This window comes from Homo sapiens, chromosome 11 (genome assembly GCF_000001405.40).
Source record: "Homo sapiens chromosome 11, GRCh38.p14 Primary Assembly".
In the NCBI taxonomy this organism is placed as follows: Eukaryota; Metazoa; Chordata; class Mammalia; order Primates; family Hominidae; genus Homo; species Homo sapiens.
The window spans coordinates 52,892,700-52,964,788 of record NC_000011.10 but is presented as its reverse complement, the minus strand read 5'-3'; the positions used below and the strand labels follow the sequence as shown (position 1 = coordinate 52,964,788).

Here is a 72,089-nt window from a genome sequence, read left to right as displayed (position 1 = left end):
TTTATCCCGTTTCCAACGAAATCCTCAGAGAAGTCCAAATATCCACTTGCAGATTCTACAGAAAGTGTGTTTGGAAACTGCTCCATCTAAAGGAATGTTCAGCTCTGTTAGTTCAATGCAATGATCACTAAGAATTGTCTGTGAATGCTCCGTTTGGTTTTTAGATGAAGTTATTTCCTTTACTACAGTAGGCCTCAAAGAAGTCCAAATCTCCAATCGCAGATTCTACAAAAAGATTGTTTACAACCTGCTCTATCTATAGGAATGTTCAACTCTCTGAGTCGAATGCAATCATCACAAAGGAGTTTCTGAGAATGCTCTCCATAAAGTTTTTATGTGAAGATTTCCCTTTTCACCACAGGCCTCAAAGCCCTCCAAATGTCCACTTGCAGATTCCTGAAAAAGAGGGTTTCAGAGCTGCTCTGTCAAGAGGAAAGTTCAATTCTTGAAGTGGAACACAAACATCACAAAGCAGTTTCTGAGAATGCTTCTGTTTAGTTTTTCTGTGAAGATGAACCCGTTTCCAACGAAATCTTCACAGAGGTCCACATATCCACTTGCAGAATCCAAAGAAAGAGAGTTTCAAAACTGCTCCATCAGCAGGATTGTTCACCTCTGTGAGTTGAATGCAGTCATCACAGGAAACATTCTGAGAATGCTTCTGTCTAGGATTGATGTGAAGATATACCCGTTTCGAAGGAAGGCCACAAAGTGGTCCAAATATCCACTTGCAGATTCTACAAAAAGAGTGTTTGAAAGCTGAACTATGAAAGCAAGGTTGAACTCTGTGAGTTGAATGCAAACATCACAAAGAAGTTTCTCAGAATGCTTCCGTGTAGTTCTGGGAAGTTTATCCCGTTTCCAACGAAATCCTCAGAGAAGTCCAAATATCCACTTGCACATTCTACAGAAAGTGTGTTTGGAAACTGCTCCATCTAAAGGAATGTTCAGCTCTGTTAGTTCAATGCAATGATCACTAAGAATTGTCTGTGAATGCTTCCGTTTGGTTTTTAGATGAAGTTATTTCCTTTACTACAGTAGGCCTCAAAGCAGTCCAAATCTCCAATCGCAGATTCTACAAAAAGATTGTTTACAACCTGCTCTATGTATAGGAATGTTCAACTCTGTGAGTCGAATGCAATCATCACAAAGTAGTTTCTGAGAATGCTTCCATCTAGTTTTTATGGGAAGATTTTCCTTTTCCACCACAGGCCTCAAAGCCCTCCAAATGTCCACTTGCAGATTCTAGAAAAAGAGGGTTTCAGAGCTGCTCTGTCAAGAGGAAAGTTCAATTCTTGAAGTGGAACACAAACATCACAAAGCAGTTTCTGAGAATGCTCCTGTTTAGTTTTTCTGTGAAGATGAACCCGTTTCCAACGAAATCTTCACAGAGGTCCACATATCCACTTGCAGAATCCAAAGAAAGAGAGTTTCAAAACTGCTCCAACAGCAGGATTGTTCACCTCTGTGAGTTGAATGCAGTCATCACAGGAAACATTCTGAGAATGCTTCTGTCTAGGTTTGATGTGAAGATATACCCGTTTCGAAGGAAGGCCACAAAGTGGTCCAAATATCCACTTGCAGATTCTACATAAAGAGTGTTTGAAAGCTGAACTATGAAAGCAAGGTTCAACTCTGTGAGTTGAATGCAAACATCACAAAGAAGTTTCTCACAATGCTTCCGTGTAGTTCTGGGAAGTTTATCCCGTTTCCAACGAAATCCTCAGAGAAGTCCAAATATCCACTTGCAGATTCTACAGAAAGTGTGTTTGGAAACTGCTCCATCTAAAGGAATGTTCAGCTCTTTTAGTTCAATCCAATGATCACTAAGAATTGTCTGTGAATGCTTCCGTTTGGTTTTTAGATGAAGTTATTTCCTTTACTACAGTAGGCCTCAAAGCAGTCCAAATCTCCAATCGCAGATTCTACAAAAAGATTGTTTACAACCTGCTCTATCTATAGGAATGTTCAACTCTGTGAGTCGAATGCAATCATCACAAAGTAGTTTCTGAGAATGCTTCCATCTAGTTTTTATGTGAAGATTATACTTTTCAACCACAGGCCTCAAAGCCCTCCAAATGTCCACTTGCAGATTCTAGAAAAAGAGGGTTTCAGAGCTGCTCTGTCAAGAGGAAAGTTCAATTCTTGAAGTGGAACACAAACATCACAAAGCAGTTTCTGAGAATGCTCCTGTTTAGTTTTTCTGTGAAGATGAACCCGTTTCCAACGAAATCTTCACAGAGGTCCACATATCCACTTGCAGAATCCAAAGAAAGAGAGTTTCAAAACTGCTCCATCAACAGGATTGTTCACCTCTGTGAGTTGAATGCAGTCATCACAGGAAACATTCTGAGAATGCTTCTGTCTAGGTTTGATGTGAAGATATACCCGTTTCGAAGGAAGGCCACAAAGTGGTCCAAATATCCACTTTCTGTAGATTCTACAAAAAGAGAGTTTGAAAGCTGAACTATGAAAGCAAGGTTCAACTCTGTGAGTTGAATGCAAACATCACAAAGAAGTTTCTCAGAATGCTTCCGTGTAGTTCTGGGAAGTTTATCCCGTTTCCAACGAAATCCTCAGAGAAGTCCAAATATCCACTTGCAGATTCTACAGAAAGTGTGTTTGGAAACTGCTCCATCTAAAGGAATGTTCAGCTCTGTTAGTTCAATCCAATGATCACTAAGAATTGTCTGTGAATGCTTCCGTTTGGTTTTTAGATGAAGTTATTTCCTTTACTACAGTAGGCCTCAAAGCAGTCCAAATCTCCAATCGCAGATTCTACAAAAAGATTGTTTACAACCTGCTCTATCTATAGGAATGTTCAACTCTGTGAGTCGAATGCAATCATCGCAAAGTAGTTTCTGAGAATGCTTCCATCTAGTTTTTATGTGAAGATTTTCCTTTTCCACCACAGGCCTAAAAGCCCTCCAAATGTCCACTTGCAGATTCTAGAAAAAGAGGGTTTCAGAGCTGCTCTGTCAAGAGGAAAGTTCAATTCCTGAAGTGGAACACAAACATCACAAAGCAGTTTCTGAGAATGCTTCTGTTTAGTTTTTCTGTGAAGATGAACCCATTTCCAACGAAATCTTCACAGAGGTCCACATATCAACTTGCAGAATCCAAAGAAAGAGAGTTTTAAAACTGCTGCATCAACAGGATTGTTCACCTCTGTGAGTTGAATGCAGTCATCACAGGAAACATTCTGAGAATGCTTCTGTCTAGGTTTGATGTGAAGATATACCCGTTTCAAAGGAAGGCCACAAAGTGGTCCAAATATCCACTTGCAGATTCTACAAAAAGAGTGTTTGAAAGCTGAACTATGAAAGCAAGGTTCAACTCTGTGAGTTGAATGCAAACATCACAAAGAAGTTTCTCACAATGCTTCCGTGTAGTTCTGGGAAGTTTATCCCGTTTCCAACGAAATCCTCAGAGAGGTCCAAATATCCACTTGCTGATTATACAGAAAGTGTGTTTGGAAACTGCTCCATCTAAAGGAATGTTCAGCTCTGTTAGTTCAATGCAATGATCACTAAGAATTGTCTGTGAATGCTTCCGTTTGGTTTTTAGATGAAGTTATTTCCTTTACTACAGTAGGCCTCAAAGCAGTCCAAATCTCCAATCGCAGATTCTACAAAAAGATTGTTTACAACCTGCTCTATCTATAGGAATGTTCAACTCTGTGAGTCGAATGCAATCATCACAAAGTAGTTTCTGAGAATGCTTCCATCTAGTTTTTATGTGAAGATTTTCCTTTTCCACCACAGGCTTCAAAGCCCTCCAAATGTCCACTTGCAGATTCTAGAAAAAGAGGGTTTCAGAGCTGTTCTGTCAAGAGGAAAGTTCAGTTCCTGAAGTGGAACACAAACATCACAAAGCAGTTTCTGAGAATGCTCCTGTTTAGTTTTTCTGTGAAGATGAACCCGTTTCCAACGAAATCTTCACAGAGGTCCACATATCCACTTGCAGAATCCAAAGAAAGAGAGTTTCAAAACTGCTCCATCAGCAGGATTGTTCACCTCTGTGAGTTGAATGCAGTCATCACAGGAAACATTCTGAGAATGCTTCTGTCTAGGTTTGATGTGAAGATATACCCGTTTCGAAGGAAGGCCACAAAGTGGTCCAAATATCCACTTGCAGATTCCACAAAATGAGTGTTTGAAAGCTGAACTATGAAAGCAAGGTTCAACTCTGTGAGTTGAATGCAAACACCACAAAGAAGTTTCTCACAATGCTTCCGTGTAGTTCTGGGAAGTTTATCCCGTTTCCAACGAAATCCTCAGAGAAGTCCAAATATCCACTTGCAGATTCTACAGAAAGTGTGTTTGGAAACTGCCCCATCTAAAGGAATGTTCAGCTCTGTTAGTTCAATCCAATGATCACTAAGAATTGTCTGTGAATGCTTCCGTTTGGTTTTTAGATGAAGTTATTTCCTTTACTACAGTAGGCCTCAAAGCAGTCCAAATCTCCAATCGCAGATTCTACAAAAAGATTGTTTACAACCTGCTCTATGTATAGGAATGTTCAACTCTGTGAGTCGAATGCAATCATCACAAAGTAGTTTCTGAGAATGCTTCCATCTAGTTTTTATGTGAAGATTTTCCTTTTCCACCACAGGCCTCAAAGCCCTCCAAATGTCCACTTGCAGATTCTAGAATAAGAGGGTTTTAGAGCTGCTCTGTCAAGAGGAAAGTTCAATTCCTGAAGTGGAACACAAACATCACAAAGCAGTTTCTGAGAATGCTCCTGTTTAGTTTTTCTGTGAAGATGAACCCGTTTCCAACGAAATCTTCACAGAGGTCCACATATCCACTTGCAGAATCCAAAGAAAGAGAGTTTCAACACTGCTCCATCAGCAGGATTGTTCACCTCTGTGAGTTGAATGCAGTCATCACAGGAAACATTCTGAGCAATGCTTCTGTCTAGGTTTGATGTGAAGATATACCCGTTTCGAAGGAAGGCCACAAAGTGGTCCAAATATCCACTTGCAGATTCTACAAAAAGAGTGTTTGAAAGCTGAACTATGAAAGCAAGGTTCAACTCTGTGAGTTGAATGCAAACATCACAAAGAAGTTTCCTCAGAATGCTCCGTGTAGTTCTGGGAAGTTTATCCCGTTTCCAAAGAAATCCTCAGAGAGGTCCAAATATCCACTTGCAGATTCTACAGAAAGTGTGTTTGGAAACTGCTCCATCTAAAGGAATGTTCAGCTCTGTTAGTTCAATCCAATGATCACTAAGAATTGTCTGTGAATGCTTCCGTTTGGTTTTTAGATGAAGTTATTTCCTTTACTACAGTAGGCCTCAAAGCAGTCCAAATCTCCAATCGCAGATTCTACAAAAAGATTGTTTACAACCTGCTCTATCTATAGGAATGTTCAACTCTGTGAGTCGAATGCAATCATCACAAAGTAGTTTCTGAGAATGCTTCCATCTAGTTTTTATGGGAAGATTTTCCTTTTCCACCACAGGCCTCAAAGCCCTCCAAATGTCCACTTGCAGATTCTAGAAAAAGAGGGTTTCAGAGCTGCTCTGTCAAGAGGAAAGTTCAATTCTTGAAGTGGAACACAAACATCACAAAGCAGTTTCTGAGAATGCTTCTGTTTAGTTTTTCTGTGAAGATGAACCCGTTTCCAACGAAATCTTCACAGAGGTCCACATATCAACTTGCAGAATCCAAAGAAAGAGAGTTTCAAAAGTGCTTCATCAACAGGATTGTTCACCTCTGTGAGTTGAATGCAGTCATCACAGGAAACATTCTGAGAATGCTTCTGTCTAGGTTTGATGTGAAGATATACCCGTTTCGAAGGAAGGCCACAAAGTGGTCCAAATATCCACTTGCAGATTCTACATAAAGAGTGTTTGAAAGCTGAACTATGAAAGCAAGGTTCAACTCTGTGAGTTGAATGCAAACGTCACAAAGAAGTTTCTCACAATGCTTTCCGTGTAGTTCTGGGAAGTTTATCCCGTTTCCAACGAAATCCTCAGAGAGGTCCAAATATCCACTTGCAGATTCTACAGAAAGTGTGTTTGGAAACTGCGCCATCTAAAGGAATGTTCAGCTCTGTTAGTTCAATGCAATGATCACTAAGAATTGTCTGTGAATGCTTCCGTTTGGTTTTTAGATGAAGTTATTTCCTTTACTACAGTAGGCCTCAAAGCAGTCCAAATCTCCAATCGCAGATTCTACAAAAAGATTGTTTACAACCTGCTCTATCTATAGGAATGTTCAACTCTGTGAGTCGAAAGCCATCATCACAAAGTAGTTTCTGAGAATGCTTCCATCTAGTTTTTATGTGAAGATTTTCCTTTTCCACCACAGGCCTCAAAGCCCTCCAAATGTCCACATGCAGATTCTAGAAAAAGAGGGTTTCAGAGCTGCTCTGTCAAGAGGAAAGTTCAATTCCTGAAGTGGAACACAAACATCACAAAGCAGTTTCTGAGAATGCTCCTGCTTAGTTTTTCTGTGAAGATGAACCCGTTTCCAACGAAATGTTCACAGAGGTCCACATATCCACTTGCAGAATACAAAGAAAGAGAGTTTCAAAACTGGCCCATCAGCAGGATTGTTCACCTCTGTGAGTTGAATGCAGTCATCACTAGAAAACATTCTGAGAATGCTTCTGTCTAGGGTTGATGTGAAGATATACCCGTTTCGAAGGAAGGCCACAAAGTGGTCCAAATATCCACTTGCAGATTCCACAAAAAGAGTGTTTGAAAGCTGAACTATGAAAGCAAGGTTCAACTCTGTGAGTTGAATGCAAACATCACAAAGAAGTTTCTCAGAATGCTTCCGTGTAGTTCTGGGAAGTTTATCCCGTTTCCAACGAAATCCTCAGAGAAGTCCAAATATCCACTTGCAGATTCTACAGAAAGTGGGTTTGGAAACTGCTCCATCTAAAGGAATGTTCAGCTCTGTTAGTTCAATCCAATGATCACTAAGAATTGTCTGTGAATGCTTCCGTTTGGTTTTTAGATGAAGTTATTTCCTTTACTACAGTAGGCCTCAAAGCAGTCTAAATCTCCAATCGCAGATTCTACAAAAAGATTGTTTACAACCTGCTCTATCTATACGAATGTTCAACTCTGTGAGTCGAATGCAATCATCCCAAAGTAGTTTCTGAGAATGCTTCCATCTAGTTTGTATGTGAAGATTTTCCTTTTCCACCAGAGGCCTCAAAGCCCTCCAAATGTCCACTTGCAGATTCTAGAAAAAGAGGGTTACAGAGCTGCTCTGTCAAGAGGAAAGTTCAATTCCTGAAGTGGAACACAAACATCACAAAGCAGTTTCTGAGAATGCTCCTGTTTAGTTTTTCTGTGAAGATGAACCCGTTTCCAACGAAATCTTCACAGAGGTCCACATATCAACTTGCAGAATCCAAAGAAAGAGAGTTTCAAAACTGCTCCATCAGCAGGATTGTTCACCTCTGTGAGTTGAATGCAGTCATCACAGGAAACATTCTGAGAATGCTTCTGTCTATGTTTGATGTGAAGATATACCCGTTTCGAAGAAAGGCCACAAAGTGGTCCAAATATCCACTTGCAGATTCTACAAAAAGAGTGTTTGAAAGCTGAACTATGAAAGCAAGGTTCAACTCTGTGAGTTGAATGCAAACATCACAAAGAAGTTTCTCAGCATGCTTCCGTGTAGTTCTGGGAAGTTTATCCCGTTTCCAACGAAATCCTCAGAGAAGTCCAAATATCCACTTGCAGATTCTACAGAAAGTGTGTTTGGAAACTGCGCCATCTAAAGGAATGTTCAGCTCTGTTAGTTCAATGCAATGATCACTAAGAATTGTCTGTGAATGCTTCCGTTTGGTTTTTAGATGAAGTTATTTCCTTTACTACAGTAGGCCTCAAAGCAGTCCAAATCTCCAATCAAAGATTCTGCAAAAAGATTGTTTACAACCTGCTCTATCTATAGGAATGTTCAACTCTGTGAGTCGAATGCAATCATCACAAAGTAGTTTCTGAGAATGCTTCCATCTAGTTTTTATGTGAAGATTTTCCTTTTCCACCACAGGCTTCAAAGCCCTCCAAATGTCCACTTGCAGATTCTAGAAAAAGAGGGTTTCAGAGCTGCTCTGTCAAGAGGAAAGTTCAATTCTTGAAGTGGAACACAAACATCACAAAGCAGTTTCTGAGAATACTTCTGTTTAGTTTTTCTGTGAAGATGAACCCGTTTCCAACGAAATCTTCACAGAGGTCCACATATCCACTTGCAGAATCCAAAGAAAGAGAGTTTCAAAAGTGCTCCATGAACAGGATTGTTCACCTCTGTGAGTTGAATGCAGTCATCACAGGAAACATTCTGAGAATGCTTCTGTCTAGGTTTGATGTGAAGATATACCCGTTTCGAAGGAAGGCCACAAAGTGGTCCAAATATCCACTTGCAGATTCTACAAAAAGAGTGCTTGAAAGCTGAACTATGAAAACAAGGTTCAACTCTGTGAGTTGAATGCAAACATCACAAAGAAGTTTCTCACAATGCTTCCGTGTAGTTCTGGGAAGTTTATCCCGTTTCCAACGAAATCCTCAGAGAGGTCCAAATATCCACTTGCAGATTCTACAGAAAGTGTGTTTGGAAACTGCGCCATCTAAAGGAATGTTCAGCTCTGTTAGTTCAATGCAATGATCACTAAGAATTGTCTGTGAATGCTTCCGTTTGGTTTTTAGATGAAGTTATTTCCTTTACTACAGTAGGCCTCAAAGCAGTCCAAATCTCCAATCGCAGATTCTACAAAAAGATTGTTTACAACCTGCTCTATCTATAGGAATGTTCAACTCTGTGAGTCGAATGCAATCATCACAAAGTAGTTTCTGAGAATGCTTCCATCTAGTTTTTATGTGAAGATTTTCCTTTTCCACCACAGGCCTCAAAGCCCTCCAAATGTCCACTTGCAGATTCTAGAAAAAGAGGGTTTCAGAGCTGCTCTGTCAAGAGGAAAGTTCAATTCTTGAAGTGGAACAGAAACATCACAAAGCAGTTTCTGGGAATGCTTCTGTTTAGTTTTTCTGTGAAGATGAACCCGTTTCCAACGAAATCTTCACAGAGGTCCACATATCAACTTGCAGAATCCAAAGAAAGAGAGTTTCAAAAGTGCTCCATCAACAGGATTGTTCACCTCTGTGAGTTGAATGCAGTCATCACAGGAAACATTCTGAGAATGCTTCTGTCAAGGTTTGATGTGAAGATATACCCGTTTCGAAGGAAGGCCACAAAGTGGTCCAAATATCCACTTGCAGATTCTACAAAAAGAGTGTTTGAAAGCTGAACTATGAAAGCAAGGTTCAACTCTGTGAGTTGAATGCAAACATCACAAAGAAGTTTCTCAGAATACTTCCGTGTAGTTCTGGGAAGTTTATCCCGTTTCCAACGAAATCCTCAGAGAAGTCCAAATATCCACTTGCAGATTCTACAGAAAGTGTGTTTGGAAACTGCGCCATCTAAAGGAATGTTCAGCTCTGTTAGTTCAATGCAATGATCACTAAGAATTGTCTGTGAATGCTTCCGTTTGGTTTTTAGATGAAGTTATTTCCTTTACTACAGTAGGCCTCAAAGCAGTCCAAATCTCCAATCGCAGATTCTACAAAAAGATTGTTTACAACCTGCTCTATGTATAGGAATGTTCAACTCTGTGAGTCGAATGCAATCATCACAAAGTAGTTTCTGAGAATGCTTCCATCTAGTTTTTATGTGAAGATTTTCCTTTTGCACCACAGGCCTCAAAGCCCTCCAAATGTCCACTTGCAGATTCTAGAAAAAGAGGGTTTCAGAGCTGCTCTGTCAAGAGGAAAGTTCAATTCTTGATGTGGAACACAAACATCACAAAGCAGTTTCTGAGAATGCTCCTGTTTAGTTTTTCTGTGAAGATGAACCCGTTTCCAACGAAATCTACACAGAGGTCCACATATCCACTTGCAGAATCCAAAGAAAGAGAGTTTCAAAACTGCTCCATCAGCAGGATTGTTCACCTCTGTGAGTTGAATGCAGTCATCACAGGAAACATTCTGAGAATGCTTCTGTCTAGGTTTGATGTGAAGATATACCCGTTTCGAAGGAAGGCCACAAAGTGGTCCAAATATCCACTTGCAGATTCTACAAAAAGAGTGTTTGAAAGCTGAACTATGAAAGCAAGGTTCAACTCTGTGAGTTGAATGCAAACATCACAAAGAAGTTTCTCAGAATGCTTCCGTGTAGTTCTGGGAAGTTTATCCCGTTTCCAACGAAATCCTCAGAGAAGTCCAAATATCCACTTGCAGATTCTACAGAAAGTGGGTTTGGAAACTGCTCCATCTAAAGGAATGTTCAGCTCTGTTAGTTCAATCCAATGATCACTAAGAATTGTCTGTGAATGCTTCCGTTTGGTTTTTAGATGAAGTTATTTCCTTTACTACAGTACGCCTCAAAGCAGTCCAAATCTCCAATCGCAGATTCTACAAAAAGATTGTTTACAACCTGCTCTATCTATAGGAATGTTCAACTCTGTGAGTCGAATGCAATCATCACAAAGTAGTTTCTGAGAATGCTTCCATCTAGTTTTTATGTGAAGATTTTCCTTTTCCACCACAGGCCTCAAAGCCCTCCAAATGTCCACTTGCAGATTCTAGAAAAAGAGGGTTTCAGAGCTGCTCTGTCAAGAGGAAAGTTCAATTCCTGAAGTGGAACACAAACATCACAAAGCAGTTTCTGAGAATGCTTCTGTTTAGTTTTTCTGTGAAGATGAACCCGTTTCCAACGAAATCTTCACAGAGGTCCACATATCAACTTGCAGAATCCAATGAAAGAGAGTTTCAAAAGTGCTCCATCGACAGGATTGTTCACCTCTGTGAGTTGAATGCAGTCATCACAGGAAACATTCTGAGAATGCTTCTGTCTAGGTTTGATGTGAAGATATACCCGTTTCGAAGGCAAGGCCACAAAGTGGTCCAAATATCCACTTGCAGATTCTACAAAAAGAGTGTTTGAAAGCTGAGCTATGAAAGCAAGGTTCAACTCTGTGAGTTGAATGCAAACATCACAAAGAAGTTTCTCACAATGCTTCCGTGTAGTTCTGGGAAGTTTATCCCGTTTCCAACGAAATCCTCAGAGAAGTCCAAATATCCACTTGCAGATTCTACAGAAAGTGTGTTTGGAAACTGCTCCATCTAAAGGAATGTTCAGCTCTGTTAGTTCAATCCAATGATCACTAAGAATTGTCTGTGAATGCTTCCGTTTGGTTTTTAGATGAAGTTATTTCCTTTACTACAGTAGGCCTCAAAGCAGTCCAAATCTCCAATCGCAGATTCTACAAAAAGATTGTTTACAACCTGCTCTATCTATAGGAATGTTCAACTCTGTGAGTCGAATGCAATCATCACAAAGTAGTTTCTGAGAATGCTTCCATCTAGTTTTTATGGGAAGATTTTCCTTTTCCACCACAGGCCTCAAAGCCCTCCAAATGTCCACTTGCAGATTCTAGAAAAAGAGGGTTTCAGAGCTGCTCTGTCAAGAGGAAAGTTCAATTCTTGAAGTGGAACACAAACATCACAAAGCAGTTTCTGAGAATGCTTCTGTTTAGTTTTTCTGTGAAGATGAACCCGTTTCCAACGAAATCTTCACTGAGGTCCACATATCCACTTGCAGAATCCAAAGAAAGAGAGTTTCAAAACTGCTCCATCAGCAGGATTGTTCACCTCTGTGAGTTGAATGCAGTCATCACAGGAAACATTCTGAGAATGCTTCTGTCTAGGTTTGATGTAAAGATATACCCGTTTCGAAGGAAGGCCACAAAGTGGTCCAAATATCCACTTGCAGATTCTACAAAAAGAGTGTTTGAAAGCTGAACTATGAAAGCAAGGTTCAACTCTGTGAGTTGAATGCAAACATCACAAAGAAGTTTCTCAGATGCTTCCGTGTAGTTCTGGGAAGTTTATCCCGTTTCCAACGAAATCCTCAGAGAAGTCCAAATATCCACTTGCAGATTCTACAGAAAGTGGGTTTGGAAACTGCTCCATCTAAAGGAATGTTCAGCTCTGTTAGTTCAATCCAATGATCACTAAGAATTGTCTGTGAATGCTTCCGTTTGGTTTTTAGATGAAGTTATTTCCTTTACTACAGTAGGCCTCAAAGCAGTCCAAATCTCCAATCGCAGATTCTACAAAAAGATTGTTTACAACCTGCTCTATCTATAGGAATGTTCAACTCTGTGAGTCGAATGCAATCATCACAAAGTAGTTTCTGAGAATGCTTCCATCTAGTTTTTATGTGAAGATTCTCCTTTTCCACCACAGGCCTCAAAGCCCTCCAAATGTCCACTTGCAGATTCTAGAATAAGAGGGTTTCAGAGCTGCTCTGTCAAGAGGAAAGTTCAATTCCTGAAGTGGAACACAAACATCACAAAGCAGTTTCTGAGAATGCTTCTGTTTAGTTTTTCTGTGAAGATGAACCCGTTTCCAACGAAATCTTCACAGAGGTCCACATATCCACTTGCAGAATCCAAAGAAAGAGAGTTTCAAAACTGCTCCATCAGCAGGATTGTTCACCTCTGTGAGTTGAATGCAGTCATCACAGGAAACATTCTGAGAATGCTTCTGTCTAGGTTTGATGTGAAGATATACCCGTTCGAAGGAAGGCCACAAAGTGGTCCAAATATCCACTTGCAGATTCTACAAAAAGAGTGTTTGAAAGCTGAACTATGAAAGCAAGGTTCAACTCTGTGAGTTGAATGCAAACATCACAAAGAAGTTTCTCACAATGCTTCCGTGTAGTTCTGGGAAGTTTATCCCGTTTCCAACGAAATCCTCAGAGAGGTCCAAATATCCACTTGCAGATTCTACAGAAAGTGTGTTTGGAAACTGCGCCATCTAAAGGAATGTTCAGCTCTGTTAGTTCAATGCAATGATCACTAAGAATTGTCTGTGAATGCTTCCGTTTGGTTTTTAGATGAAGTTATTTCCTTTACTACAGTAGGCCTCAAAGCAGTCCAAATCTCCAATCGCATATTCTACAAAAAGATTGTTTACATCCGGCTCTATCTATAGGAATGTTCAACCCTGTGAGTCGAATGCAGTCATCACAAAGTAGTTTCTGAGAATGCTTCCATCTAGTTTTTATGTGAAGATTTTCCTTTTCCACCACAGGCCTCAAAGCCCTCCAAATGTCCACTTGCAGATCCTAGAAAAAGAGGGTTTCAGAGCTGCTCTATCAAGAGGAAAGTTCAATTCCTGAAGTGGAACACAAACATCACAAAGCAGTTTCTGAGAATGCTTCTGTTTAGTTTTTCTGTGAAGATGAACCCGTTTCCAACGAAATCTTCACAGAGGTCCACATATCCACTTGCAGAATCCAAAGAAAGAGAGTTTCAAAACTGCTCCATCAGCAGGATTGTTCACCTCTGTGAGTTGAATGCAGTCATCACAGGAAACAATCTGAGAATGCTTCTGTCTAGGTTTGATGTGAAGATATACCCGTTTCGAAGGAAGGCCACAAAGTGGTCCAAATATCCACTTGCAGATTCCACAAAAAGAGTGTTTGAAAGCTGAACTATGAAAGCAAGGTTCAACTCTGTGAGTTGAATGCAAACATCACAAAGAAGTTTCTCACAATGCTTCCGTGTAGTTCTGGGAAGTTTATCCCGTTTCCAACGAAATCCTCAGAGAAGTCCAAATATCCACTTGCAGATTCTACAGAAATTGTGTTTGGAAACTGCGCCATCTAAAGGAATGTTCAGCTCTGTTAGTTCAATCCAATGATCACTAAGAATTGTCTGTGAATGCTTCCCGTTTGGTTTTTAGATGAAGTTATTTCCTTTACTACAGTAGGCCTCAAAGCAGTCGAAATCTCCAATCGCAGATTCTACAAAAAGATTGTTTACAACCTGCTCTATCTATAGGAATGTTCAACTCTGTGAGTCGAATGCAATCATCACAAAGTAGTTTGTGAGAATGCTTCCATCTAGTTTTTATGTGAAGATTTTCCTTTTCCACCGCAGGCCTCAAAGCCCTCCAAATGTCCACTTGCAGATTCTAGAATAAGAGGGTTTCAGAGCTGCTCTGTCAAGAGGAAAGTTCAATTCCTGAAGTGGAACACAAACATCACAAAGCAGTTTCTGAGAATGCTTCTGTTTAGTTTTTCTGTGAAGATGAACCCGTTTCCAACGAAATCTTCACAGAGGTCCACATATCCACTTGCAGAATCCAAAGAAAGAGAGTTTCAAAACTGCTCCATCAGCAGGATTGTTCACCTCTGTGAGTTGAATGCAGTCATCACAGGAAACATTCTGAGAATGCTTCTGTCTAGGTTTGATGTGAAGATATACCCGTTTCGAAGGAAGGCCACAAAGTGGTCCAAATATCCACTTGCAGATTCTACAAAAAGAGTGTTTGAAAGCTGAACTATGAAAGCAAGGTTCAACTCTGTGAGTTGAATGCAAACATGACAAAGAAGTTTCTCAGAATGCTTCCGTGTAGTTCTGGGAATTTTATCCCGTTTCCAACGAAATCCTCAGAGAAGTCCAAATATCCACTTGCAGATTCTACAGAAAGTGTGTTTGGAAACTGCTCCATCTAAAGGAATGTTCAGCTCTGTTAGTTCAATCCAATGATCACTAAGAATTGTCTGTGAATGCTTCCGTTTGGTTTTTAGATGAAGTTATTTCCTTTACTACAGTAGGCCTCAAAGCAGTCCAAATCTCCAATCGCAGATTCTACAAAAAGATTGTTTACAACCTGCTCTATCTATAGGAATGTTCAAACCTGTGAGTCGAATGCAATCATCACAAAGTAGTTTCTGAGAATGCTTCCATCTAGTTTTTATGTGAAGATTTTCCTTTTCCACCACAGGCCTCAAAGCCATCCAAATGTCCACTTGCAGATTCTAGAAAAAGAGGGTTTCAGAGCTGCTCTGTCAAGAGGAAAGTTCAATTCTTGAAGTGGAACACAAACATCACAAAGCAGTTTCTGAGAATGCTTCTGTTTAGTTTTTCTGTGAAGATGAACCCGTTTCCAACGAAATCTTCACAGAGGTCCACATATCAACTTGCAGAATCCAAAGAAAGAGAGTTTCAAAACTGCTCCATCAACAGGATTGTTCACCTCTGTGAGTTGAATGCAGTCATCACAGGAAACATTCTGAGAATGCTTCTGTCTAGGTTTGATGTGAAGATATACCCGTTTCGAAGGAAGGCCACAAAGTGGTCCAAATATCCACTTGCAGATTCTACAAAAAGAGTGTTTGAAAGCTGAACTATGAAAGCAAGGTTCAACTCTGTGAGTTGAATGCAAACATCACAAAGAAGTTTCTCAGCATGCTTCCGTGTAGTTCTGGGAAGTTTATCCCGTTTCCAACGAAATCCTCAGAGAGGTCCATATATCCACTTGCAGATTCTACAGAAAGTGTGTTTGGAAACTGCGCCATCTAAAGCAATGTTCAGCTCTGTTAGTTCAATGCAATGATCACTAAGAATTGTCTGTGAATGCTTCCGTTTGGTTTTTAGATGAAGTTATTTCCTTTACTACAGTAGGCCTCAAAGCAGTCCAAATCTCCAATCGCAGATTCTACAAAAAGATTGTTTACAACCTGCTCTATCTATAGGAATGTTCAACTCTGTGAGTCGAATGCAATCATCACAAAGTAGTTTCTGAGAATGCTTCCATCTAGTTTTTATGTGAAGATTTTCCTTTTCAACCACAGGCCTCAAAGCCCTCCAAATGTCCACTTGCAGATTCTAGAAAAAGAGGGTTTCAGAGCTGCTCTGTCAAGAGGAAAGTTCAATTCTTGAAGTGGAACACAAACATCACAAAGCAGTTTCTGAGAATGCTTCTGTTTAGTTTTTCTGTGAAGATGAACCCGTTTCCAACGAAATCTTCACAGAGGTCCACATATCCACTTGCAGAATCCAAAGAAAGAGAGTTTCAAAACTGCTCCATCAGCAGGATTGTTCACCTCTGTGAGTTGAATGCAGTCATCACAGGAAACATTCTGAGAATGCTTCTGTCTAGGTTTGATGTGAAGATATACCCTTTTCGAAGGAAGGCCACAAAGTGGTCCAAATATCCACTTGCAGATTCTACAAAAAGAGTGTTTGAAAGCTGAACTATGAAAGCAAGGTTCAACTCTGTGAGTTGAATGCAAACATCACAAAGAAGTTTCTCACAATGCTTCCGTGTAGTTCTGGGAAGTTTATCCCGTTTCCAACGAAATCCTCAGAGAAGTCCAAATATCCACTTGCAGATTCTACAGAAAGTGTGTTTGGAAACTGCTCCATCTAAAGGAATGTTCAGCTCTGTTAGTTCAATCCAATGATCACTAAGAATTGTCTGTGAATGCTTCCGTTTGGTTTTTAGATGAAGTTATTTCCTTTACTACAGTAGGCCTCAAAGCAGTCCAAATCTCCAATCGCAGATTCTACAAAAAGATTGTTTACAACCTGCTCTATCTATAGGAATGTTCAACTCTGTGAGTCGAATGCAATCATCACAAAGTAGTTTCTGAGAATGCTTCCATCTAGTTTTTATGTGAAGATTTTCCTTTTCCACCACAGGCCTCAAAGCCCTCCAAATGTCCACTTGCAGATTCTAGAATAAGAGGGTTTCAGAGCTGCTCTGTCAAGAGGAAAGTTCAATTCTTGAAGTGGAACACAAACATAACAAAGCAGTTTCTGAGAATGCTCCTGTTTAGTTTTTCTGTGAAGATGAACCCGTTTCCAACGAAATCTTCACAGAGGTCCACATATCCACTTGCAGAATCCAAAGAAAGAGAGTTTCAAAACTGCTCCATCAGAAGGATTGTTCACCTCTATGAGTTGAATGCAGTCATCACAGGAAACATTCTGAGAATGCTTCTGTCTAGGTTTGATGTGAAGATATACCCGTTTCGAAGGAAGGCCACAAAGTGGTCCAAATATCCACTTGCAGATTCTACAAAAAGAGTGTTTGAAAGCTGAACTATGAAAGCAAGGTTCAACTCTGTGAGTTGAATGCAAACATCACAAAGAAGTTTCTCAGCATGCTTCCGTGTAGTTCTGGGAAGTTTATCCCGTTTCCAACGAAATCCTCAGAGAAGTCCAAATATCCACTTGCAGATTCTACAGAAAGTGGGTTTGGAAACTGCTCCATCTAAAGGAATGTTCAGCTCTGTTAGTTCAATCCAATGATCACTAAGAATTGTCTGTGAATGCTTCCGTTTGGTTTTTAGATGAAGTTATTTCCTTTACTACAGTAGGCCTCAAAGCAGTCCAAATCTCCAATCGCAGATTCTACAAAAAGATTGTGTACAACCTGCTCTATCTATAGGAATGTTCAACTCTGTGAGTCGAATGCAATCATCAAAAAGTAGTTTCTGAGAATGCTTCCATCTAGTTTTTATGTGAAGATTTTCCTTTTCCACCACAGGCCTCAAAGCCCTCCAAATGTCCACTTGCAGATTCTAGAAAAAGAGGGTTTCAGAGCTGCTCTGTCAAGAGGAAAGTTCAATTCCTGAAGTGGAACACAAACATCACAAAGCAATTTCTGAGAATGCTTCTGTTTAGTTTTTCTGTGAAGATGAACCCGTTTCCAACGAAATCTTCACAGAGGTCCACATATCCACTTGCAGAATCCAAAGAAAGAGAGTTTCAAAACTGCTCCATCAGCAGGATTGTTCACCTCTGTGAGTTGAATGCAGTCATCACAGGAAACATTCTGAGAATGCTTCTGTCTAGGTTTGATGTGAAGATATACCCGTTTCGAAGGAAGGCCACAAAGTGGTCCAAATATCCACTTGCAGATTCTACAAAAAGAGTGTTTGAAAGCTGAACTATGAAAGCAAGGTTCAACTCTGTGAGTTGAATGCAAACATCACAAAGAAGTTTCTCACAATGCTTCCGTGTAGTTCTGGGAAGTTTATCCCGTTTCCAACGAAATCCTCAGAGAAGTCCAAATATCCACTTGCAGATTCTACAGAAAGTGGGTTTGGAAACTGCTCCATCTAAAGGAATGTTCAGCTCTGTTAGTTCAATCCAATGATCACTAAGAATTGTCTGTGAATGCTTCCGTTTGGTTTTTAGATGAAGTTATTTCCTTTACTACAGTAGGCCTCAAAGCAGTCCAAATCTCCAATCGCAGATTCTACAAAAAGATTGTTTACAACCTGCTCTATCTATAGGAATGTTCAACTCTGTGAGTCGAATGCAATCATCACAAAGTAGTTTCTGAGAATACTTCCATCTAGTTTTCATGTGAAGATTTTCCTTTTCCACCACAGGCCTCAAAGCCCTCCAAATGTCCACTTGCAGATTCTAGAAAAAGAGGGTTTCAGAGCTGCTCTGTCAAGAGGAAAGTTCAATTCTTGAAGTGGAACACAAACATGACAATGCAGTTTCTGAGAATGCTTCTGTTTAGTTTTTCTGTGAAGATGAACCCGTTTCCAACGAAATCTTCACAGAGGTCCACATATCCACTTGCAGAATCCAAAGAAAGAGAGTTTCAAAACTGCTCCATCAACAGGATTGTTCACCTCTGTGAGTTGAATGCAGTCATCACAGGAAACATTCTGAGAATGCTTCTGTCTAGGTTTGATGTGAAGATATACCCGTTTCGAAGGAAGGCCACAAAGTGGTCCAAATATCCACTTGCAGATTCTACAAAAAGAGTGTTTGAAAGCTGAACTATGAAAGCAAGGTTCAACTCTGTGAGTTGAATGCAAACATCACAAAGAGGTTTCTCACAATGCTTCCGTGTAGTTCTGGGAAGTTTATCCCGTTTCCAACGAAATCCTCAGAGGTCCAAATATCCACTTGCAGATTCTACAGAAAGTGTGTTTGGAAACTGCTCCATCTAAAGGAATGTTCAGCTCTGTTAGTTCAATGCAATGATCACTAAGAATTGTCTGTGAATGCTTCCGTTTGGTTTTTAGATGAAGTTATTTCCTTTACTACAGTAGGCCTCAAAGCAGTCCAAATCTCCAATCGCAGATTCTACAAAAAGATTGTTTACAACCTGCTCTATCTATAGGAATGTTCAACTCTGTGAGTCGAATGCAATCATGACAAAGGAGTTTGTGAGAATGTTTCCATCTAGTTTTTATGTGAAGATTTTCCTTTTCCACCACAGGCCTCAAAGCCCTCCAAATGTCCACTTGCAGATTCTAGAATAAGAGGGTTTCAGAGCTGCTCTGTCAAGAGGAAAGTTCAATTCTTGAAGTGGAACACAAACATCACAAAGCAGTTTCTGAGAATGCTTCTGTTTAGTTTTTCTGTGAAGATGAACCCGTTTCCAACGAAATCTTCACAGAGGTCCACATATCCACTTGCAGAATCCAAAGAAAGAGAGTTTCAAAACTGCTCCATCAGCAGGATTGTTCACCTCTGTGAGTTGAATGCAGTCATCACAGGAAACATTCTGAGAATGCTTCTGTCTAGGTTTGATTTGAAGATATACCCGTTTCGAAGGAAGGCCACAATGTGGTCCAAATATCCACTTGCAGATTCTACAAAAAGAGTGTTTGAAAGCTGAACTATGAAAGCAAGGTTCAACTCTGTGAGTTGAATGCAAACATCACAAAGAAGTTTCTCAGAATGCTTCCGTGTAGTTCTGGGAAGTTTATCCCGTTTCCAACGAAATCCTCAGAGAAGTCCAAATATCCACTTGCAGATTCTACAGAAAGTGTGTTTGGAAACTGCGCCATCTAAAGGAATGTTCAGCTCTGTTAGTTCAATGCAATGATCACTAAGAATTGTCTGTGAATGCTTCCGTTTGGTTTTTAGATGAAGTTATTTCCTTTACTACAGTAGGCCTCAAAGCAGTCCAAATCTCCAATCGCAGATTCTACAAAAAGATTGTTTACAACCTGCTCTATCTATAGGAATGTTCAACTCTGTGAGTCGAATGCAATCATCACAAAGTAGTTTCTGAGAATGCTTCCATCTAGTTTTTATGTGAAGATTTTCCTTTTCCACCACAGGCCTCAAAGCCCTCCAAATGTCCACTTGCAGATTCTAGAATAAGAGGGTTTCAGAGCTGCTCTGTCAAGAGGAAAGTTCAATTCCTGAAGTGGAACACAAACATCACAAAGCAGTTTCTGAGAATGCTTCTGTTTAGTTTTTCTGTGAAGATGAACCCGTTTCCAACGAAATCTTCACAGCGGTCCACATATCAACTTGCAGAATCCAAAGAAAGAGAGTTTCAAAAGTGCTCCATCAACAGGATTGTTCACCTCTGTGAGTTGAATGCAGTCATCACAGGAAACATTCTGAGAATGCTTCTGTCTAGGTTTGATGTGAAGATATACCCGTTTCGAAGGAAGGCCACAAAGTGCTCCAAATATCCACTTGCAGATTCTACAAAAAGAGTGTTTGAAAGCTGAACTATGAAAGCAAGTTTCAACTCTGTGAGTTGAATGCAAACATCACAAAGAAGTTTCTCAGCATGCTTCCGTGTAGTTCTGGGAAGTTTATCCCGTTTCCAACGAAATCCTCAGAGAGGTCCAAATATCCACTTGCAGATTCTACAGAAAGTGTGTTTGGAAACTGCTCCATCTAAAGGAATGTTCAGCTCTGTTAGTTCAATCCAATGATCACTAAGAATTGTCTGTGAATGCTTCCGTTTGGTTTTTAGATGAAGTTATTTCCTTTACTACAGTAGGCCTCAAAGCAGTCCAAATCTCCAATCGCAGATTCTACAAAAAGATTGTTTACAACCTGCTCTATCTATAGGAATGTTCAACTCTGTGAGTCGAAAGCCATCATCACAAAGTAGTTTCTGAGAATGCTTCCATCTAGTTTTTATGTGAAGATTTTCCTTTACCACCACAGGCCTCAAAGCCCTCCAAATGTCCACTTGCAGATTCTAGAAAAAGAGGGTTTCAGAGCTGCTCTGTCAAGAGGAAAGTTCAATTCTTGAAGTGGAACACAAACATCACAAAGCAGTTTCTGACAATGCTCCTGTTTAGTTTTTCTGTGAAGATGAACCCGTTTCCAACGAAATCTTCACAGAGGTCCACATATCCACTTGCAGAATCCAAAGAAAGAGAGTTTCAAAACTGCTCCATCAGCAGGATTGTTCACCTCTGTGAGTTGAATGCAGTCATCACAGGAAACATTCTGAGAATGCTTCTGTCTAGGTTTGATGTGAAGATATACCCGTTTCGAAGGAAGGCCACAAAGTGGTCCAAATATCCACTTGCAGATTCTACAAAAAGAGTGTTTGAAAGCTGAACTATGAAAGCAAGGTTCAACTCTGTGAGTTGAATGCAAACATCACAAAGAAGTTTCTCAGAATGCTTCCGTGTAGTTCTGGTAAATTTAGCCCCTTTCCAGCGAAATCCTCAGAGAGGTCCAAATATACACTTGCAGATTCTACAGAAAGTGTGTTTCGAAACTGCTCCATCTAAAGGACTGTTCAGCTCTGTTAGTTCAATCCAATGATCACTAAGAATTGTCTGTGAATGCTTCCGTTTGGTTTTTAGATGAAGTTATTTCCTTTACTACAGTAGGCCTCAAAGCAGTCCAAATCTCCAATCGCAGATTCTACAAAAAGATTGTTTACAACCTGCTCTATCTGTAGGAATGTTCAACTCTGTGAGTCGAATGCAATCATCACAAAGGAGTTTCTGAGAATGCTTCCATCTATTTTTTATGTGAAGATTTTCCTTTTCCACCACAGGCCTCAAAGCCCTCCAAATGTCCACTTGCAGATTCTAGAAAAAGAGGGTTTCAGAGCTGCTCTGTCAAGAGGAAAGTTCAATTCTTGAAGTGGAACACAAACATCACAAAGCAGTTTCTGAGAATGCTTCTGTTTAGTTTTTCTGTGAAGATGAACCCGTTTCCAACGAAATCTTCACAGAGGTCCACATATCAACTTGCAGAATCCAAAGAAAGAGAGTTTCAAAACTGCTCCATCAACAGGATTGTTCACCTCTGTGAGTTGAATGCAGTCATCACAGGAAACATTCTGAGAATGCTTCTGTCTAGGTTTGATGTGAAGATATACCCCTTTCGAAGGAAGGCCACAAAGTGGTCCAAATATCCACTTGCAGATTCTACAAAAAGAGTGTTTGAAAGCTGAACTATGAAAGCAAGGTTCAACTCTGTGAGTTGAATGCAAACATCACAAAGAAGTTTCTCAGAATGCTTCCGTGTAGTTCTGGGAAGTTTATCCCGTTTCCAACGAAATCCTCAGAGAGGTCCAAATATCCACTTGCAGATTCTACAGAAAGTGTGTTTGGAAACTGCGCCATCTACAGGAATGTTCAGCTCTGTTAGTTCAATCCAATGATCACTAAGAATTGTCTGTGAATGCTTCCGTTTGGTTTTTAGATGAAGTTATTTCCTTTACTACAGTAGGCCTCAAAGCAGTCCAAATCTCCAATCGCAGATTCTACAAAAAGATTGTTTACAACCTGCTCTATCTATAGGAATGTTCAACTCTGTGAGTCGAATGCAATCATCACAAAGTAGTTTCTGAGAATGCTTCCATCTAGTTTTTATGTGAAGATTTTCCTTTTCCACCACAGGCCTCAAAGCCCTCCAAATGTCCACTTGCAGATTCTAGAAAAAGAGGGTTTCAGAGCTGCTCTGTCAAGAGGAAAGTTCAATTCCTGAAGTGGAACACAAACATCACAAAGCAGTTTCTGAGAATGCTGTCTGTTTAGTTTTTCTGTGAAGATGAACCCGTTTCCAACGAAATCTTCACAGAGGTCCACATATCCACTTGCAGAATCCAAAGAAAGAGAGTTTCAAAACTGCTCCATCAACAGGATTGTTCACCTCTGAGAGTTGAATGCAGTCATCACAGGAAACATTCTGAGAATGCTTCTGTCTAGGTTTGATGTGAAGATATACCCGTTTCGAAGGAAGGCCACAAAGTGGTCCAAATATCCACTTGCAGATTCTACAAAAAGAGTGTTTGAAAGCTGAACTATGAAAGCAAGGTTCAACTCTGTGAGTTGAATGCAAACATCACAAAGAAGTTTCTCAGAATGCTTCCGTGTAGTTCTGGGAAGTTTATCCCGTTTCCAACGAAATCCTCAGAGAAGTCCAAATATCCACTTGCAGATTCTACAGAAAGTGTGTTTGGAAACTGCTCCATCTAAAGGAATGTTCAGCTCTGTTAGTTCAATCCAATGATCACTAAGAATTTTCTGTGAATGCTTCCGTTTGGTTTTTAGATGAAGTTATTTCCTTTACTACAGTAGGCCTCAAAGCAGTCCAAATCTCCAATCGCAGATTCTACAAAAAGATTGTTTACAACCTGCTCTATCTATAGGAATGTTCAACTCTGTGAGTCGAATGCAATCATCACAAAGTAGTTTCTGAGAATGCTTCCATCTAGTTTTTATGTGAAGATTTTCCTTTTCCACCACAGGCCTCAAAGCCCTCCAAATGTCCACTTGCAGATTCTAGAATAAGAGGGTTTCAGAGCTGCTCTGTCAAGAGGAAAGTTCAATTCCTGAAGTGGAACACAAACATCACAAAGCAGTTTCTGAGAATGCTCCTGTTTAGTTTTTCTGTGAAGATGAACCCGTTTCCAACGAAATCTTCACAGAGGTCCACATATCCACTTGCAGAATCCAAAGAAAGAGAGTTTCAAAACTGCTCCATCAGCAGGATTGTTCACCTCTGTGAGTTGAATGCAGTCATCACAGGAAACATTCTGAGAATGCTTCTGTCTAGGTTTGATGTGAAGATATACCCGTTTCGAAGGAAGGCCACAAAGTGGTCCAAATATCCACTTGCAGATTCTACAAAAAGAGTGTTTGAAAGCTGAACTATGAAAGCAAGGTTCAACTCTGTGAGTTGAATGCAAACATCACAAAGAAGTTTCTCAGAATGCTTCCGTGTAGTTCTGGGAAGTTTATCCCGTTTCCAACGAAATCCTCAGAGAGGTCCAAATATCCACTTGCAGATTCTACAGAAAGTGTGTTTGGAAACTACGCCATCTAAAGGAATGTTCAGCTCTGTTAGATCAATGCAATGATCACTAAGAATTGTCTGTGAATGCTTCCGTTTGGTTTTTAGATGAAGTTATTTCCTTTACTACAGTAGGCCTCAAAGCAGTCCAAATCTCCAATCGCAGATTCTACAAAAAGATTGTTTACAACCTGCTCTATCTATAGGAATGTTCAACTCTGTGAGTCGAATGCAATCATCACAAAGTAGTTTCTGAGAATGCTTCCATCTAGTTTTTATGTGAAGATTTTCCTTTTCCACCACAGGCCTCAAAGCCCTCCAAATGTCCACTTGCAGATTCTAGAATAAGAGGGTTTCAGAGCTGCTCTGTCAAGAGGAAAGTTCAATTCCTGAAGTGGAACACAAACATCACAAAGCAGTTTCTGAGAATGTTTCTGTTTAGTTTTTCTGTGAAGATGAACCCGTTTCCAACGAAATCTTCACAGAGGTCCACATATCCACTTGCAGAATCCAAAGAAAGAGAGTTTCAAAACTGCTCCATCAGCAGGACTGTTCACCTCTGTGAGTTGAATGCAGTCATCACAGGAAACATTCTGAGAATGCTTCTGTCTAGGTTTGATGTGAAGATATACCCGTTTCGAAGGAAAGGCCACAAAGTGGTCCAAATATCCACTTGCAGATTCTACAAAAAGAGGGTTTGAAAGCTGAACTATGAAAGCAAGGTTCAACTCTGTGAGTTGAATGCAAACATCACAAAGAAGTTTCTCAGAATGCTTCCGTGTAGTTCTGGGAAGTTTATCCCTTTTCCAACGAAATCCTCAGAGAGGTCCCAATATCCACTTGCAGATTCTATAGAAAGTGTGTTTGGAAACTGCGCCATCTAAAGGAATGCTCAGCTCTGTTAGTTCAATGCAATGATCACTAAGAATTGTCTGTGAATGCTTCCGTTTGGTTTTTAGATGAAGTTATTTCCTTTACTACAGTAGGCCTCAAAGCAGTCCAAATCTCCAATCGCAGATTCTACAAAAAGATTGTTTACAACCTGCTCTATCTATAGGAATGTTCAACTCTGTGAGTCGAATGCAATCATCACAAAGTAGTTTCTGAGAATGCTTCCATAAAGTTTTTATGTGAAGATTTTCCTTTTCCACCACAGGCCTCAAAGCCCTCCAAATGTCCGCTTGCAGATTCTAGAAAAAGAGGGTTTCAGAGCTGCTCTGTCAAGAGGAAAGTTCAACTCTTGAAGTGGAACACAAACATGATAATGCAGTTTCTGAGAATGCTTCTGTTTAGTTTTTCTGTGAAGATGAACCCGTTTCCAAAGAAATCTTCACAGAGGTCCACATATCCACTTGCAGAATCCAAAGAAAGAGAGTTTCAAAACTGCTCCATCAGCAGGATTGTTCACCTCTGTGAGTTGAATGCAGTCATCACAGGAAACATTCTGAGAATGCTTCTGTCTAGGTTTGATGTGAAGATATACCCGTTTCGAAGGAAGGCCACAAAGTGGTCCAAATATCCACTTGCAGATTCTACAAAAAGAGTGTTTGAAAGCTGAACTATGAAAGCAAGGTTCAACTCTGTGAGTTGAATGCAAACATCACAAAGAAGTTTCTCAGCATGCTTCCGTGTAGTTCTGGGAAGTTTATCCCGTTTCCAACGAAATCCTCAGAGAGGTCCAAATATCCACTTGCAGATTCTACAGAAAGTGTGTTTGGAATCTGCTCCATCTAAAGGAATGTTCAGCTCTGTTAGTTCAATCCAATGATCACTAAGAATTGTCTGTGAATGCTTCCGTTTGGTTTTTAGATGAAGTTATTTCCTTTACTACAGTAGGCCTCAAAGCAGTCCAAATCTCCAATCGCAGATTCTACAAAAAGATTGTTTTCAACCTGCTCTATCTATAGGAATGTTCAACTCTGTGAGTCGAATGCAATCATCACAAAGTAGTTTCTGAGAATGCTTCCATCTAGTTTTTATGTGAAGATTTTCCTTTTCCACCACAGGCCTCAAAGCCCTCCAAATGTCCACTTGCAGATTCTAGAAAAAGAGGGTTTCAGAGCTGCTCTGTCAAGAGGAAAGTTCAATTCTTGAAGTGGAACACAAACATCACAAAGCAGTTTCTGAGAATGCTTCTGTTTAGTTTTTCTGTGAAGATGAACCCGTTTCCAACGAAATCTTCACAGAGGTCCACATATCCACTTGCAGAATCCAAAGAAAGAGAGTTTCAAAACTGCTCCATCAACAGGATTGTTCACCTCTGTGAGTTGAATGCAGTCATCACAGGAAACATTCTGAGAATGCTTCTGTCTACGTTTGATGTGAAGATATACCCGTTTCGAAGGAAGGCCACAAAGTGGTCCAAATATCCACTTGCAGATTCTACAAAAAGAGTGTTTGAAAGCTGAACTATGAAAGCAAGGTTCAACTCTGTGAGTTGAATGCAAACATCACAAAGAAGTTTCTCAGAATGCTTCCGTGTAGTTCTGGGAAGTTTATCCCGTTTCCAACGAAATCCTCAGAGAAGTCCAAATATCCACTTGCAGATTCTACAGAAAGTGGGTTTGGAAACTGCTCCATCTAAAGGAATGTTCAGCTCTGTTAGTTCAATCCAATGATCACTAAGAATTGTCTGTGAATGCTTCCGTTTGGTTTTTAGATGAAGTTATTTCCTTTACTACAGTAGGCCTCAAAGCAGTCCAAATCTCCAATCGCAGATTCTACAAAAACATTGTTTACAACCTGCTCTATCTATAGGAATGTTCAACTCTGTGAGTCGAATGCAATCATCACAAAGTAGTTTCTGAGAATGCTTCCATCTAGTTTTTATGGGAAGATTTTCCTTTTCCACCACAGGCCTCAAAGCCCTCCAAATGTCCACTTGCAGATTCTAGAAAAAGAGGGTTTCAGAGCTGCTCTGTCAAGAGGAAAGTTCAATTCTTGAAGTGGAACACAAACATCACAAAGCAGTTTCTGAGAATGCTCCTGTTTAGTTTTTCTGTGAAGATGAACACGTTTCCAACGAAATCTTCACAGAGGTACACATATCCACTTGCAGAATCCAAAGAAAGAGAGTTTCAAAACTGCTCCATCAGCAGGATTGTTCACCTCTGTGAGTTGAATGCAGTCATCACAGGAAACATTCTGAGAATGCTTCTGTCTAGGTTTGATGTGAAGATATACCCGTTTCGAAGGAAGGCCACAAAGTGGTCCAAATATCCACTTGCAGATTCTACAAAAAGAGTGTTTGAAAGCTGAACTATGAAAGCAAGGTTCAACTCTGTGAGTTGAATGCAAACATCACAAAGAAGTTTCTCACAATGCTTCCGTGTAGTTCTGGGAAGTTTATCCCGTTTCCAACGAAATCCTCAGAGAAGTCCAAATATCCACTTGCAGATTCTACAGAAAGTGGGTTTGGAAACTGCTCCATCTAAAGGAATGTTCCGCTCTGTTAGTTCAATCCAATGATCACTAAGAATTGTCTGTAAATGCTTCCGTTTGGTTTTTAGATGAAGTTATTTCCTTTACTACAGTAGGCCTCAAAGCAGTCCAAATCTCCAATCGCAGATTCTACAAAAAGATTGTTTACAACCTGCTCTATCTATAGGAATGTTCAACTCTGTGACTCGAATGCAATCATCACAAAGTAGTTTCTGAGAATGCTTCCATCTAGTTTTTATGTGAAGATTTTCCTTTTCCACCACAGGCCTCAAAGCCCTCCAAATGTCCACTTGCAGATTCTAGAATAAGAGGGTTTCAGAGCTGCTCTGTCAAGAGGAAAGTTCAATTCCTGAAGTCGAACACAGACATCACACAGCAGTTTCTGAGAATGCTTCTGTTTAGTTTTTCTGTGAAGATGAACCCGTTTCCAACGAAATCTTCACAGAGGTCCACATATCCACTTGCAGAATCCAAAGAAAGAGAATTTCAAAACTGCTCCATCAGCAGGATTGTTCACCTCTGTGAGTTGAATGCAGTCATCACAGGAAACATTCTGAGAATGCTTCTGTCTAGGTTTGATGTGAAGATATACCCGTTTCGAAGGAAGGCCACAAAGTGGTCCAAATATCCACTTGCAGATTCTACAAAAAGAGTGTTTGAAAGCTGAACTATGAAAGCAAGGTTCAACTCTGTGAGTTGAATGCAAACATCACAAAGTAGTTTCTCAGAATGCATCCGTGTAGTTCTGGGAAGTTTATCCCGTTTCCAACGAAATCCTCAGAGAGGTCCAAATATCCACTTGCAGATTCTACAGAAAGTGTGTTTGGAAACTGCTCCATCTAAAGGAATGTTCAGCTCTGTTAGTTCAATCCAATGATCACTAAGAATTGTCTGTGAATGCTTCCGTTTGGTTTTTAGATGAAGTTATTTCCTTTACTACAGTAGGCCTCAAAGCAGTCCAAATCTCCAATCGCAGATTCTACAAAAAGATTGTTTACAACCTGCTCTATCTATAGGAATGTTCAACTCTGTGAGTCGAATGCAATCATCACAAAGTAGTTTCTGAGAATGCTTCCATCTAGTTTTTATGGGAAGATTTTCCTTTTCCACCACAGGCCTCAAAGCCCTCCAAATGTCCACTTGCAGATTCTAGAAAAAGAGGGTTTCAGAGCTGCTCTGTCAAGAGGAAAGTTCAATTCTTGAAGTGGAACACAAACATCACAAAGCAGTTTCTGAGAATGCTCCTGTTTATTTTTTCTGTGAAGATGAACCCGTTTCCAACGAAATCTTCACAGAGGTCCACATATCCACTTGCAGAATCCAAAGAAAGAGAGTTTCAAAACTGCTCCATCAGCAGGATTTTTCACCTCTGTGAGTTGAATGCAGTCATCACAGGAAACATTCTGAGAATGCTTCTGTCTAGGTTTGATGTGAAGATATACCCGTTTCGAAGGAAGGCCACAAAGTGGTCCAAATATCCACTTGCAGATTCTACAAAAAGAGTGTTTGAAAGCTGAACTATGAAAGCAAGGTTCAACTCTGTGAGTTGAATGCAAACATCACAAAGAAGTTTCTCACAATGCTCCGTGTAGTTCTGGGAAGTTTATCCCGTTTCCAACGAAATCCTCAGAGAAGTCCCAATATCCACTTGCAGATTCTACAGAAAGTGTGTTTGGAAACTGCTCCATCTAAAGGAATGTTCAGCTCTGTTAGTTCAATCCAATGATCACTAAGAATTGTCTGTGAATGCTCTCCGTTTGGTTTTTAGATGAAGTTATTTCCTTTACTACAGTAGGCCTCAAAGCAGTCCAAATCTCCAATCGCAGATTCTACAAAAAGATTGTTTACAACCTGCTCTATCTATAGGAATGTTCAACTCTGTGAGTCGAATGCAATCATCACAAAGTAGTTTCTGAGAATGCTTCCATCTAGTTTTTATGTGAAGATTTTCCTTTTCCACCACAGGCCTCAAAGCCCTCCAAATGTCCACTTGCAGATTCTAGAAAAAGAGGGTTTCAGAGCTGCTCTGTCAAGAGGAAAGTTCAATTCTTGAAGTGGAACACAAACATCACAAAGTAGTTTCTGAGAATGCTTCTGTTTAGTTTTTCTGTGAAGATGAACCCGTTTCCAACGAAATCTTCACAGAGGTCCACATATCCACTTGCAGAATCCAAAGAAAGAGAGTTTCAAAACTGCTCCATCAGCAGGATTGTTCACCTCTGTGAGTTGAATGCAGTCATCACAGGAAACATTCTGAGAATGCTTCTGTCTAGGTTTGATGTGAAGATATACCCGTTTCGAAGGAAGGCCAGAAAGTGGTCCAAATATCCACTTGCAGATTCTACAAAAAGAGTGTTTGAAAGCTGAACTATGAAAGCAAGGTTCAACTCTGTGAGTTGAATGCAAACATCACAAAGAAGTTTCTCAGAATGCTTCCGTGTAGTTCTGGGAAGTTTATCCCGTTTCCAACGAAATCCTCAGAGAAGTCCAAATATCCACTTGCAGATTCTACAGAAAGTGTGTTTGGAAACTGCGCTATCTAAAGGAATGTTCAGCTCTGTTAGTTCAATGCAATGATCACTAAGAATGATCTGTGAATGCTTCCGTTTGGTTTTTAGATGAAGTTATTTCCTTTACTACAGTAGGCCTCAAAGCAGTCCAAATCTCCAATCGCAGATTCTACAAAAAGATTGTTTACAACCTGCTCTATCTATAGGAATGTTCAACTCTGTGAGTCGAATGCAATCATCACAAAGTAGTTTCTGAGAATGCTTCCATCTAGTTTTTATGTGAAGATTTATCTTTTCCACCACAGGCCTCAAAGCCCTCCAAATGTCCACTTGCAGATTCTAGAAAAAGAGGGTTTCAGAGCTGCTCTGTCAAGAGGAAAGTTCAATTCTTGAAGTGGAACACAAACATCACAAAGCAGTTTCTGAGAATGCTCCTGTTTAGTTTTTCTGTGAAGATGAACCCGTTTCCAACGAAATCTTCACAGAGGTCCACATATCCACTTGCAGAATCCAAAGAAAGAGAGTTTCAAAACTGCTCCATCAACAGGATTGTTCACCTCTCTGAGTTGAATGCAGTCATCACAGGAAACATTCTGAGAATGCTTCTGTCTAGGTTTGATGTGAATATATACCCGTTTCGAAGGAAGGCCACAAAGTGGTCCAAATATCCACTTGCAGATTCTACAAAAAGAGTGTTTGAAAGCTGAACTATGAAAGCAAGGTTCAACTCTGTGAGTTGAATGCAGACGTCACAAAGAAGTTTCTCAGAATGCTTCCGTGTAGTTCTGGGAAGTTTATCCCGTTTCCAACGAAATCCTCAGAGAGGTCCAAATATCCACTTGCAGATTCTACAGAAAGTGTGTTTGGAAACTGCGCCATCTAAAGGAATGTTCAGCTCTGTTAGTTCAATCCAATGATCACTAAGAATTGTCTGTGAATACTTCCGTTTGGTTTTTACATGAAGTTATTTCCTTTACTACAGTAGGCCTCAAAGCAGTCCAAATCTCCAATCGCAGATTCTACAAAAAGATTGTTTACAACCTGCTCTATGTATAGGAATGTTCAACTCTGTGAGTCGAATGCAATCATCACAAAGTAGTTTCTGAGAATGCTTCCATCTAGTTTTTATGTGAAGATTTTCCTTTTCCACCACAGGCATCAAAGCCCTCCAAATGTCCACTTGCAGATTCTAGAAAAAGAGGGTTTCAGAGCTGCTCTGTCAAGAGGAAAGTTCAATTCCTGAAGTGGAACACAAACATCACAAAGCAGTTTCTGAGAATGCTCCTGTTTAGTTTTTCTGTGAAGATGAACCCGTTTCCAACGAAATCTTCACAGAGGTCCACATATCCACTTGCAGAATCCAAAGAAAGAGAGTTTCAAAACTGCTCCATCAGCAGGATTGTTCACCCCTGTGAGTTGAATGCAGTCATCACAGGAAACATTCTGAGAATGCTTCTGTCTAGGTTTGATGTGAAGATATACCCGTTTCGAAGGAAGGCCACAAAGTGGTCCAAATATCCACTTGCAGATTCTACAAAAAGAGGGTTTGAAAGCTGAACTATGAAAGCAAGGTTAAACTCTGTGAGTTGAATGCAAACATCACAAAGAAGTTTCTCAGAATGCTTCCGTGTAGTTCTGGGAAGTTTATCCCATTTCCAACGAAATCCTCAGAGAAGTCCAAATATCCACTTGCAGATTCTGCAGAAAGTGTGTTTGGAAACTGCTCCATCTAAAGGAATGTTCAGCTCTGTTAGTTCAATCCAATGATCACTAAGAATTGTCTGTGAATGCTTCCGTTTGGTTTTTAGATGAAGTTATTTCCTTTACTACAGTAGGCCTCAAAGCAGTCCAAATCTCCAATCGCAGATTCTACAAAAAGATTGTTTACAACCTGCTCTATCTATAGGAATGTTCAACTCTGTGAGTCGAATGCAATCATCACAAAGTAGTTTCTGAGAATGCTTCCATCTAGTTTTTATGTGAAGATTTTCCTTTTCCACCACAGGCCTCAAAGCCCTCCAAATGTCCACTTGCAGATTCTAGAAAAAGAGGGTTTCAGAGCTGCTCTGTCAAGAGGAAAGTTCAATTCTTGAAGTGGAACACAAACATCACAAAGCAGTTTCTGAGAATGTTTCTGTTTAGTTTTTCTGTGAAGATGAACCCGTTTCCAACGAAATCTTCACAGAGGTCCACATATCCACTTGCAGAATCCAAAGAAAGAGAGTTTCAAAACTGCTCCATCAACAGGATTGTTCGCCTCTGTGAGTTCAATGCAGTCATCACAGGAAACATTCTGAGAATGCTTCTGTCTAGGTTTGATGTGAAGATATACCCGTTTCGAAGGAAGGCCTCAAAGTGGTCCAAATATCCACTTGCAGATTCTACAAAAAGAGTGTTTGAAAGCTGAACTATGAAAGCAAGGTTCAACTCTGTGAGTTGAATGCAAACATCACAAAGAAGTTTCTCACAATGCTTCCGTGTAGTTCTGGGAAGTTTATCCCGTTTCCAACGAAATCCTCAGAGAGGTCCAAATATCCACTTGCAGATTCTACAGAAAGTGTGTTTGGAAACTGCTCCATCTAAAGGAATGTTCAGCTCTGTTAGTTCAATCCAATGATCACTAAGAATTGTCTGTGAATGCTTCCGTTTGGTTTTTAGATGAAGTTATTTCCTTTACTACAGTAGGCCTCAAAGCAGTCCAAATCTCCAATCGCAGATTCTACAAAAACATTGTTTACAACCTGCTCTATCTATAGGAATGTTCAACTCTGTGAGTCGAATGCAATCATCACAAAGTAGTTTCTGAGAATGCTTCCATCTAGTTTTTATGTGAAGATTTTCCTTTTCCACCACAGGCCTCAAAGCCCTCCAAATGTCCACTTGCAGATTCTAGAAAAAGAGGGTTTCAGAGCTGCTCTGTCAAGAGGAAAGTTCAATTCTTGAAGTGGAACACAAACATCACAATGCAGTTTCTGAGAATGTTCCTGTTTAGTTTTTCTGTGAAGATGAACCCGTTTCCAACGAAATCTTCATAGAGGTCCACATATCCACTTGCAGAATCCAAAGAAAGAGAGTTTCAAAACTGCTCCATCAGCAGGATTGTTCACCTCTGTGAGTTGAATGCAGTCATCACAGGAAACATTCTGAGAATGCTTCTGTCTAGGTTTGATGTGAAGATATACCCGTTTCGAAGGAAGGCCACAAAGTGGTCCAAATATCCACTTGCAGATTCTACAAAAAGAGTGTTTGAAAGCTGAACTATGAAAGCAAGGTTCAACTCTGTGAGTTAAATGCAAACATCACAAAGAAGTTTCTCAGAATGCTTCCGTGTAGTTCTGGGAAGTTTATCCCATTTCCAACGAAATCCTCAGAGAAGTCCAAATATCCACTTGCAGATTCTACAGAAAGTGGGTTTGGAAACTGCTCCATCTAAAGGAATGTTCAGCTCTGTTAGTTCAAACCAATGATCACTAAGAATTGTCTGTGAATGCTTTCCGTTTGGTTTTTAGATGAAGTTATTTCCTTTTCTACAGTAGGCCTCAAAGCAGTCCAAATCTACAATCGCAGATTCTACAAAAAGATTGTTTACAACCTGCTCTATCTATAGGAATGTTCAACTCTGTGAGTCCAATGCAATCATCACAAAATAGTTTCTGAGAATGCTTCCATCTAATTTTTATGTGAAGATTTTCCTTTTCCACCACAGGCCTCAAAGCCCTCCAAATGTCCACTTGCAGATTCTAGAATAAGAGGGTTTCAGAGCTGCTCTGTCAAGAGGAAAGTTCAATTCCTGAAGTGGAACACAAACATCACAAAGCAGTTTCTGAGAATGCTTCTGTTTAGTTTTTCTGTGAAGATGAACCCGTTTCCAACGAAATCTTCACAGAGGTCCACATATCCACTTGCAGAATCCAAAGAAAGAGAGTTTCAAAACTGCTCCATCAGCAGGATTGTTCACCTCTGTGAGTTGAATGCAGTCATCACAGGAAACATTCTGAGAATGCTTCTGTCTAGGTTTGATGTGAAGATATACCCGTTTCGAAGGAAGGCCACAAAGTGGTCCAAATATCCACTTGCAGATTCTACAAAAAGAGTGTTTGAAAGCTGAACTATGAAAGCAAGGTTCAACTCTGTGAGTTGAATGCAAACATCACAAAGAAGTTTCTCACAATGCTTCCGTGTAGTTCTGGGAAGTTTATCCCGTTTCCAACGAAATCCTCAGAGAAGTCCAAATATCCACTTGCAGATTCTACAGAAAGTGTGTTTGGAAACTGCTCCATCTAAAGGAATGTTCAGCTCTGTTAGTTCAATCCAATGATCACTAAGAATTGTCTGTGAATGCTTCCGTTTGGTTTTTAGATGAAGTTATTTCCTTTACTACAGTAGGCCTCAAAGCAGTCCAAATCTCCAATCGCAGATTCTACAAAAAGATTGTTTACAACCTGCTCTATGTATAGGAATGTTCAACTCTGTGAGTCGAATGCAATCATCACAAAGTAGTTTCTGAGAATGCTTCCATCTAGTTTTTATGTGAAGATTTTCCTTTTCCACCACAGGCCTCAAAGCCCTCCAAATGTCCACTTGCAGATTCTAGAAAAAGAGGGTTTCAGAGCTGCTCTGTCAAGAGGAAAGTTCAATTCTTGAAGTGGAACACAAACATCACAAAGTAGTTTCTGAGAATGCTTCTGTTTAGTTTTTATGTGAAGATGAACCCGTTTCCAACGAAATCTTCAAAGAGGTCCACATATCCAGTTGCAGATTCCAAAGAAAGAGAGTTTCAAAACTGCTCCATCAACAGGATTGTTCACCTCTGTGAGTTGAATGCAGTCATCACAGGAAACATTCTGAGAATGCTTCTGTCTAGGTTTGATGTGAAGATATACCCGTTTCGAAGGAAGGCCACAAGTTGTTCTAAATATCCACTTGCAGATTCTACAAATAGAGTGTTTGAAAGCTGAACTATGAAAGGAAGGTTCAACCCCCTGAGTTGAATGCAAACATCACAAAAAAGTTTCGGAGAATGCTTCCGTGTAGTTTTGGGAATTTTATCCCGTTTCCAACGAAATCCTCAGAGAGGTCCAAATATCCACTTGCAGATTCTACAGAAAGTGGGTTTGGAAACTGCGCCATCTAAAGCAATGTTCAGCTCTGTTAGTTCAATGCAATGATCACTAAGAATTGTCTGTGAATGCTTCCGTTTGGTTTTTAGATGAAGTTATTTCCTTTAGTACAGTAGGCCTCAAAGCAGTCCAAATCTCCAATCGCAGATTCTACAAAAAGATTGTTTACAACCTGCTCTATCTATAGGAATGTTCAACTCTGTGAGTCGAATGCAATCATCACAAAGTAGTTTGCTGAGAATGCTTTCCATCTAGTTTTTATGTGAAGATTTTCCTTTTCCACCACAGGCCTCAAAGCCCTCCAAATGTCCACTTGCAGATTCTAGAAAAAGAGGGTTTCAGAGCTGCTCTGTCGAGAGGAAAGTTCAATTCTTGAAGTGGAACACAAACATCACAAAGCAGTTTCTGAGAATGCTTCTGTTTAGTTTTTCTGTGAAGATGAACCCGTTTCCAACGAAATCTTCACAGAGGTCCACATATCAACTTGCAGAATCCAAAGAAAGAGAGTTTCAAAAGTGCTCCATCAACAGGATTGTTCACCTCTGTGAGTTGAATGCAGTCATCACAGGAAACATTCTGAGAATTCTTCTGTCTAGGTTTGATGTGAAGATATACCCCTTTCGAAGGAAGGCCACAAAGTGGTCCAAATATCCACTTGCAGATCCTACAAAAAGAGTGTTTGATAGCTGAACTATGAAAGCAAGGTTCAACTCTGTGAGTTGAATGCAAACATCACAAAGAAGTTTCTCAGAATGCTTCCGTGTAGTTCTGGGAAGTTTATCCCGTTTCCAACGAAATCCTCAGAGAGGTCCAAATATCCACTTGCAGATTCTACAGAAAGTGTGTTTGGAAACTGCGCCATCTAAAGGAATGTTCAGCTCTGTTAGTTCAATCCAATGATCACTAAGAATTGTCTGTGAATGCTTCCGTTTGGTTTTTAGATGAAGTTATTTCCTTTACTATCATAGGCCTCAAAGCAGTCCAAATCTCCAATCGCAGATTCTACAAAAAGATTGTTTACAACCTGCTCTATCTATAGGAATGTTCAACTCTGTGAGTCGAATGCAATCATCACAAAGTAGTTTCTGAGAATGCTTCCATCTAGTTTTTATGTGAAGATTTTCCTTTTCCACCACAGGCCTCAAAGCCCTCCAAATGTCCACTTGCAGATTCTAGAATAAGAGGGTTTCAGAGCTGCTCTGTCAAGAGGAAAGTTCAATTCCTGAAGTGGAACACAAACATCACAAAGCAGTTTCTGAGAATGCTCCTGTTTAGTTTTTCTGTGAAGATGAACCCGTTTCCAACGAAATCTTCACAGAGGTCCACATATCCACTTGCAGAATCCAAAGAAAGAGAGTTTCAAAACTGCTCCATTAGCAGGATTGTTCACCTCTGTGAGTTGAATGCAGTCATCACAGGAAACATTCTGAGAATGCTTCTGTCTAGGTTTGATGTGAAGATATACCCGTTTCGAAGGAAGGCCACAAAGTGGTCCAAATATCCACTTGCAGATTCTACAAAAGGAGTGTTTGAAAGCTGAACTATGAAAGCAAGGTTCAACTCTGTGAGTTGAATGCAAACATCACAAAGAAGTTTCTCAGAATGCTTCCGTGTAGTTCTGGGAAGTTTATCCCGTTTCCAACGAAATCCTCAGAGAAGTCCAAATATCCACTTGCAGATTCTACAGAAAGTGTGTTTGGAAACTGCTCCATCTAAAGGAATGTTCAGCTCTGTTAGTTCAATCCAATGATCACTAAGAATTGTCTGTGAATGCTTCCGTTTGGTTTTTAGATGAAGTTATTTCCTTTACTACAGTAGGCCTCAAAGCAGTCCAAATCTCCAATCGCAGATTCTACAAAAAGATTGTTTACAACCTGCTCTATCTATAGGAATGTTCAACTCTGTGAGTCGAAAGCCATCATCACAAAGTAGTTTCTGAGAATGCTTCCATCTAGTTTTTATGTGAAGATTTTCCTTTTCCACCACAGGCCTCAAAGCCCTCCAAATGTCCACTTGCAGATTCTAGAATAAGAGGGTTTCAGAGCTGCTCTGTCAAGAGGAAAGTTCAATTCCTGAAGTGGAACACAAACATCACAAAGCAGTTTCTGAGAATGCTTCTGTCTAGTTTTTCTGTGAAGATGAACCCGTTTCCAACGAAATCTTCACAGAGGCCCACATATCCACTTGCAGAATCCAAAGAAAGAGAGTTTCAAAACTGCTCCATCAACAGGATTGTTCACCTCTGTGAGTTGAATGCAGTCATCACAGGAAACATTCTGAGAATGCTTCTGTCTAGGTTTGATGTGAAGATATACCCGTTTCGAAGGAAGGCCACAAAGTGGTCCAAATATCCACTTGCAGATTCTACAAAAAGAGTGTTTGAAAGCTGAACTATGAAAGCAAGGTTCAACTCTGTGAGTTGAATGCAAACATCACAAAGGAAGTTTCTCACAATGCTTCCGTGTAGTTCTGGGAATTTTAGCCCGTTTCCAACGAAATCCTCAGAGAAGTCCAAATATCCACTTGCAGATTCTACAGAAAGTGTGTTTGGAAACTGCTCCATCTAAAGGAATGCTCAGCTCTGTTAGTTCAATCCAATGATCACTAAGAATTGTCTGTGAATGCTTCCGTTTCGTTTTTAGATGAAGTTATTTCCTTTACTACAGTAGGCCTCAAAGCAGTCCAAATCGCCAATCGCAGATTCTACAAAAAGATTGTTTACAACCTGCTCTATCTATACGAATGTTCAACTCTGTGAGTCGAATGCAATCATCACAAAGTAGTTTCTGAGAATGCTTCCATCTAGTTCTTATGTGAAGATTTTCCTTTTCCACCACAGGCCTCGAAGCCCTCCAAATGTCCACTTGCAGATTCTAGAAAAAGAGGGTTTCAGAGCTGCTCTGTCAAGAGGAAAGTTCAATTCTTGAAGTGGAACACAAACAACACAAAGCAGTTTCTGAGAATGCTTCCTGTTTAGTTTTTCTGTGAAGATGAACCCGTTTCCAACGAAATCTTCACAGAGGTCCACATATCCACTTGCAGAATCCAAAGAAAGAGAGTTTCAAAACTGCTCCATCAGCAGGATTGTTCACCTCTGTGAGTTGAATGCAGTCATCACAGGAAACATTCTGAGAATGCTTCTGTCTAGGTTTGATGTGAAGATATACCCGTTTCGAAGGAAGGCCACAAAGTGGTTCAAATATCCACTTGCAGATTCTACAAAAAGAGTGTTTGAAAGCTGAACTATGAAAGCAAGGTTCAACTCTGTGAGTTGAATGCAAACATCACAAAGAAGTTTCTCAGAATGCTTCCGTGTAGTTCTGGGAAGTTTATCCCGTTTCCAACGAAATCCTCAGAGAAGTCCAAATATCCACTTGCAGATTCTACAGAAAGTGTGTTTGGAAAATGCTCCATCTAAAGGAATGTTCAGCTCTGTTAGTTCAATGCAATGATCACTAAGAATTGTCTGTGAATGCTTCCGTTTGGTTTTTAGATGAAGTTATTTCCTTTACTACAGTAGGCCTCAAAGCAGTCCAAATCTCCAATCGCAGATTCTACAAAAAGATTGTTTACAACCTGCTCTATGTATAGGAATGTTCAACTCTGTGAGTCGAATGCAATCATCACAAAGTAGTTTCTGAGAATGCTTCCATAAAGTTTTTATGTGAAGATTTTCCTTTTCCACCACAGGCCTCAAAGCCCTCCAAATGTCCACTTGCAGATTCTAGAAAAAGAGGGTTTCAGAGCTGCTCTGTCAAGAGGAAAGTTCAATTCTTGAAGTGGAACACAAACATCACAATGCAGTTTCTGAGAATGCTTCTGTTTAGTTTTTCTGTGAAGATGAACCCGTTTCCAACGAAATCTTCACAGAGGTCCACATATCCACTTGCAGAATCCAAAGAAAGAGAGTTTCAAAACTGCTCCATCAACAGGATTGTTCACCTCTGTGAGTTGAATGCAGTCATCAAAGGAAACATTCTGAGAATGCTTCTGTCTAGGTTTGATGTGAAGATATACCCGTTTCGAAGGAAGGCCACAAAGTGGTCCAAATATCCACTTGCAGATTCTATAAAAAGAGTGTTTGAAAGCTGAACTATGAAAGCAAGGTTCAACTCTGTGAGTTGAATGCAAACATCACAAAGAAGTTTCTCACAATGCTTCCGTGTAGTTCTGGGAAATTTTGCCCGTTTCCAACGAAATCCTCAGAGAGGTCCAAATATCCATTTGCAGATTCTACAGAAAGTGTGTTTGGAAACTGCTCCATCTAAAGGAATGTTCAGCTCTGTTAGTTCAATCCAATGATCACTAAGAATTGTCTGTGAATGCTTCCGTTTGGTTTTTAGATGAAGTTATTTCCTTTACTACAGTAGGCCTCAAAGCAGTCCAAATCTCCAATCGCAGATTCTACAAAAAGATTGTTTACAACCTGCTCTATCTATAGGAATGTTCAACTCTGTGAGTCGAATGCAATCATCACATAGTAGTTTCTGAGAATGCTTCCATCTAGTTTTTATGTGAAGAGTTTCCTTTTCCACCACAGGCCTCAAAGCCCTCCAAATGTCCACTTGCAGATTCTAGAAAAAGAGGGTTTCAGAGCTACTCTGTCAAGAGGAAAGTTCAATTCCTGAAGTGGAACACAAACATCACAAAGCAGTTTCTGAGAATGCTTCTGTTTAATTTTTCTGTGAAGATGAACCCGTTTCCAACGAAATCTTCACAGAGGTCCACATATCAACTTGCAGAATCCAAAGAAAGAGAGTTTCAAAACTGCTCCATCAACAGGATTGTTCACCTCTGTGAGTTGAATGCAGTCATCACAGGAAACATTCTGAGAATGCTTCTGTCTAGGTTTGATGTGAAGATATACCCGTTTCGAAGGAAGGCCACAAAGTGGTCCAAATATCCACTTGCAGATTCTACAAAAAGAGTGTTTCAAAGCTGAACTATGAAAGCAAGGTTCAACTCTGTGAGTTGAATGCAAACATCACAAAGAAGTTTCTCAGAATGCTTCCGTGTAGTTCTGGGAAGTTTATCCCGTTTCCAACGAAATCCTCAGAGAGGTCCAAATATCCACTTGCAGATTCTACAGAAAGTGTGTTTGGAAACTGCTCCATCTAAAGGAATGTTCAGCTCTGTTAGTTCAATCCAATGATCACTAAGAATTGTCTGTGAATGCTTCCGTTTGGTTTTTAGATGAAGTTATTTCCTTTACTACAGTAGGCCTCAAAGCAGTCCAAATCTCCAATCGCAGATTCTACAAAAAGATTGTTTACAACCTGCTCTATCTATAGGAATGTTCAACTCTGTGAGTCGAATGCAATCATCACAAAGTAGTTTCTGAGAATCCTTCCATCTAGTTTTTATGTGAAGATTTTCCTTTTCCACCACAGGCCTCAAAGCCCTCCAAATGTCCACTTGCAGATTCTAGAATAAGAGGGTTTCAGAGCTGCTCTGTCAAGAGGAAAGTTCAATTCCTGAAGTGGAACACAAACATCACAAAGCAGTTTCTGAGAATGCTCCTGTTTAGTTTTTCTGTGAAGATGAACCCGTTTCCAACGAAATCTTCACAGAGGTCCACATATCCACTTGCAGAATCCAAAGAAAGAGAGTTTCAAAACTGCTCCATCAGCAGGATTGTTCACCTCTGTGAGTTGAATGCAGTCATCACAGGAAACATTCTGAGAATGCTTCTGTCTAGGTTTGATGTGAAGATATACCCGTTTCGAAGGAAGGCCACAAAGTGGTCCAAATATCCACTTGCAGATTCTACAAAAAGAGTGTTTGAAAGCTGAACTATGAAAGCAAGGTTCAACTCTGTGAGTTGAATGCAAACATCACAAAGAAGTTTCTCACAATGCTTCCGTGTAGTTCTGGGAAGTTTATCCCGTTTCCAACGAAATCCTCAGAGAGGTCCAAATATCCACTTGCAGATTCTGTAGAAAGTGTGTTTGGAAACTGCTCCATCTAAAGGAATGTTCAGCTCTGTTAGTTCAATCCAATGATCACTAAGAATTGTCTGTGAATGCTTCCGTTTGGTTTTTAGATGAAGTTATTTCCTTTACTACAGTAGGCCTCAAAGCAGTCCAAATCTCCAATCGCAGATTCTACAAAAAGATTGTTTACAACCTGCTCTATCTATAGGAATGTTCAACTCTGTGAGTCGAATGCAATCATCACAAAGTAGTTTCTGAGAATGCTTCCATCTAGTTTTTATGTGAAGATTTTCCTTTTCCACCACAGGCCTCAAAGCCCTCCAAATGTCCACTTGCAGATTCTAGAAAAAGAGGGTTTCAGAGCTGCTCTGTCAAGAGGAAAGTTCAATTCTTGAAGTGGAACACAAACATCACAAAGCAGTTTCTGAGAATGCTTCTGTTTAGTTTTTCTGTGAAGATGAACCCGTTTCCAACGAAATCTTCACAGAGGTCCACATATCCACTTGCAGAATCCAAAGAAAGAGAGTTTCAAAACTGCTCCATCAGCAGGATTGTTCACCTCTGTGAGTTGAATGCAGTCATCACAGGAAACATTCTGAGAATGCTTCTGTCTAGGTTTGATGTGAAGATATACCCGTTTCGAAGGAAGGCCACAAAGTGGTCCAAATATCCACTTGCAGATTCTACAAAAAGAGTGTTTGAAAGCTGAACTATGAAAGCAAGTTTCAACTCTGTGAGTTGAATGCAAACATCACAAAGAAGTTTCTCAGAATACTTCCGTGTAGTTCTGGGAAGTTTATCCCGTTTCCAACGAAATCCTCAGAGAAGTCCAAATATCCACTTGCAGATTCTACAGAAAGTGTGTTTGGAAACTGCTCCATCTAAAGGAATGTTCAGCTCTGTTAGTTCAATGCAATGATCACTAAGAATTGTCTGTGAATGCTTCCGTTTGGTTTTTAGGTGAAGTTATTACCTTTACTACAGTAGGCCTCAAAGCAGTCCAAATCTCCAATCGCAGATTCTACAAAAAGATTGTTTACAACCTGCTCTATCTATAGGAATGTTCAACTCTGTGAGTCGAATGCAATCATGACAAAGTAGTTTCTGAGAATGCTTCCATCTAGTTTTTATGTGAAGATATTCCTTTTCCACCACAGGCCTCAAAGCCCTCCAAATGTCCACTTGCAGATTCTAGAAAAAGAGGGTTTCAGAGCTACTCTGTCAAGAGGAAAGTTCAATTCCTGAAGTGGAACACAAACATCACAAAGCAGTTTCGGAGAATGCTCCTGTTTAGTTTTTCTGTGAAGATGAACCCGTTTCCAACGAAATCTTCACAGAGGTCCACATATCCACTTGCAGAATCCAAAGAAAGAGAGTTTCAAAACTGCTCCATCAGCAGGATTGTTCACCTCTGTGAGTTGAATGCAGTCATCACAGGAAACATTCTGAGAATGCTTCTGTCTAGGTTTGATGTGAAGATACACCCTTTTCAAAGGAAGGCCACAAAGTGGTCCAAATATCCACTTGCAGATTCTACAAAAAGAGTGTTTGAAAGCTGAACTATGAAAGCAAGGTTCAACTTTGTGAGTTGAATGCAAACATCACAAAGAAGTTTCTCAGAATGCTTCCGTGTAGTTCTGGGAAGTTTATACCGTTTCCAACGAAATCCTTAGAGAAGTCCAAATATCCACTTGCAGATTCTACAGAAAGTGTGTTTGGAAACTGCTCCATCTAAAGGAATGTTCAGCTCTGTTAGTTCAATCCAATGATCACTAACAATTGTCTGTGAATGCTTCCGTTTGGTTTTTAGATGAAGTTATTTCCTTTACTACAATAGGCCTCAAAGCAGTCCAAATCTCCAATCGCAGATTCTACAAAAAGATTGTTTACAACCTGCTCTATCTATAGGAATGTTCAACTCTGTGAGTCGAATGCAATCATCACAAAGTAGTTTCTGAGAATGCTTCCATCTAGTTTTTATGTGAAGATTTTCCTTTTCCACCACAGGCCTCAAAGCCCTCCAAATGTCCACTTGCAGATTCTAGAAAAAGAGGGTTTCAGAGCTGCTCTGTCAAGAGGAAAGTTCAATTCCTGAAGTGGAACACAAACATCACAAAGCAGTTTCTGAGAATGCTTCTGTTTAGTTTTTCTGTGAAGATGAACCCGTTTCCAACGAAATCTTCACAGAGGTCCTCATATCAACTTGCAGAATCCAAAGAAAGAGAGTTTCAAAAGTGCTCCATCAACAGGATTGTTCACCTCTGTGAGTTGAATGCAGTCATCACAGGAAACATTCTGAGAATGCTTCTGTCTAGGTTTGATGTGAAGATATACCCGTTTCGAAGGAAGGCCACAAAGTGCTCCAAATATCCACTTGCAGATTCTACAAAAAGAGTGTTTGAAAGCTGAACTATGAAAGCAAGTTTCAACTCTGTGAGTTGAATGCAAACATCACAAAGAAGTTTCTCAGCATGGTTCCGTGTAGTTCTGGGAAGTTTATCCCTTTTCCAACGAAATCCTCAGAGAGGTCCAAATATCCACTTGCAGATTCTACAGAAAGTGTGTTTGGAAACTGCTCCATCTAAAGGAATGTTCAGCTCTGTTAGTTCAATCCAATGATCACTAAGAATTTTCTGTGAATGCTTCCGTTTGGTTTTTAGATGAAGTTATTTCCTTTACTACAGTAGGCCTCAAAGCAGTCCAAATCTCCAATCGCAGATTCTACAAAAAGATTGTTTACAACCTGCTCTATCTATAGGAATGTTCAACTCTGTGAGTCGAATGCAATCATCACAAAGTAGTTTCTGAGAATGCTTCCATCTAGTTTTTATGGGAAGATTTTCCTTTTCCACCACAGGCCTCAAAGCCCTCCAAATGTCCACTTGCACATTCTAGAAAAAGAGGGTTTCAGAGCTGCTCTGTCAAGAGGAAAGTTCAATTCTTGAAGTGGAACACAAACATCACAAAGCAGTTTCTGAGAATGCTCCTGTTTAGTTTTTCTGTGAAGATGAACCCGTTTCCAACGAAATCTTCACAGAGGTCCACATATCCACTTGCAGAATCCAAAGAAAGAGAGTTTCAAAACTGCTCCATCAGCAGGATTGTTCACCTCTGTGAGTTGAATGCAGTCATCACAGGAAACATTCTGAGAATGCTTCTGTCTAGGTTTGATGTGAAGATATACCCGTTTCGAAGGAAGGCCACAAAGTGGTCCAAATATCCACTTGCAGATTCTACAAAAAGAGTGTTTGAAAGCTGAACTATGAAAGCAAGGTTCAACTCTGTGAGTTGAATGCAAACATCACAAAGAAGTTTCTCACAATGCTTCCGTGTAGTTCTGGGAAGTTTATCCCGTTTCCAACGAAATCCTCGGAGAAGTCCAAATATCCACTTGCAGATTCTACAGAAAGTGGGTTTGGAAACTGCTCCATCTAAAGGAATGTTCAGCTCTGTTAGTTCAATCCAATGATCACTAAGAATTGTCTGTGAATGCTTCAGTTTGGTTTTTAGATGAAGTTATTTCCTTTACTACAGTAGGCCTCAAAGCAGTCCAAATCTCCAATCGCAGATTCTACAAAAAGATTGTTTACAACCTACTCTATCTATAGGAATGTTCAACTCTGTGAGTCGAAAGCAATCAACACAAAGTAGTTTCTGAGAATGCTTCCATCTAGTTTTTATGTGAAGATTTTCCTTTTCCACCACAGGCCTCAAAGCCCTCCAAATGTCCACTTGCAGATTCTAGAATAAGAGGGTTTCAGAGCTGCTCTGTCAAGAGGAAAGTTCAATTCCTGAAGTGGAACACAAACATCACAAAGCAGTTTCTGAGAATGCTTCTGTTTAGTTTTTCTGTGAAGATGAACCCGTTTCCAACGAAATCTTCACAGAGGTCCACATATCCACTTGCAGAATCCAAAGAAAGAGAGTTTCAAAACTGCTCCATCAGCAGGATTGTTCACCTCTGTGAGTTGAATGCAGTCATCACAGGAAACATTCTGAGAATGCTTCTGTCTAGGTTTGATGTGAAGATATACCCGTTTCGAAGGAAGGCCACAAAGTGGTCCAAATATCCACTTGCAGATTCTACAAAAAGAGTGTTTGAAAGCTGAAGTATGAAAGCAAGGTTCAACTCTGTGAGTTGAATGCAAACATCACAAAGAAGTTTCTCAGAATGCTTCCGTGTAGTTCTGGGAAGTTTAGCCCGTTTCCAACGAAATCCTCAGAGAGGTCCAAATATCCACATGCAGATTCTCCAGAAAGTGTGTTTGGAAACTGTGCCATCTAAGGGAATGTTCAGCTCTGTTAGTTCAATCCAATGATCACTAAGAATTGTCTGTGAATGCTTCCGTTTGGTTTTTAGATGAAGTTATTTCCTTTACTACAGTAGGCCTCAAAGCAGTCCAAATCTCTAATCGCAGATTCTACAAAAAGATTGTTTACAACCTGCTCTCCCTATAGGAATGTTGAATTCTGTGAGTCGAATGCAATCATCACAAAGTAGTTTCTGAGAATGCTTCCATAAAGTTTTTATGTGAAGATTTTCCTTTTCCACCACAGGCCTCAAAGCCCTCCAAATGTCCACTTGCAGATTCTAGAAAAAGAGGGTTTCAGAGCTGCTCTTTCAAGAGGAAAGTTCAATTCCTGAAGTGGAACACAAACATCACAAAGCAGTTTCTGAGAATGCTTCTGTTTAGTTTTTCTGTGAAGATGAACCCGTTTCCAACGAAATCTTCACAGAGGTCCACATATCCACTTGCAGAATCCAAAGAAAGAGAGTTTCAAAACTGCTCCATCAGCAGGATTGTTCACCTCTGTGCGTTGAATGCAGTCATCACAGGAAACATTCTGAGAATGCTTCTGTCTAGGTTTGATGTGAAGATATACCCTTTTCAAAGGAAGGCCACAAAGTGGTCCAAATATCCACTTGCAGATTCTACAAAAAGAGTGTTTGAAAGCTGAACTATGAAAGCAAGGTTCAACTCTGTGAGTTGAATGCAAACATCACAAAGAAGTTTCTCACAATGCTTCCGTGTAGTTCTGGGAAGTTTATCCCGTTTCCAACGAAATCCTCAGAGAAGTCCAAATATCCACTTGCAGATTCTACAGAAAGTGTGTTTGGAAACAGCGCCATCTAAAGGAGTGTTCAGCTCTGTTAGTTCAATCCAATGATCACTAAGAATTGTCTGTGAATGCTTCCGTTTGGTTTTTAGATGAAGTTATTTCCTTTACTACAGTAGGCCTCAAAGCAGTCCAAATCTCCAATCGCAGATTCTACAAAAAGATTGTTTACAACCTGCTCTATCTATAGGAATGTTCAACTCTGTGAGTCGAATGCAATCATCACAAAGTAGTTTCTGAGAATGCTTCCATCTAGTTTTTATGGGAAGATTTTCCTTTTCCACCACAGGCCTCAAAGCCCTCCAAATGTCCACTTGCAGATTCTAGAAAAAGAGGGTTTCAGAGCTGCTCTGTCAAGAGGAAAGTTCAATTGCTTGAAGTGGAACACAAACATCACAAAGCAGTTTCTGAGAATGCTCCTGTTTAGTTTTTCTGTGAAGATGAACCCGTTTCCAACGAAATCTTCACAGAGGTCCACATATCCACTTGCAGAATCCAAAGAAAGAGAGTTTCAAAACTGCTCCATCAGCAGGATTGTTCACCTCTGTGAGTTGAATGCAGTCATCACAGGAAACATTCTGAGAATGCTTCTGTCTAGGTTTGATGTGAAGATATACCCGTTTCGAAGGAAGGCCACAAAGTGGTCCAAATATCCACTTGCAGATTCTACAAAAAGAGTGTTTGAAAGCTGAACTATGAAAGCAAGGTTCAACTCTGTGAGTTGAATGCAAACATCACAAAGAAGTTTCTCAGCATGCTTCCGTGTAGTTCTGGGAAGTTTATCCCGTTTCCAACGAAATCCTCAGAGAGGTCCAAATATCCACTTGCAGATTCTACAGAAAGTGTGTTTGGAAACTGCTACATCTAAAGGAATGTTCAGCTCTGTTAGTTCAATCCAATGATCACTAAGAATTGTCTGTGAATGCTTCCGTTTGGTTTTTAGATGAAGTTATTTCCTTTACTACAGTAGGCCTCAAAGCAGTCCAAATCTCCAATCGCAGATTCTACGAAAAGATTGTTTGCAACCTGCTCTATCTATAGGAATGTTCAACTCTGTGAGTCGAATGCAATCATCACAAAGTAGTTTCTGAGAATGCTTCCATCTAGTTTTTATGGGAAGATTTTCCTTTTCCACCACAGGCCTCAAAGCCCTCCAAATGTCCACTTGCAGATTCTAGAAAAAGAGGGTTTCAGAGCTGCTCTATCAAGAGGAAAGTTCAATTCTTGAAGTGGAACACAAACATCACAAAGCAGTTTACTGAGAATGCTCCTGTTTAGTTTTTCTGTGAAGATGAACCCGTTTCCAACGAAATCTTCACAGAGGTCCACATATCCACATGCAGAATCCAAAGAAAGAGAGTTTCAAAACTGCTCCATCAGAAGGATTGTTCACCTCTGTGAGTTGAATGCAGTCATCACAGGGAAACATTCTGAGAATGCTTCTGTCTAGGTTTGATGTGAAGATATACCCGTTTCGAAGGAAGGCCACAAAGTGGTCCAAATATCCACTTGCAGATTCTACAAAAAGAGTGTTTGAAAGCTGAACTATGAAAGCAAGGTTCAACTCTGTGAGTTGAATGCAAACATCACAAAGAAGTTTCTCAGAATGCTTCCGTGTAGTTCTGGAAAGTTTATCCCGTTTCCAACGAAATCCTCAGAGACGTCCAAATATCCACTTGCAGATTCTACAGAAAGTGTGTTTGGAATCTGCTCCATCTAAAGGAATGTTCAGCTCTGTTAGTTCAATCCAATGATCACTAAGAATTGTCTGTGAATGCTTCCGTTTGGTTTTTAGATGAAGTTATTTCCTTTACTACAGTAGGCCTCAAAGCAGTCCAAATCTCCAATCGCAGATTCTACAAAAAGATTGTTTACAACCTGCTCTATCTATAGGAATGTTCAACTGCTGTGAGTCGAATGCAATCATCACAAAGTAGTTTCTGAGAATGCTTCCATCTAGTTTTTATGTGAAGATTTTCCTTTTCCACCACAGGCCTCAAAGCCCTCCAAATGTCCACTTGCAGATTCTAGAAAAAGAGGGTTTCAGAGCTGCTCTGTCAAGAGGAAAGTTCAATTCTTGAAGTGGAACACAAACATCACAAAGCAGTTTCTGAGAATGCTTCTGTTTAGTTTTTCTGTGAAGATGAACCCGTTTCCAACGAAATCTTCACAGAGGTCCACATATCCACTTGCAGAATCCAAAGAAAGAGAGTTTCAAAACTGCTCCATCAGCAGGATTGTTCACCTCTGTGAGTTGAATGCAGTCATCACAGGAAACATTCTGAGAATGCTTCTGTATAGGTTTGATGTGAAGATATACCCGTTTCGAAGGAAGGCCACAAAGTGGTCCAAATATCCACTTGCAGATTCTACAAAAAGAGTGTTTGAAAGCTGAACTATGAAAGCAAGGTTCAACTCTGTGAGTTGAATGAAAACATCACAAAGAAGTCTCTCACAATGCTTCCGTGTAGTTCTGGGAAGTTTATCCCGTTTCCAACGAAATCCTCAGAGAAGTCCAAATATCCACTTGCAGATTCTACAGAAAGTGCGTTTGGAAAATGCTCCATCTAAAGGAATGTTCAGCTCTGTTAGTTCAATCCAATGATCACTAAGAATTGTCTGTGAATGCTTCCGTTTGGTTTTTAGATGAAGTTATTTCCTTTACTACAGTAGGCCTCAAAGCAGTCCAAATCTCCAATCGCAGATTCTACAAAAAGATTGTTTACAACCTGCTCTATCTATAGGAATGTTCAACTCTGTGAGTCGAATGCAATCATCACAAAGTAGTTTCTGAGAATGCTTCCATCTAGTTTTTATGTGAAGAGTTTCCTTTTCCACCACAGGCCTCAAAGCCCTCCAAATGTCCACTTGCAGATTCTAGAAAAAGAGGGTTTCAGAGCTGCTCTGTCAAGAGGAAAGTTCAATTCTTGAAGTGGAACACAAACATCACAAAGCAGTTTCTGAGAATGCTTCTGTTTAGTTTTTCTGTGAAGATGAACCCGTTTCCAACGAAATCTTCACAGAGGTCCACATATCCACTTGCAGAATCCAAAGAAAGAGAGTTTCAAAACTGCTCCATCAGCAGGATTGTTCACCTCTGTGAGTTGAATGCAGTCATCACAGGAAACATTCTGAGAATGCTTCTGTCTAGGTTTGATGTGAAGATATACCCGTTTCGAAGGAAGGCCACAAAGTGGTCCAAATATCCACTTGCAGATTCTACAAAAAGAGTGTTTGAAAGCTGAACTATGAAAGCAAGGTTCAACTCTGTGAGTTGAATGCAAACATCACAAAGAAGTTTCTCAGAATGCTTCCGTGTAGTTCTGGGAAGTTTATCCCGTTTCCAACGAAATCCTCAGAGAAGTCCAAATATCCACTTGCACATTCTACAGAAAGTGTGTTTGGAAACTGCTCCATCTAAAGGAATGTTCAGCTCTGTTAGTTCAATGCAATGATCACTAAGAATTGTCTGTGAATGCTTCCGTTTGGTTTTTAGATGAAGTTATTTCCTTTACTACAGTAGGCCTCAAAGCAGTCCAAATCTCCAATCGCAGATTCTACAAAAAGATTGTTTTCAACCTGCTCTATCTATAGGAATGTTCAACTCTGTGAGTCGAATGCAATCATCACACAGTAGTTTCTGAGAATGCTTCCATACAGTTTTTATGTGAAGATTTTCCTTTTCCACCACAGGCCTCAAAGCCCTCCAAATGTCCACTTGCAGATTCTAGAAAAAGAGGGTTTCAGAGCTGCTCTGTCAAGAGGAAAGTTCAATTCTTGAAGTGGAACACAAACATCACAAAGCAGTTTCTGAGAATGCTCCTGTTTAGTTTTTCTGTGAAGATGAACCCGTTTCCAACGAAATCTTCACAGAGGTCCACATATCCACTTGCAGAATCCAAAGAAAGAGAGTTTCAAAACTGCTCCATCAGCAGGATTGTTCACCTCTGTGAGTTGAATGCAGTCATCACAGGAAACATTCTGAGAATGCTTCTGTCTAGGTTTGATGTGAAGATTTACCAGTTTCGAAGGAAGGCCACAAAGTGGTCCAAATATCCACTTGCAGATTCTACAAAAAGAGTGTTTGAAAGCTGAACTATGAAAGCAAGGTTCAACTCTGTGAGTTGAATGCAAACATCCAAAGAAGTTTCTCAGAATGCTTCCGTGTAGTTCTGGGAAGTTTATCCCTTTTCCAACGAAATCCTCAGAGAGGTCCAAATATCCACTTGCAGATTCTACAGAAAGTGTGTTTGGAAACTGCGCCATCTAAAGGAATGTTCAGCTCTGTTAGTTCAATGCAATGATCACTAAGAATTGTCTGTGAATGCTTCCGTTTGGTTTTTAGATGAAGTTATTTCCTTTACTACAGTAGGCCTCAAAGCAGTCCAAATCTCCAATCGAAGATTCTACAAAAAGATTGTTTACAACCTGCTCTATCTATAGGAATGTTCAACTCTGTGAGTCGAATGCAATCATCACAAAGTAGTTTCTGAGAATGCTTCCATCTAGTTTTTATGTGAAGATTTTCCTTTTCCACCACAGGCCTCAAAGCCCTCCAAATGTCCACTTGCAGATTCTAGAAAAAGAGGGTTTCAGAGCTGCTCTGTCAAGAGGAAAGTTCAATTCTTGAAGTGGAACACAAACATCACAAAGCAGTTTCTGAGAATGCTCCTGTTTAGTTTTTCTGTGAAGATGAACCCGTTTCCAACGAAATCTTCACGGAGGTCCACATATCCACTTGCAGAATCCAAAGAAAGAGAGTTTCAAAACTGCTCCATCAACAGGATTGTTCACATCTGTGAGTTGAATGCAGTCATCACAGGAAACATTCTGAGAATGCTTCTGTCTAGGTTTGATGTGAAGATATACCCGTTTCGAAGGAAGGCCACAAAGTGGTCCAAATATCCACTTGCAGATTCTACAAAAAGTGTGTTTGAAAGCTGAACTATGAAAGCAAGGTTCAACTCTGTGAGTTGAATGCAAACATCACAAAGAAGTTTCTCAGAATGCTTCCGTGTAGTTCTGGGAAGTTTATCCCGTTTCCAACGAAATCCTCAGAGAGGTCCAAATATCCACTTGCAGATTCTACAGAAAGTGTGTTTGGAAACTGCGCCATCTAAAGGAATGTTCAGCTCTGTTAGTTCAATGCAATGATCACTAAGAATTGTCTGTGAATGCTTCCGTTTGGTTTTTAGATGAAGTTATTTCCTTTACTGCAGTAGGCCTCAAAGCAGTCCAAATCTCCAATCGCAGATTCTACAAAAAGATTGTTTACAACCTGCTCTATCTATAGGAATGTTCAACTCTGTGAGTCGAATGCAATCATCACAAAGTAGTTTCTGAGAATGCTTCCATCTAGTTTTTATGTGAAGATTTTCCTTTTCCACCACAGGCCTCAAAGCCCTCCAAATGTCCACTTGCAGATTCTAGAATAAGAGGGTTGCAGAGCTGCTCTGTCAAGAGGAAGTTCAATTCCTGAAGTGGAACACAAACATCACAAAGCAGTTTCCGAGAATGCTTCTGTTTAGTTTTTCTGTGAAGATGAACCCGTTTCCAACGAAATCTTCACAGAGGTCCACATATCCACTTGCAGAATCCAAAGAAAGAGAGTTTCAAAACTGCTCCATCAGCAGGATTGTTCACCTCTGTGAGTTGAATGCAGTCATCACAGGAAACATTCTGAGAATGCTTCTGTCTAGGTTTGATGTGAAGATATACCCGTTTCGAAGGAAGGCCACAAAGTGGTCCAAATATCCACTTGCAGATTCTACAAAAAGAGTGTTTGAAAGCTGAACTATGAAAGCAAGGTTCAACTCTGTGAGTGGAATGCAAACATCACAAAGAAGTTTCTCAGCATGCTTCCGTGTAGTTCTGGGAAGTTTATCCCTTTTCCAACGAAATCCTCAGAGAGGTCCAAATATCCACTTGCAGAATCTACAGAAAGTGTGTTTGGAAACTGCTCCATCTAAAGGAATGTTCAGCTCTGTTAGTTCAATCCAATGATCACTAAGAATTGTCTGTGAATGCTTCCGTTTGGTTTTTAGATGAAGTTATTTCCTTTACTACAGTAGGCCTCAAAGCAGTCCAAATCTCCAATCGCAGATTCTACAAAAAGATTGTTTACAACCTGCTCTATCTATAGGAATGTTCAACTCTGTGAGTGGAATGCAATCATCACAAAGTAGTTTCTGAGAATGCTTCCGTCTAGTTTTTATGTGAAGAGTTTCCTTTTCCACCACAGGCCTCAAAGCCCTCCAAATGTCCACTTGCAGATTCTAGAAAAAGAGGGTTTCAGAGCTGCTCTCTCAAGAGGAAATTTCAATTCCTGAAGTGGAACACAAACATCACAAAGCAGTTTCTGAGAATGCTTCTGTTTAGTTTTTCTGTGAAGATGAACCCGTTTCCAACGAAATCTTCACAGAGGTCCACATATCCACTTGCAGAATCCAAAGAAAGAGAGTTTCAAAACTGCTCCATCAACAGGATTGTTCACCTCTGTGAGTTGAATGCAGTCATCACAGGAAACATTCTGAGAATGCTTCTGTCTAGGTTTGATGTGAAGATACACCCTTTTCAAAGGAAGGCCACAAAGTGGTCCAAATATCCACTTGCAGATTCTACAAAAAGAGTGTTTGAAAGCTGAACTATGAAAGCAAGGTTCAACTCTGTGAGTTGAATGCAAACATCACAAAGAAGTTTCTCACAATGCTTTCCGTGTAGTTCTGGGAAGTTTATCCCGTTTCCAACGAAATCCTCAGAGAAGTCCAAATATCCACTTGCAGATTCTACAGAAAGTGTGTTTGGAAACTGCTCCATCCAAAGGAATGTTCAGCTCTGTTAGTTCAATCCAATGATCACTAAGAATTTTCTGTGAATGCTTCCGTTTGGTTTTTAGATGAAGTTATTTCCTTTACTACAGTAGGCCTCAAAGCAGTCCAAATCTCCAATCGCAGATTCTACAAAAAGATTGTTTACAACCTGCTCTATCTATAGGAATGCTCAACTCTGTGAGTCGAATGCAATCATCACAAAGTAGTTTCTGGAGAATGCTTCCATCTAGTTTTTATGTGAAGATTTTCCTTTTCCACCACAGGCCTCAAAGCCCTCCAAATGTCCACTTGCAGATTCTAGAATAAGAGGGTTTTAGAGCTGCTCTGTCAAGAGGAAAGTTCAATTCCTGAAGTGGAACACAAACATCACAAAGCAGTTTCTGAGAATGCTGCTGTTTAGTTTTTCTGTGAAGATGAACCCGTTTCCAACGAAATCTTCACAGAGGTCCACATATCCACTTGCAGAATCCAAAGAAAGAGAGTTTCAAAACTGCTCCATCAACAGGATTGTTCACCTCTGTGAGTTGAATGCAGTCATCACAGGAAACATTCTGAGAATGCTTCTGTCTAGGTTTGATGTGAAGATATACCCGTTTCGAAGGAAGGCCACAAAGTGGTCCAAATATCCACTTGCAGATTCTACAAAAGGAGTATTTGAAAGCTGAACCATGAAAGCAAGGTTCAACTCTGTGAGTTGAATGCAAACATCACAAAGAAGTTTCTCAGAATGCTTCCGTGTAGTTCTGGGAAGTTTATCCCGTTTCCAAAGATATCCTCAGAGAGGTCCAAATATCCACTTGCAGATTCTACAGAAAGTGGGTTTGGAAACTGCGCCATATAAAGGAATGTTCAGCTCTGTTAGTTCAATGCAATGATCACTAAGAATTGTCTGTGAATGCTTCCGTTTGGTTTTTAGATGAAGTTATTTCCTTTACTACAGTAGGCCTCAAAGCAGTCCAAATCTCCAATCGCAGATTCTACAAAAAGATTGTTTACAACCTGCTCTACCTATAGGAATGTTCAACTCTGTGAGTCGAATGCAATCATCACAAAGTAGTTTCTGAGAATGCTTCCTTCTAGTTTTTATGTGAAGATTTTCCTTTTCCACCACAGGCCTCAAAGCCCTCCAAATGTCCACTTGCAGATTCTAGAAAAAGAGGGTTTCAGAGCTGCTCTGTCAAGAGGAAAGGTCAATTCTTGAAGTGGAACACAAACATCACAAAGCAGTTTCTGAGAATGCTCCTGTTTAGTTTTTCTGTGAAGATGAACCCGTTTCCAACGAAATCTTCACAGAGGTCCACATATCCACTTGCAGAATCCAAAGAAAGAGAGTTTCAAAACTGCTCCATCAGCAGGATTGTTCACCTCTGTGAGTTGAATGCAGTCATCACAGGAAACATTCTGAGAATGCTTCTGTCTAGGTTTGATGTGAAGATATACCCGTTTCGAAGGAAGGCCACAAAGTGGTCCAAATATCCACTTGCAGATTCTACAAAAAGAGTGTTTGAAAGCTGAACTATGAAAGCAAGGTTCAACTCTGTGAGTTGAATGCAAACATCACAAAGAAGTTTCTCAGAATGCTTCCGTGTAGTTCTGGGAAGTTTATCCCGTTTCCAACGAAATCCTCAGAGAGGTCCAAATATCCACTTGCAGATTCTACAGAAAGTGTGTTTGGAAACTGCGCCATCTAAAGGAATGTTCAGCTCTGTTAGTTCAATCCAATGATCACTAAGAATTGTCTGTGAATGCTTCCGTTTGGTTTTTAGATGAAGTTATTTCCTTTACTACAGTAGGCCTCAAAGCAGTCCAAATCTCCAATCGCAGATTCTACAAAAACATTGTTTACAACCTGCTCTATCTATAGGAATGTTCAACTCTGTGAGTCGAATGCAATCATCACAAAGTAGTTTCTGAGAATGCTTCCATCTAGTTTTTATGTGAAGATTTTCCTTTTCCACCACAGGCCTCAAAGCCCTCCAAATGTCCACTTGCAGATTCTAGAAAAAGAGGGTTTCAGAGCTGCTCTGTCAAGAGGAAAGTTCAATTCTTGAAGTGGAACACAAACATCACAAAGCAGTTTCTGAGAATGCTTCTGTTTAGTTTTTCTGTGAAGATGAACCCGTTTCCAACGAAATCTTCACAGAGGTCCACATATCCACTTGCAGAATCCAAAGAAGTAGAGTTTCAAAACTGCTCCATCAGCAGGATTGTTCACCTCTGTGAGTTGAATGCAGTCATCACAGGAAACATTCTGAGAATGCTTCTGTCTAGGTTTGATGTGAAGATATACCCGTTTCGAAGGAAGGCCACAAAGTGGTCCAAATATCCACTTGCAGATTCTACAAAAAGAGTGTTTGAAAGCTGAACTATGAAAGCAAGGTTCAACTCTGTGAGTTGAATGCAAACATCACAAAGAAGTTTCTCACAATGCTTCCGTGTAGTTCTGGGAAGTTTATCCCGTTTCCAACGAAATCCTCAGAGAAGTCCAAATATCCACTTGCAGATTCTACAGAAAGTGTGTTTGGAAACTGCTCCATCTAAAGGAATGTTCAGCTCTGTTAGTTCAATCCAATGATCACTAAGAATTGTCTGTGAATGCTTCCGTTTGGTTTTTAGATGAAGTTATTTCCTTTACTACAGTAGGCCTCAAAGCAGTCCAAATCTCCAATCGCAGATTCTACAAAAAGATTGTTTACAACCTGCTCTATCTATAGGAATGTTCAACTCTGTGAGTCGAATGCAATCATCACAAAGTAGTTTCTGAGAATGCTTCCATCTAGTTTTTATGTGAAGATTTTTCCTTTTCCACCACAGGCCTCAAATCCCTCCAAATGTCCACTTGCAGATTCTAGAAAAAGAGGGTTTCAGAGCTGCTCTGTCAAGAGGAAATTTCAATTCTTGAAGTGGAACACAAACATCACAAAGCAGTTTCTGAGAATGCTCCTGTTTAGTTTTTCTGTGAAGATGAACCCGTTTCCAACGAAATCTTCACAGAGGTCCACATATCCACTTGCAGAATCCAAAGAAAGAGAGTTTCAAAACTGCTCCATCAACAGGATTGTTCACCTCTGTGAGTTGAATGCAGTCATCACAGGAAACATTCTGAGAATGCTTCTGTCTAGGTTTGATGTGAAGATATACCCGTTTCGAAGGAAGGCCACAAAGTGGTCCAAATATCCACTTGCAGATTCTACAAAAAGAGTGTTTGAAAGCTGAACTATGAAAGCAAGGTTCAACTCTGTGAGTTGAATGCAAACATCACAAAGAAGTTTCTCAGAATGCTTCCGTGTAGTTCTGGGAAGTTTATCCTGTTTCCAACGAAATCCTCAGAGAAGTCCAAATATCCACTTGCAGATTCTACAGAAAGTGTGTTTGGAAACTGCGCCATCTAAAGGAATGTTCAGCTCTGTTAGTTCAATGCAATGATCACTAAGAATTGTCTGTGAATGGTTCCGTTTGGTTTTTAGATGAAGTTATTTCCTTTACTACAGTAGGCCTCAAAGCAGTCCAAATCTCCAATCGCAGATTCTACAAAAAGATTGTTTACAACCTGCTCTATCTATAGGAATGTTCAACTCTGTGAGTCGAATGCAATCATCACAAAGTAGTTTCTGAGAATGCTTCCATCTAGTTTTTATGTGAAGATTTTCCTTTTCCACCACAGGCCTCAAAGCCCTCCAAATGTCCACTTGCAGATTCTAGAATAAGAGGGTTTCAGAGCTGCTCTGTCAAGAGGAAAGTTCAATTCCTGAAGTGGAACACAAACATCACAAAGCAGTTTCTGAGAATGCTTCTGTTTAGTTTTTCTGTGAAGATGAACCCGTTTCCAACGAAATCTTCACAGAGGTCCACATATCCACTTGCAGAATCCAAAGAAAGAGAGTTTCAAAACTCCTCCATCAGCAGGATTGTTCACCTCTGTGAGTTGAATGCAGTCATCACAGGAAACATTCTGAGAATGCTTCTGTCTAGGTTTGATGTGAAGATATACCCGTTTCGAAGGAAGGCCACAAAGTGGTCCAAATATCCACTTGCAGATTCTACAAAAAGAGTGTTTGAAAGCTGAACTATGAAAGCAAGGTTCAACTCTGTGAGTTGAATGCAAACATCAAAAAGAAGTTTCTCAGAATGCTTCCGTGTAGTTCTGGGAAGTTTATCCCGTTTCCAACGAAATCCTCAGAGAAGTCCAAATATCCACTTGCAGATTCTACAGAAAGTGGGTTTGGAAACTGCTCCATCTAAAGGAATGTTCAGCTCTGTTAGTTCAATCCAATGATCACTAAGAATTGTCTGTGAATGCTTCCGTTTGGTTTTTAGATGAAGTTATTTCCTTTACTACAGTAGGCCTCAAAGCAGTCCAAATCTCCAATCGCAGATTCTACAAAAAGATTGTTTACAACCTGCTCTATCTATAGGAATGTTCAACTCTGTGAGTCGAATGCAATCATCACAAAGAAGTTTCTGAGAATGCTTCCATCTAGTTTTATGTGAAGATTTTCCTTTTCCACCACAGGCCTCAAAGCCCTCCAAATGTCCACTTGCAGATTCTAGAAAAAGAGGGTTTCAGAGCTGCTCTGTCAAGAGGAAAGTTCAATTCTTGAAGTGGAACACAAACATCACAAAGCAGTTTCTGAGAATGCTTCTGTTTAGTTTTTCTGTGAAGATGAACCCGTTTCCAACGAAATCTTCACAGAGGTCCACATATCCACTTGCAGAATCCAAAGAAAGGGAGTTTCAAAACTGCTCCATCAGCAGGATTGTTCACCTCTGTGAGTTGAATGCAGTCATCACAGGAAACATTCTGAGAATGCTTCTGTCTAGGTTTGATGTGAAGATATACCCGTTTCGAAGGAAGGCCACAAAGTGGTCCAAATATCCACTTGCAGATTCTACAAAAAGAGTGTTTGAAAGCTGAACTATGAAAGCAAGGTTCAACTCTGTGAGTTGAATGCAAACATCACAAAGAAGTTTCTCACAATGCTTCCGTGTAGTTCTGGGAAGTTTATCCCGTTTCCAACGAAATTCTCAGAGAAGTCCAAATATCCACTTGCAGATTCTACAGAAAGTGGGTTTGGAAACTGCTCCATCTAAAGGAATGTTCAGCTCTGTTAGTTCAATCCAATGATCACTAAGAATTGTCTGTGAATGCTTCCGTTTGGTTTTTAGATGAAGTTATTTCCTTTACTACAGTAGGCCTCAAAGCAATCCAAATCTCCAATCGCAGATTCTACAAAAACATTGTTTACAACCTGCTCTATCTATAGGAATGTTCAACTCTGTGAGTCGAATGCAATCATCACAAAGTAGTTTCTGAGAATGCTTTCATCTAGTTTTTATGTGAAGATTTTCCTTTTCCACCACAGGCCTCAAAGCCCTTCAAATGTCCACTTGCAGATTCTAGAATAAGAGGGTTTCAGAGCTGCTCTGTCAAGAGGAAAGTTCAATTCCTGAAGTGGAACACAAACATCACAAAACAGTTTCTGAGAATGCTTCTGTTTAGTTTTTCTGTGAAGATGAACCCGTTTCCAACGAAATCTTCACAGAGGTCCACATATCCACTTGCAGAATCCAAAGAAAGAGAGTTTCAAAACTGCTCCATCAGCAGGATTGTTCACCTCTGTGAGTTGAATGCAGTCATCACAGGAAACATTCTGAGAATGCTTCTGTCTAGGTTTGATGTGAAGATATACCCGTTTCGAAGGAAGGCCACAAAGTGGTCCAAATATCCACTTGCAGATTCTACAAAAAGAGTGTTTCAAAGCTGAACTATGAAAGCAAGGTTCTACTCTGTGAGTTGAATGCAAACATCACAAAGAAGTTTCTCAGAATGCTTCCGTGTAGTTCTGGGAAGTTTATCCCGTTTCCAACGAAATCCTCAGAGAAGTCCAAATATCCACTTGCAGATTCTACAGAAAGTGTGTTTGGAAACTGCGCCATCTAAAGGAATGTTCAGCTCTGTTAGTTCAATGCAATGATCACTAAGAATTGTCTGTGAATGCTTCCGTTTGGTTTTTAGATGAAGTTATTTCCTTTACTACAGTAGGCCTCAAAGCAGTCCAAATCTCCAATCGCAGATTCTACAAAAAGATTGTTTACAACCTGCTCTATCTATAGGAATGTTCAACTCTGTGAGTCGAATGCAATCATCACAGAGTAGCTTCTGAGAATGCTTCCATCTAGTTTTTATGTGAAGATTTTCCTTTTCCACCACAGGCCTCAAAGCCCTCCAAATGTCCACTTGCAGATTCTAGAAAAAGAGGGTTGCAGAGCTGCTCTGTCAAGATGAAAGTTCAATTCTTGAAGTGGAACACAAACATCACAAAGTAGTTTCTGAGAATGCTCCTGTTTAGTTTTTCTGTGAAGATGAACCCGTTTCCAACGAAATCTTCACAGAGGTCCACATATCCACTTGCAGAATCCAAAGAAAGAGAGTTTCAAAACTGCTCCATCAGCAGGATTGTTCACCTCTGTGAGTTGAATGCAGTCATCACAGGAAACATTCTGAGAATGCTTCTGTCTAGGTTTGATGTGAAGATATACCCGTTTCGAAGGAAGGCCACAAAGTGGTCCAAATATCCACTTGCAGATTCCAGAAAATGAGTGTTTGAAAGCTGAACTATGAAAGCAAGGTTCAACTCTGTGAGTTGAATGCAAACACCACAAAGAAGTTTCTCACAATGCTTCCGTGTAGTTCTGGGAAGTTTATCCCGTTTCCAACGAAATCCTCAGAGAAGTCCAAATATCCACTTGCAGATTCTACAGAAAGTGTGTTTGGAAACTGCTCCATCTAAAGGAATGTTCAGCTCTGTTAGTTCAATCCAATGATCACTAAGAATTGTCTGTGAATGCTTCCGTTTGGTTTTTAGATGAAGTTATTTCCTTTACTACAATAGGCCTCAAAGCAGTCCAAATCTCCAATCGCAGATTCTACAAAAAGATTGTTTACAACCTGCTCTATCTATAGGAATATTCAACTCTGTGAGTCGAATGCAATCATCACAAAGTAGTTTCTGAGAATGCTTCCATCTAGTTTTTATGTGAAGATTTTCCTTTTCCACCACAGGCCTCAAAGCCCTCCAAATGTCCACTTGCAGATTCTAGAAAAAGAGGGTTTCAGAGCTGCTCTGTCAAGAGGAAAGTTCCATTCTTGAAGTGGAACACAAACATCACAAAGCAGTTTCTGAGAATGCTCCTGTTTAGTTTTTCTGTGAAGATGAACCCGTTTCCGACGATATCTTCACAGAGGTCCACATATCCACTTGCAGAATCCAAAGAAAGAGAGTTTCAAAACTGCTCCATCAACAGGATTGTTCACCTCTGTGAGTGGAATGCAGTCATCACAGGAAACATTCTGAGAATGCTTCTGTCTAGGTTTGATGTGAAGATATACCCGTTTCGAAGGAAGGCCACAAAGTGGTCCAAATATCCACTTGCAGATTCTACAAAAAGAGTGTTTGAAAGCTGAACTATGAAAGCAAGGTTCAACTCTGTGAGTTGAATGCAAACATCACAAAGAAGTTTCTCAGCATGCTTCCGTGTAGTTCTGGGAAGTTTATCCCGTTTCCAAAGAAATCCTCAGAGAGGTCCAAATATCCACTTGCAGATTCTACAGAAAGTGTGTTTGGAATCTGCTCCATCTAAAGGAATGTTCAGCTCTGTTAGTTCAATCCAATGATCACTAAGAATTGTCTGTGAATGCTTCCGTTTGGTTTTTAGATGAAGTTATTTCCTTTACTACAGTAGGCCTCAAAGCAGTCCAAATCTCCAATCGCAGATTCTACAAAAACATTGTTTACAACCTGCTCTATCTATAGGAATGTTCAACTCTGTGAGTCGAATGCAATCATCACAAAGTAGTTTCTGAGAATGCTTCCATCTAATTTTTATGTGAAGATTTTCCTTTTCCACCACAGGCCTCAAAGCCCTCCAAATGTCCACTTGCAGATTCTAGAATAAGAGGGTTTCAGAGCTGCTCTGTCAAGAGGAAAGTTCAATTCTTGAAGTGGAAAACAAACATAACAAAGCAGTTTCTGAGAATGCTCCTGTTTAGTTTTTCTGTGAAGATGAACCCGTTTCCAACGAAATCTTCACAGAGGTCCACATATCCACTTGCAGAATCCAAAGAAAGAGAGTTTCAAAACTGCTCCATCAGCAGGATTGTTCACCTCTGTGAGTTGAATGCAGTCATCACAGGAAACATTCTGAGAATGCTTCTGTCTAGGTTTGATGTGAAGATATACCCGTTTCGAAGGAAGGCCACAAAGTGGTCCAAATATCCACTTGCAGATTCTACAAAAAGAGTGTTTGAAAGCTGAACTATGAAACCAAGGTTCAACTCTGTGAGTTGAATGCAAACATCACAAAGAAGTTTCGCACAATGCTTCCGTGTAGTTCTGGGAAGTTTATCCCGTTTCCAACGAAATCCTCAGAGAAGTCCAAATATCCACTTGCAGATTCTACAGAAAGTGGGTTTGGAAACTGCTCCATCTAAAGGAATGTTCAGCTCTGTTAGTTCAATCCAATGATCACTAAGAATTGTCTGTGAATGCTTCCGTTTGGTTTTTAGATGAAGTTATTTCCTTTACTACAGTAGGCCTCAAAGCAGTCCAAATCTCCAATCGCAGATTCTACAAAAAGATTGTTTACAACCTGCTCTATCTATAGGAATGTTCAACTCTGTGAGTCGAATGCAATCATCACAAAGTAGTTTCTGAGAATGCTTCCATCAAGTTTTTATGTGAAGATTTTCCTTTTCCACCACAGGCCTCAAAGCCCTCCAAATGTCCACTTGCAGATTCTAGAAAAAGAGGGTTTCAGAGCTGCTCTGTCAAGAGGAAAGTTCAATTCTTGAAGTGGAACACAAACATCACAAAGCAGTTTCCTGAGAATGCTTCTGTTTAGTTTTTCTGTGAAGATGAACCCGTTTCCAACGAAATCTTCACAGAGGTCCACATATCAACTTGCAGAATCCAAAGAAAGAGAGTTTCAAAAGTGCTCCATCAACAGTATTGTTCACCTCTGTGAGTTGAATGCAGTCATCACAGGAAACATTCTGAGAATGCTTCTGTCTAGGTTTGATGTGAAGATATACCTGTTTCGAAGGAAGGCCACAAAGAGGTCCAAATATCCACTTGCAGATTCTACAAAAAGAGTGTTTGAAAGCTGAACTATGAAAGCAAGGTTCAACTCTGTGAGTTGAATGCAAACATCACAAAGAAGTTTCTCACAATGCTTCCGTGTAGTTCTGTGAAGTTTATCCCGTTTCCAACGAAATCCTCAGAGAAGTCCAAATATCCACTTGCAGATTCTACAGAAAGTGGGTTTGGAAACTGCTCCATCTAAAGGAATGTTCAGCTCTGTTAGTTCAATGCAATGATCACTAAGAATTGTCTGTGAATGCTTCCGTTTGGTTTTTAGATGAAGTTATTTCCTTTACTACAGTAGGCCTCAAAGCAGTCCAAATCTCCAATCGCATATTCTACAAAAAGATTGTTTACATCCTGCTCTATCTACAGGAATGTTCAACCCTGTGAGTCGAATGCAGTCATCACAAAGTAGTTTCTGAGAATGCTTCCATCTAGTTTTTATGTTAAGATTTTCCTTTTCCACCACAGGCCTCAAAGCCCTCCAAATGTCCACTTGCAGATTCTAGAAAAAGAGGGTTTCAGAGCTGCTCTGTTGAGAGGAAAGTTCAATTCCTGAAGTGGAACACAAACATCACAAAGCAGTTTCTGAGAATGCTTCTGTTTAGTTTTTCTGTGAAGATGAACCCGTTTCCAACGAAATCTTCACAGAGGTCCACATATCCACTTGCAGAATCCAAAGAAAGAGAGTTTCAAAACTGCTCCATCAGCAGGATTGTTCACCTCTGTGAGTTGAATGCAGTCATCACAGGAAACATTCTCAAAATGCTTCTGTCTAGGTTTGATGTGAAGATATACCCGTTTCGAAGGAAGGCCACAAAGTGGTCCAAATATCCACTTGCAGATTCTACGAAAAGAGTGTTTGAAAGCTGAACTATGAAAGCAAGGTTCAACTCTGTGAGTTGAATGCAACCATCACAAAGAAGTTTCTCAGAATGCTTCCGTGTAGTTCTGGGAAGTTTATCCCGTTTCCAACGAAATCCTCAGAGAAGTCCAAATATCCACTTGCAGATTCTACAGAAAGTGTGTTTGGAAACTGCTCCATCTAAAGGAATGTTCAGCTCTGTTAGTTCAATGCAATGATCACTAAGAATTGTCTGTGAATGCTTCCGTTTGGTTTTTAGATGAAGTTATATCCTTTACTACAGTAGGCCTCAAAGCAGTCCAAATCTCCAATCGCAGATTCTACAAAAAGATTGTTTACAACCTGCTCTATCTATAGGAATGTTCAACTCTGTGAGTCGAATGCAATCATCACAAAGTAGTTTCTGAGAATGCTTCCATCTAGTTTTTATGTGAAGATTTTCCTTTTCCACCACAGGCCTCAAAGCCCTCCAAATGTCCACTTGCAGATTCTAGAATAAGAGGGTTTCAGAGCTGCTCTGTCAAGAGGAAAGTTCAATTCCTGAAGTGGAACACAAACATCACAAAGCAGTTTCTGAGAATGCTCCTGTTTAGTTTTTCTGTGAAGATGAACCCGTTTCCAACGAAATCTTCACAGAGGTCCACATATCCACTTGCAGAATCCAAAGAAAGAGAGTTTCAAAACTGCTCCATCAGCAGGATTGTTCACCTCTGTGAGTTGAATGCAGTCATCACAGGAAACATTCTGAGAATGCTTCTGTCTAGGTTTGATGTGAAGATATACCCGTTTCGAAGGAAGGCCACAAAGTGGTCCAAATATCCACTTGCAGATTCTACAAAAAGAGTGTTTGAAAGCTGAACTATGAAAGCAAGGTTCAACTCTGTGAGTTGAATGCAAACATCACAAAGAAGTTTCTCACAATGCTTCCGTGTAGTTCTGGGAAGTTTATCCCGTTTCCAACGAAATCCTCAGAGAGGTCCAAATATCCACTTGCAGATTCTACAGAAAGTGTGTTTGGAAACTGCTCCATCTAAAGGAATGTTTAGCTCTGTTAGTTCAATCCAATGATCACTAAGAATTGTCTGTGAATGCTTCCGTTTGGTTTTTAGATGAAGTTATTTCCTTTACTACAGTAGGCCTCAAAGCAGTCCAAATCTCCAATCGCAGATTCTACAAAAACATTGTTTACAACCTGCTCTATCTATAGGAATGTTCAACTCTGTGAGTCGAATGCAATCATCACAAAGTAGTTTCTGAGAATGCTTCCATCTAATTTTTATGTGAAGATTTTCCTTTTCCACCACAGGCCTCAAAGCCCTCCAAATGTCCACTTGCAGTTTCTAGAATAAGAGGGTTTCAGAGCTGCTCTGTCAAGAGGAAAGTTCAATTCCTGAAGTGGAACACAAACATCACAAAGCAGTTTCTGAGAATGCTCCTGTTTAGTTTTTCTGTGAAGATGAACCCGTTTCCAACGAAATCTGCACAGAGGTCCACATATCCACTTGCAGAATCCAAAGAAAGAGAGTTTCAAAACAGCTCCATCAGCAGGATTGTTCACCTCTGTGAGTTGAATGCAGTCATCACAGGAAACATTCTGAGAATGCTTCTGTCTAGGTTTGATGTGAAGATATACCCGTTTCGAAGGAAGGCCACAAAGTGGTCCAAATATCCACTTGCAGATTCTACAAAAAGAGTGTTTGAAAGCTGAACTATGAAAGCAAGGTTCAACTCTGTGAGTTGAATGCAAACATCACAAAGAAGTTTCTCACAATGCTTCCGTGTAGTTCTGGGAAGTTTATCCCGTTTCCAACGAAATCCTCAGAGAAGTCCAAATATCCACTTGCAGATTCTACAGAAAGTGTGTTTGGAAACTGCGCCATCTAAAGGAATGTTCAGCTCTGTTAGTTCAATGCAATGATCACTAAGAATTGTCTGTGAATGCTTCCGTTTGGTTTTTAGATGAAGTAATTTCCTTTACTACAGTAGGCCTCAAAGCAGTCCAAATCTCCAATCGCAGATTCTACAAAAAGATTGTTTACAACCTGCTCTATCTATAGGAATGTTCAACTCTGTGAGTCGAATGCAATCATCACAAAGTAGTTTCTGAGAATGCTTCCATCTAGTTTTTATGTGAAGATTTTCCTTTTCCACCACTGGCCTCAAAGCCCTCCAAATGTCCACTTGCAGATTCTAGAATAAGAGGGTTTCAGAGCTGCTCTGTCAAGAGGAAAGTTCAATTCCTGAAGTGGAACACAAAAATCACAAAGCAGTTTCTGAGAATGCTTCTGTTTAGTTTTTCTGTGAAGATGAACCCGTTTCCAACGAAATCTTCACAGAGGTCCACATATCCACTTGCAGAATCCAAAGAAAGAGAGTTTCAAAACTGCTCCATCAGCAGGATTGTTCACCTCTGTGAGTTGAATGCAGTCATCACAGGAAACATTCTGAGAATGCTTCTGTCTAGGTTTGATGTGAAGATATACCCGTTTCGAAGGAAGGCCACAAAGTGGTCCAAATATCCACTTGCAGATTCTACAAAAAGAGTGTTTGAAAGCTGAACTATGAAAGCAAGGTTCAACTCTGTGAGTTGAATGCAAACATTACAAAGAAGTTTCTCACAATGCTTCCGTGTAGTTCTGAGAAGTTTATCCCGTTTCCAACGAAATCCTCAGAGAAGTCCAAATATCCACTTTCAGATTCTACAGAAAGTGTGTTTGGAAACTGCTCCATCTAAAGGAATGTTCAGCTCTGTTAGTTCAATGCAATGATCACTAAGAATTGTCTGTGAATGCTTCCGTTTGGTTTTTAGATGAAGTTATTTCCTTTACTACAGTAGGCCTCAAAGCAGTCCAAATCTCCAATCGCAGATTCTACAAAAAGATTGTTTACAACCTGCTCTATCTATAGGAATGTTCAACTCTGTGAGTCGAATGCAATCATCACAAAGTAGTTTCTGAGAATGCTTCCATCTAGTTTTTATGTGAAGATTTTCCTTTTCCACCACAGGCCTCAAAGCCCTCCAAATGTCCACTTGCAGATTCTAGAATAAGAGGGTTTTAGAGCTGCTCTGTCAAGAGGAAAGTTCAATTCCTGAAGTGGAACACAAACATCACAAAGCAGTTTCTGAGAATGCTTCTGTTTAGTTTTTCTGTGAAGATGAACCCGTTTCCAACGAAATCTTCACAGAGGTCCACATATCCACTTGCAGAATCCAAAGAAGGAGAGTTTCAAAACTGCTCCATCAGCAGGATTGTTCACCTCTGTGAGTTGAATGCAGTCATCACAGGAAACATTCTGAGAATGCTTCTGTCTAGGTTTGATGTGAAGATATACCCGTTTCGAAGGAAGGCCACAAAGTGGTCCAAATATCCACTTGCAGATTCTACAAAAAGAGTGTTTGAAAGCTGAACTATGAAAGCAAGGTTCAACTCTGTGAGTTGAATGCAAACATCACAAAGAAGTTTCTCAGAATGCTTCCGTGAAGTTCTGGGAAGTTTATCCCGTTTCCAACGAAATCCTCAGAGAGGTCCAAATATCCACTTGCAGATTCTACAGAAAGTGTGTTTGGAAACTGCGCCATCTAAAGGAATGTTCAGCTCTGTTAGTTCAATGCAATGATCACTAAGAATTGTCTGTGAATGCTTCCGTTTGGTTTTTAGATGAAGTTATTTCCTTTACTACAGTAGGCCTCAAAGCAATCCAAATCTCCAATCGCAGATTCTACAAAAACATTGTTTACAACCTGCTCTATCTATAGGAATGTTCAACTCTGTGAGTCGAATGCAATCATCACAAAGTAGTTTCTGAGAATGCTTCCATCTAGTTTTTATGTGAAGATTTCCTTTTCCACCACATTACCCAAAACCCTCCAAATGTACACTTGCAGATTCTAGAAAAAGAGGTTTTCAGAGCTGCTCTATCAAGAGGAAAGTTCAATTCCTGAAGTGGAACACAAACATCACAAAGCAGTTTCTGAGAATGCTTCTGTTTAGTTTTTCTGTGAAGATGAACCCGTTTCCAACGAAATCTTCACAGAGGTCCACATATCCACTTGCAGAATCCAAAGAAAGAGAGTTTCAAAACTGCTCCATCAGCAGTATTGTTCACCTCTGTGAGTTGAATGCAGTCATCACAGGAAACATTCTGAGAATGCTTCTGTCTAGGTTTGATGTGAAGATATACCCGTTTCGAAGGAAGGCCACAAAGTGGTCCAAATATCCACTTGCAGATTCTACAAAAAGAGTGTTTGAAAGCTGAACTATGAAAGCAAGGTTCAACTCTGTGAGTTGAATGCAAACATCACAAAGAAGTTTCTCACAATGCTTCCGTGTAGTTCTGGGAAGTTTATCCCGTTTCCAACGAAATCCTCAGAGAAGTCCAAATATCCACTTGCAGATTCTACAGAAAGTGTGTTTGGAAACTGCTCCATCTAAAGGAATGTTCAGCTCTGTTAGTTCAATCCAATGATCACTAAGAATTGTCTGTGAATGCTTCCATTTGGTTTTTAGATGAAGTTATTTCCTTTACTACAGTAGGCCTCAAAGCAGTCCAAATCTCCAATCGCAGATTCTACAAAAAGATTGTTTACAACCTGCTCTATCTATAGGAATGTTCAACTCTGTGAGTCGAATGCAATCATCACAAAGTAGTTTCTGAGAATGCTTCCATCTAGTTTTTATGTGAAGATTTTCCTTTTCCACCACAGGCCTCAAAGCCCTCCAAATGTCCACTTGCAGATTCTAGAATAAGAGGGTTTCAGAGCTGCTCTGTCAAGAGGAAAGTTCAATTCCTGAAGTGGAACACAAACATCACAAAGCAGTTTCTGAGAATGCTTCTGTTTAGTTTTTCTGTGAAGATGAACCCGTTTCCAACGAAATCTTCACAGAGGTCCACATATCCACTTGCAGAATCCAAAGAAAGAGAGTTTCAAAACTGCTCCATCAGCAGGATTGTTCACCTCTGTGAGTTGAATGCAGTCATCACAGGAAACATTCTGAGAATGCTTCTGTCTAGGTTTGATGTGAAGATATACCCGTTTCGAAGGAAGGCCACAAAGTGGTCCAAATATCCACTTGCAGATTCTACAAAAAGAGTGTTTGAAAGCTGAACTATGAAAGCAAGGTTCAACTCTGTGAGTTGAATGCAAACATCACAAAGAAGTTTCTCAGAATGCTTCCGTGTAGTTCTGGGAAGTTTATCCCGTTTCCAACGAAATCCTCAGAGAAGTCCAAATATCCACTTGCAGATTCTACAGAAAGTGTGTTTGGAAAATGCTCCATCTAAAGGAATGTTCAGCTCTGTTAGTTCAATGCAATGATCACTAAGAATTGTCTGTGAATGCTTCCGTTTGGTTTTTAGATGAAGTTATTTCCTTTACTACAGTAGGCCTCAAAGCAGTCCAAATCTCCAATCGCAGATTCTACAAAAAGATTGTTTACAACCTGCTCTATCTATAGGAATGTTCAACTCTGTGAGTCGAATGCAATCATCACAAAGTAGTTTCTGAGAATGCTTCCATCTAGTTTTTATGTGAAGATTTTCCTTTTCCACCACAGGCCTCAAAGCCCTCCAAATGTCCACTTGCAGATTCTAGAAAAAGAGGGTTTCAGAGCTGCTCTGTCAAGAGGAAAGTTCAATTCTTGAAGTGGAACAGAAACATCACAAAGCAGTTTCTGGGAATGCTCCTGTTTAGTTTTTCTGTGAAGATGAACCCTTTTCCAACGAAATCTTCACAGAGGTCCACATATCTACTTGCAGAATCCAAAGAAAGAGAGTTTCAAAACTGCTCCATCAGAAGGATTGTTCACCTCTGTGAGTTGAATGCAGTCATCACAGGAAACATTCTGAGAATGCTTCTGTCTAGGTTTGATGTGAAGATATACCCGTTTCGAAGGAAGGCCACAAAGTGGTCCAAATATCCACTTGCAGATTCTACAAAAAGAGTGTTTGAAAGCTGAACTATGAAATCAAGGTTCAACTCTGTGAGTTGAATGCAAACATCACAAAGAAGTTTCTCAGAATGCTTCCGTGTAGTTCTGGGAAGTTTATCCCGTTTCCAACGAAATCCTCAGAGAAGTCCAAATATCCACTTGCAGATTCTACAGAAAGTGGGTTTGGAAACTGCTCCATCTAAAGGAATGTTCAGCTCTGTTAGTTCAATCCAATGATCACTAAGAATTGTCTGTGAATGCTTCCGTTTGGTTTTTAGATGAAGTTATTTCCTTTACTACAGTAGGCCTCAAAGCAGTCCAAATCTCCAATCGCAGATTCTACAAAAAGATTGTTTACAACCTGCTCTATCTATAGGAATGTTCAACTCTGTGAGTCGAATGCAATCATCACAAAGTAGTTTCTGAGAATGCTTCCATCTAGTTTTTATGTGAAGATTTTCCTTTTCCACCACAGGCCTCAAAGGCCCTCCAAATGTCCACTTGCAGATTCTAGAATAAGAGGGTTTCAGAGCTGCTCGGTCAAGAGGAAAGTTCAATTCTTGAAGTGGAACACAAACATCACAAAGCAGTTTCTGAGAATGCTTCTGTTCAGTATTTCTGTGAAGATGAATCCGTTTCCAACGAAATCTTCACAGAAGTCCACCTATCCACTTGCAGAATCCAAAGAAAGAGAGTTTCAAAACTGCTCCATCAACAGGATTGTTCACGTCTGTGAGTTGAATGCAGTCATCACAGGAAACATTCTGAGAATGCTTCTGTCTAGGTTTGATGTGAAGATATACCCGTTTCGAAGGAAGGCAACAAAGTGGTCCAAATATCCACTTGCAGATTCTACAAAAAGAGTGTTTGAAAGCTGAACTATGAAAGCAAGGTTCAACTCTGTGAGTTGAATGCAAACATCACAAAGAAGTTTCTCACAATGCTTCCGTGTAGTTCTGGGAAGTTTATCCCGTTTCCAACGAAATCCTCAGAGAAGTCCAAATATCCACTTGCAGATTCTACAGAAAGTGTGTTTGGAAACTGCTCCATCTAAAGGAATGTTCAGCTCTGTTAGTTCAATCCAATGATCACTAAGAATTGTCTGTGAATGCTTCCGTTTGGTTTTTAGATGAAGTTATTTCCTTTACTACAGTAGGCCTCAAAGCAGTCCAAATCTCCAATCGCAGATTCTACAAAAAGATTGTTTACAACCTGCTCTATCTTTAGGAATGTTCAACTCTGTGAGTCGAATGCAATCATCACAAAGTAGTTTCTGAGAATGCTTCCATCTAGTTTTTATGTGAAGATTTTCCTTTTCCACCACAGGCCTCAAAGCCCTCCAAATGTCCACTTGCAGATTCTAGAATAAGAGGGTTTCAGAGCTGCTCTGTCAAGAGGAAAGTTCAATTCCTGAAGTGGAACACAAACATCACAAAGCAGTTTCTGAGAATGCTCCTGTTTAGTTTTTCTGTGAAGATGAACCCGTTTCCAACGAAATCTTCACAGAGGTCCACATATCCACTTGCAGAATCCAAAGAAAGAGAGTTTCAAAACTGCTCCATCAGCAGGATTGTTCACCTCTGTGAGTTGAATGCAGTCATCACAGGAAACATTCTGAGAATGCTTCTGTCTAGGTTTGATGTGAAGATATACCCGTTTCGAAGGAAGGCCACAAAGTGGTCCAAATATCCACTTGCAGATTCTACAAAAAGAGTGTTTGAAAGCTGAACTAAGAAAGCAAGGTTCAACTCTGTGAGTTGAATGCAAACATCACAAAGAAGTTTCTCAGAATGCTTCAGTGTAGTTCTGGGAAGTTTATCCCGTTTCCAACGAAATCCTCAGAGAAGTCCAAATATCCACTTGCAGATTCTACAGAAAGTGGGTTTGGAAACTGCTCCATCTAAAGGAATGTTCAGTTCTGTTAGTTCAATGCAATGATCACTAAGAATTGTCTGTGAATGCTTCCGTTTGGTTTTTAGATGAAGTTATTTCCTTTACTACAGTAGGCCTCAAAGCAGTCCAAATCTCCAATCGCAGATTCTACAAAAAGATTGTTTACAACCTGCTCTATCTATAGGAATGTTCAACTCTGTGAGTCGAATGCAATCATCACAAAGTAGTTTCTGAGAATGCTTCCATCTAGTTTTTATGTGAAGATTATCCTTTTCAACCACAGGCCTCAAAGCCCTCCAAATGTCCACTTGCAGATTCTAGAAAAAGAGGGTTTCAGAGCTGCTCTGTCAAGAGGAAAGTTCAATTCTTGAAGTGGAACACAAACATCACAAAGCAGTTTCTGAGAATGCTCCTGTTTAGTTTTTCTGTGAAGATGAACCCGTTTCCAACGAAATCTTCACAGAGGTCCACATATCCACTTGCAGAATCCAAAGAAAGAGAGTTTCAAAACTGCTCCATCAGCAGGATTGTTCACCTCTGTGAGTTGAATGCAGTCATCACAGGAAACATTCTGAGAATGCTTCTGTCTAGGTTTGATGTGAAGATATACCCGTTTCGAAGGAAGGCCACAAAGTGGTCCAAATATCCACTTGCAGATTCTACAAAAAGAGTGTTTGAAAGCTGAACTATGAAAGCAAGGTTCAACTCTGTGAGTTGAATGCAAACATCTCAAAGAAGTTTCTCACAATGCTTCCGTGTAGTTCTGGGAAGTTTATCCCGTTTCCAAAGAAATCCTCAGAGAGGTCCAAATATCCACTTGCAGATTCTACAGAAAGTGTGTTTGGAAACTGCTCCATCTAAAGGAATGTTCAGCTCTGTTAGTTCAATCCAATGATCACTAAGAATTGTCTGTGAATGCTTCCGTTTGGTTTTTAGATGAAGTTATTTCCTTTACTACAGTAGGCCTCAAAGCAGTACAAATCTCCAATCGCAGATTCTACAAAAAGATTGTTTTCAACCTGCTCTATCTATAGGAATGTTCAACTCTGTGAGTCGAATGCAATCATCACAAAGTAGTTTCTGAGAATGCTTCCATCTAGTTTTTATGTGAAGATTTTCCTTTTCCACCACAGGCCTCAAAGCCCTCCAAATGTCCACTTGCAGATTCTAGAAAAAGAGGGTTTCAGAGCTGCTCTGTCAAGAGGAAAGTTCAATTCTTGAAGTGGAACACAAACATCACAAAGCAGTTTCTGAGAATGCTCCTGTATAGTTTTTCTGTGAAGATGAACCCGTTTCCAACGAAATCTTCACAGAGGTCCACATATCCACTTGCAGAATCCAAAGAAAGAGAGTTTCAAAACTGCTCCATCAACAGGATTGTTCGCCTCTGTGAGTTGAATGCAGTCATCACAGGAAACATTCTGGGAATGCTTCTGTCTAGTTTT

The 72,089-nt window shown here is 40.1% G+C and overlaps 1 annotated feature.

The window, feature by feature from the left end:
* Positions 1-72,089: part of a centromere (Linear centromere model derived predominantly from reads generated in PMID: 17803354. This region does not represent an actual centromere sequence, as long-range ordering of repeats and unmapped WGS contigs is not provided by the model. For details of model production, see http://arxiv.org/abs/1307.0035.) that runs on past both edges of the window.